General features: G+C 35.9%; 3 protein-coding genes across 3 annotated transcripts in view; 1 reads left to right on the top strand and 2 right to left on the bottom strand.

Annotated features, from left to right (window-relative positions):
- The window catches only part of ros1 (c-ros oncogene 1, receptor tyrosine kinase), a 14,381-nt gene extending 2,792 nt beyond the window's left edge, over nt 1–11,589 (bottom strand). Inside the window, exons 1-20 of the mRNA XM_016269955.1 lie at nt 11,241–11,589; nt 11,111–11,156; nt 10,848–10,996; nt 9,704–9,839; nt 9,417–9,621; nt 9,171–9,247; nt 8,102–8,227; nt 7,132–7,316; nt 6,104–6,201; nt 5,351–5,856; nt 4,974–5,177; nt 4,784–4,894; nt 2,816–2,991; nt 2,487–2,678; nt 2,133–2,233; nt 1,778–1,992; nt 1,515–1,687; nt 1,221–1,374; nt 262–357; nt 19–148 (exon numbers count right to left, since the gene is read on the bottom strand). Coding sequence (XP_016125441.1) covers nt 19–148; nt 262–357; nt 1,221–1,374; nt 1,515–1,687; nt 1,778–1,992; nt 2,133–2,233; nt 2,487–2,678; nt 2,816–2,991; nt 4,784–4,894; nt 4,974–5,177; nt 5,351–5,856; nt 6,104–6,201; nt 7,132–7,316; nt 8,102–8,227; nt 9,171–9,247; nt 9,417–9,621; nt 9,704–9,839; nt 10,848–10,996; nt 11,111–11,156; nt 11,241–11,372 — 3,212 coding nt within the window. The 5' untranslated portion in view covers nt 11,373–11,589. The remainder of the gene's footprint in view (nt 1–18; nt 149–261; nt 358–1,220; nt 1,375–1,514; nt 1,688–1,777; nt 1,993–2,132; nt 2,234–2,486; nt 2,679–2,815; nt 2,992–4,783; nt 4,895–4,973; nt 5,178–5,350; nt 5,857–6,103; nt 6,202–7,131; nt 7,317–8,101; nt 8,228–9,170; nt 9,248–9,416; nt 9,622–9,703; nt 9,840–10,847; nt 10,997–11,110; nt 11,157–11,240) is intronic.
- Nucleotides 11,590–25,262: 13,673 nt separating this feature from the next.
- On the bottom strand, nt 25,263–60,134 carry fam184aa (family with sequence similarity 184 member Aa). The gene is made up of 18 exons (XM_016269671.1): nt 59,644–60,134; nt 51,259–52,113; nt 50,048–50,183; nt 49,635–49,816; nt 48,452–48,637; nt 47,304–47,426; nt 46,371–46,532; nt 45,860–45,981; nt 45,254–45,404; nt 40,880–41,092; nt 35,942–36,095; nt 35,468–35,595; nt 33,851–34,035; nt 31,764–31,910; nt 30,328–30,445; nt 30,040–30,144; nt 28,456–28,655; nt 25,263–25,568 (listed from the first exon to the last, which is right to left on the bottom strand). Exons 1-18 carry the CDS (start codon nt 59,911–59,913, stop codon nt 25,487–25,489), a joined length of 3,519 nt encoding a protein of 1,172 aa, XP_016125157.1. The 5' UTR covers nt 59,914–60,134; the 3' UTR covers nt 25,263–25,486.
- Nucleotides 60,135–61,940: 1,806 nt separating this feature from the next.
- LOC107583465 (synaptotagmin-like protein 2) overlaps nt 61,941–71,299 on the top strand; it is a 13,607-nt gene continuing 4,248 nt past the window's right edge. Inside the window, exons 1-13 of the mRNA XM_016269669.1 lie at nt 61,941–62,414; nt 64,164–64,309; nt 64,559–64,640; nt 64,772–64,817; nt 64,944–64,983; nt 65,613–67,241; nt 67,467–67,552; nt 67,714–67,818; nt 68,743–68,915; nt 69,003–69,105; nt 69,196–69,357; nt 69,517–69,592; nt 69,715–69,814. Coding sequence (XP_016125155.1) covers nt 62,287–62,414; nt 64,164–64,309; nt 64,559–64,640; nt 64,772–64,817; nt 64,944–64,983; nt 65,613–67,241; nt 67,467–67,552; nt 67,714–67,818; nt 68,743–68,915; nt 69,003–69,105; nt 69,196–69,357; nt 69,517–69,592; nt 69,715–69,814 — 2,876 coding nt within the window. The 5' untranslated portion in view covers nt 61,941–62,286. The remainder of the gene's footprint in view (nt 62,415–64,163; nt 64,310–64,558; nt 64,641–64,771; nt 64,818–64,943; nt 64,984–65,612; nt 67,242–67,466; nt 67,553–67,713; nt 67,819–68,742; nt 68,916–69,002; nt 69,106–69,195; nt 69,358–69,516; nt 69,593–69,714; nt 69,815–71,299) is intronic.

The raw sequence follows: 71,299 nt of genomic DNA on the forward strand, positions 1-71,299 counted from the left end.
AGCAATGTTCCTGTGTACCTGATAGCATAGCAGGCATTTCCAAGCCCAACTAAACCTCGAATATACTCCAACTCTACATCTGGATGGACGTGTGCACCTCTTTGTGTAACTGTCCCATGATCCTTTTTCTTATGGCGTCTGCGCCAAACTACACGAAAACAGCAGGGGAAGCAAATGTTGTGCTTTCAAATCCTCTCATTAGTTTTAATATGAGGATGAAACAGACTTCTACAAAAGAAACTGTGTCATTTGTGTACTTACTGACTGCGGCGAGGATGAGAATAATCAGTGTAATACAGGCAGCGATCGATACAATCACAATAATCAATGTCATGTCAGCGTCTAATGAAGTACCTGCTGGGTGACAACCAGAGAGCAATTAAAGGAATAGTTCAGCTAGAAAAGAAAATATGCTGAAAATGTACTCACCCTCAACCATCCAAGATGTAGATGTAGTTCATAGACTTCATCTGAACAGATTGGAAGAAATGTAGCATTACATCACTTGCTCACTAATGGATCCTGTGCAGTGAATGGGTGCCGTCAGAATGAGAGCCCAAACAGCTGATAAAAACATCACAATAATCCACAAGTAATCCACACTACTCAAGTCCATCAATTAATGTCTTGTGAAGTGAAAAGCTACGTGTTTGTATGAAAAAATCCATCATTGCTATGTTTTAACATATTTCTGGCCAAAATATGAGTCCATCATCCATGGAGATGCATTGAAAAAGTCCATCACCTGTTGCCCTCTTACATCAAAATCCTCAGACATTTTTGTTTAGAACTGTTTTGGACTGTTTACGCTTGTAAACAGTGCTTGATCTGTACATGTTTCAAGACAAGACAACCTTTTCACTGGAGAAAAAAAACTATTACGTATTACTTGTGAATTATTGTCATGCTTTTTTCAGACTCTCATTCTGACGGCACCCATTCACTGCAGAATGGTGAGCAAGTGATGCACTGCTAAATTTCTCCAAATCTGCTCCGATGAAGAAACAAACTCATCTATCAATCTTGGATGGCCCGAGGTTGAGAAAATTTTCAGCAAATTTTTAAAGTGACTTTTTTTAGATAGCACAATAAAATACATATAGAGCAAAACAGTTACATGTTCATTAAAATGGACGCATTTTTTTTCTTAAATCAGCTGCTTTTTATGTTTACTTTTTTTGTGTTATATTTATATTTAATGATTAATGTAGGATTCTTACCTGGAGTGATCAAAGTTGTTTGTGTTGATTCCCCTTTACCCCAATACGAAAAAGGGGTTATGGTGATGTTTAATTTGGTTCCTGGTTTGAATCTTGTGATATTCATGACTGTTTCAGAAAACGTGTTAAGAGGATGACAATATCTGGTGGGGACCTGCAGAAATATGTTGGAAATACATCATCATTTTACCAAAAAAAAAAAAAAACTGTCAAAAACATTTTTTTTTAATTTAAATAACTTAAGGTGGATTTATATTCTCTAGTTTAAAATAATCGTAAAAAAATATATAGTACATTTGGAAGCTGTTCCACATTTCTCCACAGTTGCTTAGACACCACACAATAAAGCACTGTCCCGTAGTCAATATTGCTGGGTTCCCAGTGTATCTGCATAAATGTGGCATTCCCTTCAAGAACAATTTTGGAAACTGCAGGTGGAATAACTATAGGAGGAGATACGAATCCATCTGGAAAACAAACACAAAAACACATACAAATTGACTTTTAAGAACACTTGAATAAGAGCAATATAAAACATATGTTAACACAGTGCTGACCTGGAAAAGGTTTCAGCATTTGCTGTACAACAGAAAAAGCTGTCAGTGTTTTGCTGGAAGACATAAGGACACTGGTGTTTTGCTTCAACTCCTGAATCCTGAGCTGTTTGTTCTCATCCAACCAAACAAGTCGTCCGCTGAAGTAGCCCACTTGATAATCTCTGATTTGAGATGTTGTCCATCTCGCAAATTCTACCGCTTTAGACTTCTGCATCCTTTACAGGTTAATAGAATTTATGCAAATCATAAAAAAAACATTTATTCAATAAGGAAATGTTATTACGAGCCAAACTGGTCACTGACCATATCATTCATTAATGAGATCTATCTGTTAAACATTTGTATATTTACCTACCTGTCACTACTGATGTTCACTCTGTAAAGATTTATAAGAGAGCCGTCCTGCACCAGCCAATACAGATTTCCTTCAATAATGTTCAAAGTGATACCGGCAACCTATAATCAGAGTGTGTGAAATATTTATACTGTTTAAAAGGGTCAGTGTTTTCAACACTGACAATAATAAGAAATGTTTCTTAAGCATCAAATCAGCATATTAAAAGATCATGCGACTCCGAAGACTGGAGTAATGATGCTGAAAATGTACCTTTGACATCACAGGAATAAGTTACATTTTAAAATACCCCAAGATCCCAAAGCTTTGAATGTTAGCGTATTTGATGTTCTATGTGTATATTTATGTCCTCACCTCTTTCCCAGAGAACACACTCAGTTTTTCCAGGAGTTGGTAGTCTTCTCCATCCAATCTACAGCCTTCTACTGATATTTCAGTGGTCCAGTAGATGGCAGCATTCAATGAATCAACCACCAAACTGAGAATCTTCTGCTCTGCTTGGAGAAATATCTCAACCCCATGACCAGAGACAGACCCTCGGCATATCTGATAAGAGATGCAAGATATCTCTCAATTAGTTGCTACTGCCACATAGTCAAAAAAATGTCAATAAAGTATTAGTAGCTTCTTCTTATTATGTTTTTCAGTTTTCATTCATTCAAGCATTATACATAAATACATACTTGATTTGTGTTGCAGCTCCAGTATAGATACTGTCCCAGCCAGTCAAAGGCCAGTGCTTCAGCATTCATGAGTGATGGCATTGTCATCACACTCAATGACTGATTACCCAGATCAATCCAGCTAATGTGACCTGAACTGTTAGTCCAGTAGATTGTGGAACTATACCAGTCCATATCTGTTCATGAAGAAAGGATAACATGCTATATACTTTGTTACATAGTGAGAAGCATTGTAAAATATACAATCAGATGCAAAATAACATTATAGCTATTTTTATTTTGCATTATATTACAAAAATTTGGGATCAGTAAGGTGTGTAATGTTTTTAATGGAGTCTCTTGTGCTCATCAAAGCTGTATTTATTTGATCAAAAATACAAAAAAAAATAATATTGTGAGATATTATTTAAATTTCTAATATTGGTTTTCTGTTTTAATATACTTTAAAATATAATTTATTTCTGTGATCAAAGCTGAATTTTCAGCATCATTACTCCAGTCTTCAGTGTGACATGATCATTCAGAAATCATTCTAATATGCTGATTTATTTTCAGTGCTGGAAACAGTTGTGCTGCTTCATTTATTATTATTTTTTGGAAACTGTGCTGCTTCATTTATTATTATTTTTTGGAAACTGTGATACTCTTTTTCTGGATTCTTTTATGAAATAAAAAGTAAAAAAGCAATGCAAAAAACAGCATTTATTTAAAATTAAAATATTTTCTAACAATATTAGTCTTTACTATCACTTTTTGTCCATTTAACACATCCTTGCTGAATAAAAGTATTCATTACTTTCAAAAAAAGAAAGAAAAACATTTACTGACTCTTTTGAACGGTATTGTATATTGTAACACAAGATTTCCATTTTGAATAAATGCTGTTTTTTTATTTTATATTCATAAAATAATATTGAAAAAATTATCATAGGTTCCAAAAAACATGAAGTTTGTTTCCAACACTGACAATAAATCAGCATATTAGAATGATTTCTGAAGGATCATGTGACACTGAAGACTGGAGTAATGATGCTGAAAATTCAGCTTTGCATCACAGGAATAAATTATATTTTAAAGTATATTAAAATAGAAACTGTTATTTTAAATTGCAATAATATTTCACAAAATAACAGGGTTTTTTCTGTATTTTTGATCAAATAAATACAGCACAAGAATCTTCGGTAAAAAATATGAAAAATCTTACTGATCCCAAACTTTTGAACGGTAGTGTAACTAAAATATCTAAACAAGTGCAATGCATTTTAAAGAAATCATTCCGGTGCTTGTGTTAGTAATTTCAATTTTTTTTTTTTTAAAGAAATGAATACCTTTATTCAACAAGGATGCATTAAATTGATCAAAAGTGACCGTAACAACACATAATGTTACAAAAGACTTCTATTTCAAATAAAACTTTAAATCATTTTAACATTATTACATTTGAAAACATAGTAAAACAGAAAAGTTATTTTACATTTTAATATTATTTTACAAAATTACAGTTTTTACTGTATTTTTCATCAAATAAATGCAGCCTTGGTGAGCACAAGAGACTTTAAGAAAAAACAAAAAAAACTTTTGAACAGTAGTATATATCTCAAGCACACATTTCAATCAAAACACTTCACAATATGATTATTAGGTTTCAAGATATGAAAGGACAAAAAGTCTTGGAAACTTTCTGGTTGTCAAACTTTATTTATTGTTAATATAATGAACTACACCTGTGGTTATTCAACTTGGATACTTGTGTGGGACCAGTAGGTTAAAAAGAAAAATTAAAAAGTTCTTCAGGAAGTGAAGTTAGACCTGAGAGGCGCTAATAGCACAATTTGTTTGCTGATGCCACTTGGTCTGATATTTATGAATTGAATACAGTGAAAATGAAAACATTTTTTAGTTTGACTTAACGTAAATACCTTTTAGAGTCACTGTTATGTTCTATATATGATCTCTCTGGATTCTTACCTTTCACATCTCCAATATAAGACACCATTTGTTCCACAAATTCAATGCTATCCAAATCTTGCTTCCATATGTCATCCTCACTGGCAGCAGCAATATATGGGGGCTCATCGGCTGAGAAAAAAGACGACTTTTTAATAGTAGCCAGTTTATAAACATTAAGGTAAATGATAAAATTAATCAATATAATCACCAGGCTGGAGACTTGTTCCTTCATATGAGACTGATTTGGAGCATCCACCAGGGGAACAAGCCCTGAGAGTGACGCTGTACTGCTGTGAACTCTCCAGATCCGAGACTGTTGCATGTGTGCCAGTTAGGCCACTAAAATTCATCACCAATAACCCATTCACCGAGCAGTTTATAGCATAAGTCCAATTTTGCCAGGCAGATGGACCTGCGAGGAACAAAACTGAATTTATTTAATGGACAACATGTGCAATTTTATAGGTTAGCAAAATTAAACCTAAACCAATAAACCTGGCTTCAATAAACGAATGACAACAATCCTGAAAATAGTCTCCTACTAATAAAACAATCCAAAAGTGTCATTAACTGAATATCACTCACTTGCTCCAATCATATTTTCAGGTTTATCCCAATAAACGTTGGCTTTATCTGATCCAAACAGGACTTGAAGTTGTCTTGGCCTTCTTGGCAGAGGATAAGGTTGCGCAGATGCGCTAAAGTAGCATAGATTTCCAAAGCCGTCATTTTGACTATGGATCACATCACAGTCCATAGCGAATTCATTAAAGGTGGCCACTTGACTCTGGCCAACTTGTTTATACAGTGCATAACCATTGGTGAGCATGAAGAAATTATCCTCATAAACAATGCTGTTTGCTTCAAAGTTAATGTTAGTGTAGAGCGTAATGGGAAATAATCCATCCACAGATGTGGCATTGAGCATTTGATCACTTCTGTCGTGAAAAACAAGTCTCTTGTTGGGGAAACTGACCACAAAGTTGGAGACAGAAGGCGTTTTTACGACATGAATTATCTCATGTTGTTGGCTAGAGACGTCTGGAAGAGGGCTACGATATATTCCACTGCTCAGCAACAAGAAAAGCCATCTGACAAACACAATTTTTCAATTTGATTAAATTACACTTCACATAAATTAATCAAACTAACAAAACATTTAAACTAAAATCTTTAATAGAGCAATAAATAGTAATAATAAATATTACAGTATCATATTTGTAATAATATGATAAAAAATACTGTAATGCTGATGGTTTACACAATTGTTTATAGCTTTATATAAAAGCAGAGACGGTGCTTAACCAAACAGTTTTTAATCATGTTTATGACACTCACCCATTATATGGATCTGCAATTATATTTACAGCGTCACTGGAGAGGTTGAGATTTATACCCACTGGAAAAGAACAGTCATCTAATCCACAATAGTAGACCTGCTTTTTATTTTTGTGGGAAAGAACATACAATTACATTATTTACATGAAAAAAGTATTAATCTTTCTTGATGGCATCTGTAGCGTTTTGACTTGCCTTTTAAGGAATAGTTCACCCAAAAATAAAAATTTGCTTAAAAATTCTCTCACCCTCGGGCCATCCAAGATGTGTAGATGAGTTTGTTTCTTCATCGGAACAGATTTTGAGAAATTTAGCAAGAAGCTGTGTATTTGTAAGAAACAAATCCATCATAAAGGCATTTTAACTTTACACCATTGCTTCTGTCTGTAATCCATAATAATGTTTCCTCCAGTGAAAACGTCCCTTTTTGTCCTCTCACATTAGAATCCACTTACATATTTGTTTAGAACTGTTTTCACCTGTAAAGAGTGCTTGATCTGTGCATATTTCTCTCCTGATTTAGATGAGATGACTTTTCAGTGGAGAAAGCAAGTTATGGATAGAGAACATGTATTTTATCTGAATACATGTTGAAGTTAAAAACATATTAAGGATGGTTTTGTTTAATACAAACAGGCAGCTTTTCACTTCACCAGACATTAATTGATGGATTGTGATGTTTTTATCAGCTGTTTGGACTCTCATTCTGACGGCACCCATTCACTGCAGAGGATCCACTGATCCATTTCTCTAAATCTGTTCCGATGAATAAACAAACTCAACTCATCTTGGATGGCCTGAGTGTGAGTACATTTTCAGCCAATTTTCATTTTCGAGTGAACACAAACAAAAAAACATTTACAGTAATGCACTTACAATAAAAGTCTATAGGGCAAGGCATTCCAGAATATTTCCATATTGTTATTAAAGTGGTTTTGTTAATTGTTCGGTACAAAAACCCATGATGTTTGACCTTCAAAGTTGTCTAAGTGATCATTTTAGTCCCCTAATTAATGGTAAATACACACCCTACCACTGGACACATAGTAAATCCTCTCATAAAGCCAGTCTACAGTCAGTGCTGTGACCTCCAGCGGGGCAGAGTGCAGAAGCTTGAGATCTGAATGGTCGGTGAGATTTCCAGCCGCTTTCACCCAAATACGAGTCCCTTCAGAGAAATAGATGCGGTTGGAACTGTAGTGCACTGCCACCCCTGAAAAAAACCATAAGAGAAAAGATGTCAGAAATCAAGGACCATCTACAACAAAAGGTACATCTTGTTGCTCAAAGGTTGCTCTTTCAAACGTACTGTAAGTATCAACTTTGTCTCAAAAATTCCTAAAGTCCTAAAATTCCTTACAATAAATGAACATGCTAACTGCTGGCATAAAGTATGGAGCTATAAAAAATAATGGGTCCCACTTTATATTAAGTGGCCTTAACTACTATGTACTTACATTTAAATTAATCATTTAGTACAATGCACTTAGTGTGTACATACATGTTTTTACATTGTACTTACGGTATATTTCAAAAAATATCTGCATGTAATTACATCTGTAATTAATTTCTGTAATTACATTTATAATTACACTGTTGACCCATCCCTTACACCTTAACCCACCCTTAAACCTACCCTTACCACCAAACCTGTACCTAACCTTACCCACATCTCACCTCAATAGCAGCAAAAGTGTTTTGCAATACAATATGAAGACAATAAGTACATTGTACTTATTTTTGATGTAAGTACATAGTAGTTCAGGCCACTTAATATAAAGTGGGACCAAATAATGTGTGTTGTAGTCCTATAACTTGGTCTTGGGAATTAATTTACTGGGTTTTTTTTCTTAGGAGACAATTTTGCTCTCCATTTAATCTTCTGTCTAAGAGAAACAACTGAGATATTGAAGTACTCTCATTTGTGATTTCTCTTTCCTGTGGGCACTCTTATGTGGTGGACATGTTTTATATTTATTGATTTGAGGAAGAACGGACCTGTGATGTTGCTCTCGATTAGACTGTCTGAGAGACATTGTGCTGTAGTGAAGAAATCGGCATCCTCTTCTCTCATCCTTAATGAGTTCCATCTGGATGCAAAGACCCACCGGCCTCCATTCTGCTCTGAAAGTCATCACAGATGGAGCAATAAGATTATTGTTTATTTCAAGGCATTGCAAACACAATGCATTGAGAAATATTAGCAGAATGCTGAAGTACTGTTGATTTCATCAAGTAGGACAAGTTTTTGGATCAACAACCTCAGATTTTAGGTTAGGTTTAATGGCAACTGACATGGTTTTGCATTGTTGATGTTAATATTTCTAAAGTTTGAGGCTTGTATGATTTTTTATGTTTTTGAAAAAAGTGTCTTATGCTCACCAGGCTGCATTTTTTAAAATCACAAATTCAGTAAAAACTAAAATATTGTGAACTATTTTTACAATTTAAATAACTATTTGAATATACTTTAAAATGTTATTTATTTCTGTGACAGTAAAGCTGAATTTTCAGCATCATTAATGTCTCCAGTCTTTAGTGTCACATGATCTTTCAGAAATCATTCTAATATGCTGATTTTCTGCTTAAAAAACAGTTCTTATTATTAATATTGAAATAAATTGTGCTGCTTAATATTTTTGTTGAAACTGTGATACTTTTTTCAGGATTCTTTGATGAACACAAAGTTAAAAAATATGAAATAGAACTCTTTCATAACATTAAAAATGTCTCTACTGTGATTTTGCTCAGTTTAATGAATAATAGCATTTATTTTTCTCAAAAGTCTTATAGTGCCCTAAATTTTGAATGGATTATACAGTATATTTACAATGAAATTATAATGTATTATTATTATTATTATACAAATTATAAAAAAATATAGAATTGAATATAATACACAAATCTGCAGAAATAAAATAACACAAAAATATTTTAGAACACAGTTCTGTCAGCAAAAGGTGTATTGTTCTAGAACCAAGAAACGATCCAGGAACATGTTCTACTTGGCAAATTAGGGTCATTTTTGTAGGATAGAGAAAAAGTTTCACTGTGAGCTTAAACTAACCAACTTGTGCTGGTGTTGTTATGCTGGCTTCAGCGATTGAACCCTGGCCCTCTTCATTTACAGCAGCTACAGAGATCCTGTATGAGAGTCAGTCCAATCAATATTACATGTCAACAAAAAATAATAACGTCAGATTAGTACAGTGTAAAAATGAACAATGTATACACTGAATACATTAAATAATGCATTCCACGTTGCATAAAATTGCAGAAATATAAAAATGGGAAGACTTTGTATGTATACTACCTATATGTAGTGTTATGGAATGTCGGGTAGAATGTGTTGAAGAATACATTTCCTCCAGTTGCTACACTGATGACGTGTTTGTTGGATGTGAGATTGAGGTTGAAGCCCAAGACGGGTCCTCCTGGTTTTTCAGGTAGAGACCAGCGAACCTCCACACTCTCTCCAGACATGCTCTCAATACTCTCAATGGATGGGCTGGAGGCCACTTTTTGGAAGGGAAACACATTAAACAGCTTCGAACAACTGATTTTGAAACATAATGTAAAAAGACTGTTGATTAAACCTACGTCCAAATGGTCTTGTTTGGTACCAAGGGCTCGCTGGAGAGCAAGCGTGTGTTTCTGCAATCAGGGCCCAGACCCTGAATTTATAGCAGGTGAAAGGTTCCAACTGTTTGACGGTGTATGTTGATTCTGTCACATTCTATGAGGAAAAAAGAAAATTGTAAAGTCTTATGCAAAAATGTCAAGAAATGTTCGGGTGATAATTCATTCCAAAATTAACATTTTCTTTGTAGCTTACTGTAATGTGAAAAATCTCATATGATCACAAAAATATACCAATAATTATAATAATTTATATTATTATATATTATTTAAATGGTAAGTGAATTCAATTTGTACAACTGCTGTTCAAAAGTCCAATAAAAAATGGATACTTTTATTCAGTAATGATGCATAAACTGAACAAAAGTGACAGTAAAGACATTTATAATGTTGCAAAATATTTTTTATTTCAAACACAAATGCTGTTCTTTGTATTTATCAAAAGTTACCATGGTTTCCACATAAATATTAAGCAGCACAACTGTTTTCAACATTGATAATAATAAGAAATGTTTCCTGAGAACCAAATCAGCATATTAGAATGATTTCTGAAGGTTCATGTGACACTGAAGACTGGAGTAATGATGCCGAAAATTCAGCTTTGCATCACAGGAATAAATTACATTTTAAATTATAATAATATTTCACAATATTACTGTTTTACTGCATTTTGATCAAATGAATTCAGCCTTGGTGAGCAAAAACATTAAAAAGTCTTACTGACCCCTAAACTTTAGATGGTAGTGTATATTTGTAAAGTACAACTGTAATTATACATCACGGTAATATCTTTATACTGAATTGGATTTAAGCTTATTTTATTGATTTAAAAGCATTGTTTTTGCATACAGTAATATGAGATTTGGGAGAAAAGTTTTTTGAAAATGAGTTTGAACATCCTAGTTACTAGTCAATAACCTTAATTTGTTCTTTGAAAAATATATTGTTCTTTCCTTTTCATTTTTTAAAACTGAATATGACCTGGAAATTACTTGTACCCAAATGCATTTTGCTGAATTTCACTCAATAATTTAGGATGTACAAATGCACCAAAAGTCAGTGGAATTTAATCAGCAACATATCTAAACATAAAGTCATCCAGTACCTCTGCTTGTGCCCAAATCCCAGACAGACTAGGACCGGTCCACTGAAGAATATACACCACATCAGACTGATTCAGAGGCTCCCAGGTCAAAGTTATGTTATGAGATCCGATCCAGGATGCATAAGGTGCTGCGAGCTGACATGCAACATCTGGACAGGAAGAACATAAACTTTTGTAAACCAATCAGTAAACAGACTCCGAAGTGAAAGAAGCGAATAAATTGCAAACTTGATTACAAAATCCTTGGCAGTAGTCCTACTCACTTTGGCAAATGGCATCCGTACACTGTCTGAAGCCACTTTTGGCTGTCTAGAATTACAGTATTTCAGACATTAGCTCAAGTAAATGAAATCATTCTTAAAATCTTAAAATCCTTAATCTTAAAAGTCTTACCATGGGGTGCACTGAGGCATCAAGAAGCCATTTGTCACATGATGAAGCTTTGAGAGAAATAAGCAGAAATAGTAGCGCTGACAGAAACTGTAAACCCGTAATTTCCTTCCTTTTCCAACAAATCTTTTCCATTTCACATGCACCGAACTTCTGGATTCAAAACACACCCTGCATAGAAAAACAGTGTTAATGTTCACATAACAGTAGCGGATTTCCCCAATGACTTAATTATCGATCCGTAACATGCAACCATGGCGAGACACTGGCCCTTTAACAGTCCCTCAAAGTTTGTGGCCACCTGTTCCGTGTGGCTCAGGTGTGTCTGACCAGAAACCAGACGGAAACAGGCGTTCCGTAAGAAGACTCTCGAAGTATGTGTCATATATAACCATGCAAACAGATTAAGCAGACTGAACTATGGTCACTTGATTGTAAAGTGTAGAAGTTCTTATCTGTACAGTTTACAGTTGTCATAGATTCAAGGCAGTGTTGTGTTTATTTAATGGTTAAAATGTAATTGCTATCAGTTCCAATGAAGGAAAAGTGTGAATTTTATCAATAACAAAGTGCTCACTATAGTATGTAAAGGTATTTAGTGTAAGAGTCAGCATATCTAAGATACATAATACATAACCATCCAGACAGTTTTAGATTGAGAATAGCAAGAGTAAACAGCAAGAGGTTCATTCAGCTGAAAAAATAGACCTTAGTCAGGTTAGATACCATTTTGAATTTAACACAGATGGCTGTGAGGGAAAAATGTAGTCTTTAAAATGGCACGCACAGTATGAAGGTCCCAGATCATGTTATTTTCGCCATCTTTCAAAACAGTTTTATTGAGTTTTTGTTGACTGAACGCTTGTTTCAGAAAGACATTTTATCAGCTGAACAGTCTGTATGTTGTTAAACAACATACTGTACTTCTATCCTTCACAGCCTCGATTTCATTCCTGTCAAAAATTAAACCTGAATAAGGTCGACTGGTTTCCTATAACTATCAATATCATCTGCAGTGTTGGGAAGGTTACATTGGAAATGTACTAGGTTACAGATTACAAGTTACTTAAAATGTAATAGTGTAACATTTCAATGACTTTATTAAAGTAATGTAACTGAATACATTTGATTACTTTTCTAAATTTCTAATGTTTTCAACTGTTTATCATTTTCAAACATGTAAACCAGGCAGGGTAAACCTTACAGTAGTACTCAACACTGATTCCTGTCACACTTTTGAAATTCTTCCTCACTTGAATTATGATTATATTTCAATTTTAAAGTAGACATTGGATGCAAAATTCACTTTCACATGGTGTTTGCATATAAATGTATCTTAGCAGTGTGTGGACACAACCACCCTACAATGATAAAAATCCATTCACTCCCTTTTTAAATCCCCCAAAATCCTAAACAGTCTCAATTATCAAGCCGTTTTGATTTTCTGAGCAGTATGTTGTCATATTGTTCAGGCCCCGCCCACAACCGCTGATGTACTGTCCAATATTAGCATGTTTTCGCCAGTGTTTCAATCATTTTCTCCACGCTCCAGCAGCTGTAGCGACAATGTCTTGTAAGCAATGCAGGTTTTTTAAAGTTTTGTGATGTAGAAGAACATAAGAATCGTAATTTTCTCCCGACATCAGAGCCACTGAGGACGCAGTGCATTAGTTTTGTTTTTAATGGTAATGCGTCACTGAATACACCTACTGTAATGGGGCTGACGAGACGTGAGACGTGTGGATCCATCTGCAAGCTTTTATTTAAGAGACGTGGTCATAACAGGCAGGGTCGAACAATGGCAAACCGGTATATGGCGGGCAAAACACAAGAATAGTCCTAGGGCTAGCGTAGGTCAACGATCGGCAGACAGAATCACAGGGGCGAGACTAGGGGGATAAACCCAGGAAAACAGGAAAAGATCAGAAACCGAGAAAACAGACAAGGCAAGACAAGACAAGGAAACACCGGCAGGATAACAGGAACCAGGAATAATAACCGGCTAAGCAATACTCGGCAGAGAATGGTTGTTTGAGTGAGTGTTATATAGTGAGTGAGTGATATGAAACAGCTGTGTGCAATCAGTGCTGTGTGCAATCAGTGCAATGAATGATGGGATATGCAGTCCGGGGTGCTATGCAACAGTGTGTAGTGCGAGAGTCAATGAAAATGGAAAGGGTGACCTCTGATGGCTAGCAGACGGAAGTTCATGGACTGGATTCGTGACACCTACATTCGTTTATGTCTGCACAAATAATTTTACTCCAGACTGTCTGCTTTCTGAACGAGGGACAATTCAAGGCAGGTTTTGTTAAAAAGTTAAAACTCAAGGATAGATCAGTACCCATTGTTCGTGATCCAGCTGCACCTCCAGAAGAAGTAAGTCTGACACTTTATATTTTTTATGATTATTTGCAAATCGCCTTTGCTCTTCCACAGAAGAAAGGGGCGGATGAGCAGGGCTCATTAGCATTTAAAGGGACATGCTCCAAAATGAGTCACTGTGAACAGAGCAAGGTAAAAAGGGTGTTGTTTTACACGACCACTGAGGAATTTTAACCAAAGTATGTTGCAGACCGTTCATGAAGGCCCTAAAGAATCATACCAACTTGTAGAAGATCAATGTCCCCTTTGAAGCACAGCCACCACAAAATCAGACTTACTTTGAGATCATTCTGAAGTTAAATACATATTTAAAATCATAACAAGAAATATTTTATCAGCTATGATACTGTTTTTGGAATCAAATCTTTACACTGGAATCTAACAATGTCTTGGGAAAAAAACAGTTAATCTTAAAAAAATTAAGCATAGCTATACATAAACCCATATAGGAAATAAAAGAGTTATCGAATAAGCTTGTTCTAAACTCCTGAAACATTGGTGTTTCATTTTTTAGAGCAGTCACTGCAATTTATGAAAGAAATCAATTAAATCTGTATGTGGGAGTGTGTATGAAAAAAGCAGATGTAACCCCCTTTGTAATCCTTAACATTTTCATAAGTAACTGTAATTTAATTACACATTTTTCTCTCAGTAACTGTAACTGATTACAATTACTTTTATTTTGTAATTAAATTACGTAATTCCGTTACACGTAACTAGTTACTCCCCAACACTGATCATCTGTCACATAATGCCCAAAAATAATTTCATCTCGTTCCTAGGTTTGTAAAACCAAACAGAAATCACAAGTAATGACAATTAATGTAGTCAACATCATGTTATTCATTCATGTTTTGTAAGGCTTACCTGGCTTTCCCTCTAGGTGGCGATGCTTCACAAAACCTTTGCTCTAAATAATGTCAGAGATGAATTATGTGTATCTTATATAAACATTTTATGCATAAGACATATTTATCTATATTTATAGTATAATTTCTCACAGTTTGTACTCCTTGTAATAGTGGTCTGCTAAAGAGTACCTTTCCATAAGTCCTTGTTAGTACATTTCTTGAGAAAACCTGCTGAATTGAACACAACACATGCATGCTAATTAATATGCTTTTTTCTGTGCCCCACCAAATATATACTTTTTTAAAGTAAATACAGATTCCTAGTCTCTTCCAGAATGCCGATAATTATCTATTTAATCCACGTTTTACACTTTGCTTATTTTGTAACACATGAGGGTGAGTAAATAACGACAGAATTTTCATTTGGGTGAACTATCCCTTTGAGAATATTCATGCATGTTCCATGTTACAGAACATTAACGATTCCAAAATGCTGCATGTTTACACAAGAGCTTTGCTTATATAACCTATAAAAACAAGCTGACATTTACTGAGGACCAGGACTCCCTTCATTTTGAATAAACTAGAGATAGTGGTGTTGATAATTTGCCTTTTGTTAGTTAATGCATGCATGTGGCATGCAAAACATCCATGCGGCAGGAGGACCATGATGTCTGCTCACTTCTCAAACGAGAGGACTTTCAGTGATGTGTCTAATTAAGCTACAGGTCCTGTTGTGAAGGGGCCGCTCTTAAATCCACAAACCCCCTGCGACTGACCCTGTGATGTGACAATGAACTACAGTAGATGTACTCGATTATGTATTTATCACATGAGAAAGCTCTGACCCTTTAATCAGACCTTATAAATAGCAGAAATGTTTTTCCACTGTCTTTGTCCAAGTTGTCTCCTCGCCAGGCTTAAAATATCACACGGTCAGTTCAAAAGAGCACAGCATGAATATTAGAGTTAGAGTTATGATGTATTATTCACTTGGTATTTGGGACCCCAATAGTGCTATAAGTAGAGGTTATTTGATGTCAATTACAGGTAAGATTTATGCATATAGATAGCTGAGTGTGACTTCATTTATAAGTCAATAAGAATTGACCCTATTTACTTTTTAATACAGTGTTTTTCCTTTTTTAGCTGATGTCACTTATGGCAAAAATTATATTTACCATTAGCCAAGTGATTCAGAAGTGGAGTAGTCCAATCAGTTTCTGATGGATAAAATCAAGAATCTACACCCTACTTTTTTTATAAACATGTTGCATTATGATAGAAAAATAGGGTGTGAATGCTGTTTCATGTTGACGTCAACATATTTTATATACGATTTTTTAATGTTTTGAAACAAGCCTCTCATGCTAACCAGGACTGTTTTTTAATAAAAATGCAGTAAAATTTTTATAAAATATTATTACAATTTAAAACAAAGTATTTATATTTAAATATATTTTAAAATGTAATTGATGCCTCCAGAGTCAGAAACGATGCTAATATGCCATAAAAACATTTCTTCTTTTTTATAAATGTTCTTATTATTACTATTATGTTGTGCTTAAAAATACACACACACACACACACACACACATAAATGTATATATAACTAAAATTATAAAAAATTAAATTTTATAATTCATCAGAATTAATTATATGGTGTAATTTGTCTGCTGCCACTTCTCACCAATCCAAGACAGGACGACGACAACACTGTCCAGACTGAGTATCAATGGATTACTAATGTGGATTTACTCTGAGCCAAAGACAATACATACAGCATGACACTCATTCCACAATACAGCTTAAATTCATGAGGTCTGAGAAAACATGTTTTATGGGCGGCACATGACTGGGATATACTATGAAGGGTCTTCCACCCCTGCTTTTTGACTGGCGGATGTGTCATCTGAGGCCATCCTAGAATCACGAAAAGAAAAACTAAACGCATTTTGATGTAACAAACAACAATGTACCACCAGCACAGCCTTTTTTGGAATCTGCTGTAATCAGGCCCCCATGAGGTCATTTTCTAAACATATTTAACGCAAGTTTTGTCATCCTTCTGCAAATGTTTGAAAATCCCTCACACCTGCTTTAACACGTAATAGCAGGAGTGTTTGCAGAGCTGTGGGACTGCAGCGAAAGTTTGGTTAGGGGGATTCTCCTAGGATCAGCCTACCACAACCATGCAAAGATCGCTGTGCGAGTTTTATTTCGAGTGCTGCTGAGGATTTGTGGGAACAAAGGAAGTTTATTCTGGGAGACCTCATTGCCAATATCCAACAAGAAAATCCCTAGCATGGCCATGACTGACAGATCCTTCTCACTGAAACTGATTAAAAGTAAGCAATGAGCAATATAACAATGAAGAAATGCTGAAGCTTATTTCTTCTTCTTGATTACAGAAATACTGTGTCTAGCCGATGTGTCTCGGTTCCCATATTAGGGCAGATGCGAATGTGTGTGTACAAAAATAGCTCAAGGCATTCTCCACAGCCCATCGCTCCAAATCCCTCCGGAGAGCTTTTTAATTTACAGAGCTGAGGGAAGCATCTGTCTTCAGTTGATAGGTGTGCTAATCTGTCTGCTTGTGTGCGAGTGTTCCTGAAACCCTTGCTAATAACTCACCAATAGGTAGATATTCTGCATGTTCATCGCATATCACGGCCTCATCTATTTCCAATTTCAGCCAGGATAGAAGAATTCATTTCTAGTACCACAACAAGATCAAACAGCAGGGAAAAACAATGCCAAATGAAACAAATAAACCATATAATTATGTATAGGGATGCAAAATAAATAGGCTCATGAACATTTTAAAATGGACAAGAACGGGTTTCTCATATCTTATGATGCTGATGATGACAAAGGCTGCTAAACATCAACTTTAACCTGGTGGAAGCTAGCTGAAATAAGCAAATGCCAACATGGACAGGTTGTATGACATGCCCGCATCCTTTAAATCCATAAACATAACTAGGTATAGTACTGTGTAGAAAAATGACCCAGGCTAAATTAAATTCAAACTTGTAGCGAAAATAAACAGGCTTGTGTCAACTACAGTTGGTTTTACGCATTTAATTAATGGCTGGCGAAAGGATGAAATTATTCAATTTTCACTCTTTAGAAACCTTTAAAATTGCAAAAATGTTCTTGTTATGAATTGTGTTGCATGGATGCAGTTTATGGCTACATTTTCACCCTTAAATTGGCCCAATTTCCAAGAAAAATACACAAAACGTGGTCCAAATGTAAATAAGGGAGATTTAAACTGTAAAACAGAAAATAACAACAATGTAATGAAATTAAGAAAACATGAAATACTATTATTATATAAAGTATTATATTATACACTACCATTCAAAAGTTTATATATTTGAAAGAAATATTTTGTGCTAATCAAGGCTGCATTTATTTGATCAAAATGCAGGACCATGTTGAAATATTATAACAATTTAATATAACTGTTTTCTATTTTAATACATTTTAAAATGTTATTTTATCCTGTGATGCAAAGCTGAATTTTCAGTCATCATAAAACCCCAGTCTTTAGTGTCACATGATACGATCCTTCAAAAAAAACAAACATTTATTAATATTTTTCAATGCTGAAATAGTTGTGCTGTTTAATATTTTTGTGCTGCTTAACATGATAATGTTTTCGAATAGAAAGTTTAACGGGTCATTGCCGAATAAAAGTATTAATTTTTTCAAAAAACATTATACCCACCATGACCAAGTAATGTATAGTATACAGTATATATTCAAAGTATATATAAAAAGGTTCAATAAAATAAATAATTACTAATTACATACACTATTTTTGTTACAGCCAACACAAGGACATTTCTGATTAATTTTACAAATAAAAAAAAACATCTGAAGCAAGTTGAAAAGCATTAGTCTGAAACTTAGATTTCGCATGCATGCCAGCAAAGGTCTAATAAATCGGCTTTTCAGCATTTTTATAAAATGCTTCCTGACCAAAGCTGTGAATCCCTGCAGAAATAACCCACGTAAACAACTTAATCATTTGGCCTCTTCTGCCACTCTGCAGCAGCCGCCACCTTTACAGAGTGCCATTGCTACGTGTCAGACACGCGGGCTCCGTTCCTTATCCTGTGGAAAAGCTGCACCTTCCCTGACCTGACATTTCTGTTCAGAGCCATGCATCTGCCATAAGCAAGAGGTGTTGACAGCGCGGTCCTCTGCATCTTCACTGTCGACTGACACAATTTTCTCTCTGCAGTTGTGAGGAAACAGATGAAGCTTTGAAAATGGAGAGCCAAAACAAACAACGAATAAAACTACCACATGATCGCTTGCGCATCCCGAGCCCTGTTCCCTTCTCAAACAGTGTGTAACTGCCAAGCATTTCCTAAATTTATACCAAGAGGCAAGTGAATCCACAGAGAGTGATTGATAAATACTCTAGTAAATGTGTTTCGGGGTTTATAGTGCGTCACGCAGGACGGGATAAAACCCGGCCTCATCCAAAGCTTAATTCATGCATCTGTGATGACACATCAGTGCACTGTCACCTTCTCGTTCATTACTGTTCTTTCATTGTAGAAGAGGCGGCAGTGCTACCGGGGCTTACGCTGTGGAATCGCACACTTGTGTCGCGCATAGCTGCAGGACAACAGGAGACGTGGAGGCACGCCAAAGTCAGCAGAGTCCAGTCCAGAGAAAACACAACCAGCGCGCATACCTCTACACATCCTTGGCTGTTAGATAAGAGCGGTGTGCTTTTCAGATGTTTACCCCGTGCTTGATTTAGGTTTTCCAAAGCCTGTAAATCTCCTTAACACAAAGGAGTCTCTGCACGGGCCTGTTTTGTTTTTTTCAGCATCAACAGTCTTTGTTTCATATCTCATACAACAAGTTATAAATAAAGATGAACAAGGTACGCTTTACAAGAAAATACTATTTCACACTTTCTACTTCAAAATTCCATGAACAATCAATGTGTTTCTTGCTCTTTCTCTGTAATTATTTGCAAAAATACCTAAATTTAAATCCTACATTATTTCTTAAAAAGAATTCGGCACACGAGTCCCAGATGATTTGCATAAAATCACTTATGCAAACCTAGAGCATGTATTGAAGCACACAGTAAATGTGACAAAAACATCACTACTTACATATATGAGAAACTTTCTTTACATTCATATGTTATAAGAACACATATATACACAATTATGCTCTTGTGACATTAATAATATTCACATTGTTAATGAAAACCAATATTTCTACAGGTGAAAAATACACATTTTTCTCTTGTAAATCTGTTAGTATTTTGATTAAATATATTCATATTGTATATCTGATATGACCACTAAATAGGCCTAAAATGCCATTACATTTTTATAAATCGACAAAATATAAATTAAGATATTTAATTCAGGATGGCTTTATAAATTAGGCACAGTTACTGATTCACTAAATAATTTATTAATTGATTATTCATATTTTAGTGATGTCCGTTTTAAAATATCTTTAATAGTGAATAGCTAATAAATACAAAAGTAAACAAATAAACTGCTTATTAAATTAATAAATAAATTAAAATCACTTCTTAGAGCTTTGTTAATAAAACATCATTATAATAATTTAATAACAATGTTAGCAAATAATAATACAACCATAAGATTTTTTCTTCCAAAAATAATGTCTTTTGATATTACAGGAAAAAAGCGTAGTGTTAAAAAAAAATATACGAATAAATACCTACATAATATTTATTTAATATTTACATTTATTGCTTTTATAGAAAAGTAAGCATTTTTCACTTCTTGTTGGCCTTTTTGGGGGGAAAACATGTTTGGTTAAATAAAATAATATTTATGTTTTTATAGACAGTGAGTGGGAAAATTACTTTTGTAACATTGACAGTCATATTTGTATTCATTCTGTTGTTATTTTACATAGGCATTTTTGTTTCATTGCAAAATCTAACAATCCTGCTCTATCCCTCCCTATTTACCATAAACTAGAGTTTGGAAGGATAATGATCCAGCACTGACTTCCTTCATCAGTCGTGTGTCATCACAACAAACACTGGATGGAGGAGCAGATCCAAACAGGCCGTCCTGTGATCTTGAGATGGGGATGCGCTCCCTTTGCATCTACCGCCCTCCCGTTTGTTTTCCCCACCCCTTTCAGTTCCTCCTATAAACTTTGTAGCGTGTCCTGAGAGCCTGTGTGTCTACATCCAACACTCTCCTGCTGCTTCACACTTGACCTATTATCTGAAAGGACTGCTTCCTCCTTCGGCTGCCATTTAACGGGTAAGAAAAAGGCTTTTAATCAATTAAATCAAGTATAACAGCCCACGCACAAAATTATCACAGCTACTTGGGTAAAATAGTATCAAAATATTAGCTTTAATATTAAAATATTAAGATTTCCTAGACATCGCATGCAGTTTACATCAGAAAATAGCGAAAGAGAATGAAAAACATCAAACTTGAAGGACACAGAGGATGAGCCGTCTAGAAAGAACGCCAAAAGCACATTTGCATCCTGCACTGAAATGCCACTTTCATCAAATTTGTTTCCATGCAAATCAGCGAACTGAAAACAGTCGGTCAAAGCCAAACAATAATTTGATGAACTGTAACATACGTTCACAGAAATATAAATGTGCTTCTATGTTTTATTTTTACTCTACAACCAGTACAGAGGATCATTGTATAGTCTTTTGAAATTGAATTAAAGGCAAATCTAGTGGGGTTTTATTAAACTTCAATACAGCTGATCACAGATGCCAGTGTTTACTTTCCAGCGAAGCAGTTATAATTGTCACTGGATCACAGGACTGGAATGCAGGGCCTCTCCTGATAAACACTGGCTTTTGAAGCCTTTAAAATGAGATCAAGTTCATAAGTCTCTGCTTTTGCTGAGATAGTTTTATTTTTATCATCTAGCTGATGTTTGTTTATCCTGTCCACACGGACCAACTTAAGTCAAGTGCCGTGCTCGAGGGGCTAATAGCGATACGGGGTCTCTTAAATCTACTGTAGTTCAAAATAGCACTATGATATACTGAAATTTCTCATCTAAAATGCTCTTTTCCTGAGGCCAGATAAGCAAGATAGAGAGACAGATAAACAAAGACAGGCAGTATAACTTCCTCGTCTCTTTAATGGTCAATTAACTTGGCTAACAGGAATGCTGTTCCTGGAAAATAATCAAAGAATGTCTTACTTGGAATTACTTGAACTTGTGTAGACATTTAGAGTGACTCGACTGACTGTACGTGAGCTTTTGGCAAAGTCTGGAAATACTGAGCACATATATCTGCAGACGGCCGATAAGAGAATAGCTTTAGCTGTTAGACAAGTGGCCGTCACTCACAAATGCGTGTCATTCACAGCTTTTAACACGAGTGCCCTAAAGAGGGTAAGAGTACGGCAGTCAGTACTGGCTGAACTTTGAGTGCCGAGTGTTCATGCTAATCACATCACTTTGGAAAATGGCAAATATGCCAGACAAATGCATGCTATATGAATAAAAAGAATTAAATAACAATTGTAAGATTCCTATTGTTGTTGTTGTTATTATTATTAAAGAATCCCTAATAAAGAAAACTCTGAATTTGCACAATATCTACTGAACATGGTATTTTCATGTAGTATTTTTAATTACTCTGCATATATTTGTTAATCAATTACATGAACTCCCGATATGTGAATTATGAAATCATAAAGGAAAAGGGAAGGGGAAAAAATAGCTTTATATGTTAAATAAATAAATGCAGTGTATGTATTTATTTATAAATAAATAAATAAAATATATAATTTGTCATTTAATAAATAAATATACTAATAAATAAAATAAATATAAACATTAAGCTTTTTATATACACACACAGGTTTGTTTTTATGGTTTGTGGGGCTGAAAATGTCCTCATATATCACCTTCTCGTTGTAATACCTATGTCATACCCATGTTATTATACAAATTTGTGTCCTCATAAACCACATAAACATGCACACACAGACACACACAAATAAATAAATAATTATATATAGTACATTTATATAGTCCAATAAATAAGTATTTTTAACATATATAATATAATTTTAAAATATCATAATTTGTATAAAAATAACAAATATAAACAATACGATTTTTCACTTTCCATATATTTTGCAATAAATATATAACTATCTAAAGTCCACTTATAAATATAGTCCAATAAATAACGTTAATAAAATATATTATATAATTTAAAACATCATCCCCTGGCTTCACAGACTAGGCTTAAGCTAGTCCCAGACTAAAATGTTAAATCTTAAAATATATAAGTGCCTTTGTTTTGTCTCAAGATGCACACCAGTAATGTTTTTTTTTTAATTATAAAACTTACTTAAGTGTCCTAATTGAACTATGGTCTAATCCTGGCTTAGTCTAAGACCTGTCTGTGTAACCAGGCCTATCATTTGTATAAATAAATAAATATAAACAATACGATTTTCTCTTCCCAAAATTATATATTTTATTATGGCTTATAGGAGAAAACAGCTTAATGTTTATATATGATAAATTATGTACTTATAGGCCTGATTTCACAGACAGGGTTTAGACTAAGCCAGGATTAGGCCATAGTTCAATTAGGACATTTAAGTCATTTTTATGAACGTACTTAGGAAAAAACATTACTGGTGTGCATCTTGAGACAAAACAAAGGCACTTATATATTTTAAGATCAGTCAGTGCAAGTTTCTTTCAGTTGAAACAGCTCAGACTTACATTTTAGTCTAGGATTAGGCTTAAGCCTTGTCTGTGAAACCAGAGGTTAGAGTGTTACACATCTCTCTATAGCAAACAGAAAATAGTAGTAAATATTTTTGTGGTACTTGATGCATCACTTTCATCAGGTATTTTAATTTTATGTTGCCATAAATAAACACATCACAAAAATAAGGGCAGTAATATAGAATTATGGGCAAGAATGCAACATCTCAACAAGAAAGCTTAAAAAATGCAGCCCACTGTAGCGGGCAACATACATCAGAGGTTTAAATAAAGATTGAGCCACGCACATCAGAATCAGAACAGATTTACTATATATAAATCCAAGTGTGATCACCTCTTATATTTTTATTTCTAAGACATCTTAAAATAGAATAATTTCTCTCATTTTCACCATAAAGCACCACAAGAACGCAAGAGCACCACCATCTCCATCCGTCCATTCCTCTCACTGCCACTAGTCTGCAGTCTTGATCAGGATGGAGAGGGTGCAGCACATGGCACGGTCAGCCATCCGGAGGGCGTCCAACATCGAAGTGAACCCGCAGACCAAACGCAACCTACAAGATCTCATCATCAACTTCTCCCTCATCCTCATCTGCCTGCTGCTCATCTACATCATCGTCTTGCTCATGTGACAGCAAAAGATGACAACCGGCCAATCACAAGACGCGCTGTACAAGACCTTGGACAATTTTTGGGAATTAAAAATGTCCTACTGATGATGCAACACGTGTTCATTTCCTGAAATGATTCGAGGGCGGCACTGATTTTTCTTTATTTACGTTTGTTGCATTATTCTTACAACAATAAGCATATTTTTGACCTTTGGATGAGTACAAATCTCATTATGTTCATATATGTTTTGTATTGGGATATATAAGCCTATAAAATATACAAAATTGTATGTTATGTAAATTCAGATATGTTTTGTCATATGAAGCGGTCATATGAACTGGTGTAGTTCACAAAAACACAAAGAATGAACATCATCAAATGCCTGTAATTTCTGGCAAAAGTAGCTCCCAACAGCAAACAGCAATTCCTTTAAGTGCCAAGACATTTATGTAAATATCCCCAAAAAATCTCGTAATTGTTGTGTTGAAATGCAAAATTTATAGGTCAGTCCCAGAAATCATATATTATTCACAAGAGGAACAGAGCATGTTGGCACTGAGGTAAATTACGCTTGTACACTTAAGATATAAATGTCTGTTTACACTTCCTGTGAGCATGATCTGAGAAAGAGAGAGCTAAAATGGGTCATTTAAGGATATTTTTAAATGTGGACAACCAATAAAGAGAACGTTTGTTTTAAATGATCCAACTGACTGAATTTTTCAAACAAAAGTAGTGAGAAATAAACCATGTGTAGATCCTGTTCAAGTCACTGACGCGGAAAACCATAAAAAGCACCGTAAAAAGTACTTAAAGTGCTTTTAAAGGGATAGTTCAGCTACAAATAAAAATACCAAATAAAAAAGCCTTATTAACTCTCCCTCGTTCCAAACCTACATGCATTTTTGAATAAAATACACATGCAAATGCAAAGAATCTATTTGTTTCATAGTTTATACGAAGTTGTAAATAAAACAATGATTATTGGGGAACAGTTCTTTGTAATTATTTGTCAAATTTACTAGCAATTTCTGAATGAAAATTGTTTCTACACCAACGTTTTTTTTTTCAGACTAGTTCTGTTCCTATGACTTTAGAAGACTTCAAATATCACGCAATATAATGCAAATATAATAAATTTTGCCCACTTTGACAGCTTGTTATTAGTATAAACAGTTGTGGTACGACAACAAGTATTTTCATATTTTTGAAAACAGTTTTTGTTGTTTTTTTCGGCAAAATAACGAAAGCATATTTGGGTAAACGATTCTTTTAAAAGACATGCAGTCCTTTGACAATGCTTATAAAGTATAGACTTAAGATTTCAATGTTTTATTTATTATATTGATGGTTTATAGTTTGTAAGAAGACAATATAATTCAAATATATAAGTGTCTGTGCAATTTATTTCAAAACTGGCAAGACATTGGTATTCCAACAGTTTTAGTCCATTCAGAAAAGACACATTTATGAATATTATATGAAATTAATGTGCATCTCATTTTATATCAAGTAAATGCCCATATCAAAAGGGAAAATAACAAACTCACAGTGAGATATCAAGAACAGACAAATGGGCTATTGAAAACTGCAGTTTCGCATGCTCTTCAGTTGAGTGTCTTGAAACATTTAAAAGGAGAAGTACTGTGAAAATAGCTCTTGTGGTTGCTGTTCTTTTGATGCTACAGTTGAATCCTCAGTCTTACGAGGGCTGCACAAAACACAGAGAAGTCAAACACAACCAGTTACATTAAAGGAAAGAGAATTTGCACATCCTAATCAAACACTTCCACACTGAGTTGCTACTTTATTGCATGATGATACTATCTAAAAAATAAACAGTGGGTGCGAAAAATTTCAGACAAATACAATCGGAGTTATATTAAATAATGCCCAGGCTAATCCATGCTTTATAATGGGAGTGGATGGTAGCCCAAAATTTGAAGTAAAAAAAATTGCACCCATCCATTATAAAAGAAGTCCACACTGCTCCGGGGGGTTAATAAAGGCCTTTTGAAGTGACGCAATGCATTTGTGTAAGAAAAATATCCATATTTACAACTTTATAAACCTTAATCTCCAGCTTTCGCTAACTGTCGTACGCTCGTTCACGAGAGAGTGGAGTCCAGTGGATGACGTAAGACGTAAGCGTAGCATAAGCTCCGGTGAGAATACGCTAGTCTCGCGAGAAACAAGTTTTGTTTACAGCAAAGGAAAACCAGTGTCCTCTTGGCTTATATCGAAATCCTCCAACATTGTTCTTTACAAATCCTTGTTTTGTACTACTAATTCGTGACTGGCGTTTTGTTTCGCTCTCTCCTCTGTTTTTCCACGTTCGTCACTTCCGCGTTCGTCACCGCGTTTGCCTACGTCTTACGTCATCCGCTGGACGCCACGCTCTCGTGAACGCACGTACGACAGTTAGCGGAAGCTAGAGATTAAGGTTTATAAAGTTGTAAATATGGATATTTTTCTTACACAAACACATTGCGTCGCTTCAGAAGGCCTTTATTAACCCCCCGGAGCCATGTGGACTTCTTTTATAATGGATGGGTGCAATTTTTTTTACTTCAAATTTTGGTCTACCATCCACTCCCATTATAAAGCATGGATTAGCCTGGACATTATTTAATATAACTCCGATTGTATACGTCTGAAAGAAGAATGCCATATACACCTAGGATGGCTTGAGGGTGAGTAAATCATGGGGTCATTTTCATTTTTGGGTGAACTGTCCCTTTAAAATTGAGACTGAATGTATTTGGATCAGCATTTTTGTGCTTTGTTGGAAGGGGACGCTACTCGAAGGCTCATTTCAAATAAACAGAATGAGTGACAAAGTGTACATACATTGTAAAAAATAATTTTTTTGAAGTTTTTAAGTAAAGAAGTCTCTAAATGTAAATGTCTTATATTAGCAAGGCATAGTTTGAAAATACAACTTCCAACATATCGCCATTACTTTTTACAAAAAGAAAAAATATGGCTTGAATACCACTGCCCTCAACGGCTAGAATATGGAAATAACTCTTTCATCAGTATTTTTGTCGTTTTCCAGTGCGAATGTCTAATTTGTTTTAAATCAAGATAAATTTACTTGAGAAGCAAAATGACATAAGAAGTCTTGTTTCATGAGCAGCTGATCAAAATTGAGTTTATGATTAAAACAAGAACATATATCTGCCAACGTGCTCAGAAAAATCAACTTAATTGAAAGCTTTCACACCCCATTGAAAGATGTCTGTTCGTGTTTTAAGCATAAACTCACTTAATTTCGTTCAGTTACTCTGAAAACAAGACTTGCTTATTTTGCATCTCAAGTAAATTTATGTTGATTTAAGGATGATTAGATATTTATATTGGAAATATATTCTTATTTTTTTACATTCCTGTTTCCTTCAATGTGTTACTTGCCATTTCTTTGTTATTATTTGTGAAATTCTCAAGCAATTTCTGAGAGAAAATAGTTTCAAAGTACTCCTACACCCTTTTTTTCAGTAAATAAAGCATACTAAATACATAATTTTGTCATTTCTGATGTGATCCTGTGCAATTCATTTGGAAAACAGATATAAACTCATCTAAACTTAACAAAATATGAATTAATGTGCAAATATCAGTAAATATATTTATTAATATTACCTCAACTGTTGGTTAAAAGTAATTTCACACACTATTTTAGGAAAGTATATTTATATTTTGATTTTTAATCTGTTCATTAAATCTGTTCATAAATCAGATAAAAGTAAAAAAGTTAAAATTTGAATATTATTTTTTGTGGCCCCTGTACATGTGTATTTACATTATTTCCCTATAGTAGTCATTACTATATTCAAGTAACCTTTGCTTTTTTGGCAGCAGTAAGAATGATCCTTAAATTTGATGTCTAACTACCGCAGCAAACAGTGCAGTGTCTCTTTACCAATAGGAAGCTGCCCTCCTTGTTCAAGCATCAAATAAATCACAGGCACCATGCTGAACTATTTCCTTTTAAATGATAAATAAAATATGCCTCTCTACCAGAAACGGTCTAATATTATCTCCCAGCCCAAAGCTGCGTACAACATGTTCCTGTGCTTGAATTCACTAGGCAAGAAATACCAGGAATAGCTGCTCATCATTTGAATAGCTCATTTTAAAACCACAAAACAACAAATGCATTAAATGTGAAGGGCGGAGTACGGCTAATAGGCGGAGCCATACTCGTGACTGCTATGTAATGACATGTGATGACATCAACCGCATGCTCGTGTCGGCATTCCAATGCCATTGTGTGATCACACACTGTTTAGGTGAACTTTCAGTCCGATTTAAGGACATTGGTACGCACAATTTATCATGCACATCAAAGTAACATGAAATACAAACATTTTTAATGTGTGCCATTCGCCGGCAAGATGCATTAAAGAGTGAGACGAGCATACCCACAATTCTCTGGGACAGACATAGCCGTGTTCTCGTATCAAAACGTCAATCAATCAACAGACAGACTGACGGTTTTTCTACCGTTAGGACTGAGACGTGTGATCCGACCAATGGCAAGACTGTGGTTTTAAGCATGTCTCTTGTGAGGACAAGGATGTCTCGGACAATCTCACCTCCGGGTGGAGTCGGCCTGTGGCGGAGGGGTTGGAGGGGGCAGAGGTTTGTTAGACCTGAGCTCATGGTGGTGAATGGGGGAGTTGGGGACAGACTCTAGGCAAGCAGGCAGAACCGAGCCGCCCGCCATCCCTTCCACCGCAACAACGCTTAGGTTCGGAGAGCTGGCGAAAGTGTTCGCAGGTTTTCTACTCTTATGCTACATTAAAAGGACACACACAGAAAGGGATTGTGGGAAGTCGGAGGTGATGGCGAACTGTAGCTTCAAGCTAAATGATGACAAGGTAATGAACATCATTTTGAATGTGGACAGGGAACAGAAATGACAGATTATAGCTCCGTTACAAAACCTAGTGAGCTGACTCTCATAAGTGTGGTCCTGAAGCAATGCCTGTTTAAAAAGGTATAATACCTAATTTTGCTATTAAATTAATTATAAAAAGTTTCGGCAGCATGTATCCTTTATATCCACACATACGGCTTAAGTGTGTGCCAAAAGTAAAAAAAAAATCAAGGTGAGAGAAATGTTTATTATACACTTTTATTTAATTTAATACAAAAAGTATTGATGATATAAAAATAGTCCAATCAAATAAAAAAAATTACTATCACCCAATGTTTATCTTTATATATATATATATATATATATACTGTATATATATGTGTGTGTTCAGGTTGGTTTGGTTATGATTTTTGTTTTTAAATTAAAAATTTTATTTAGCAAAGGATGCATAAGTGACAGTAAGGACATTTCTATTTCAATGCTGAAGAACGCTGTTTATTTTAACTTTCTCTTTATCAACGAATCCTGAAAAAAATCACATTCCTTACAAAAATATTAAGCAGCATGACTGTTTTCAACATTGGTAATAATGAGAAATGCTTCTTTTGCACCAAATCAGCATATTAGAAAGATTTCTGAAGGATCATGTGACATTGGAGACTGGAGCAATGATGCTGAAAATTCAGCTTTGCATCACGGGAATATATTACATTTTAAAACACATTAAAAAAGAAAACATTTATTTTAAATTGAAACATTTGTAATATTTCACAAAATTACCTTTCACAGTATTTTTGATCCAATAAATAAATGCTGCTTTGGTGAGCATAAGAGACTTCAAAAACATGTTAGATTCTATTGAAACCACCATATGGGTCAATTTTGAGGTTTTACAGTATGTCCTATGTAAGCAGCACATTAGGTTTCAGAACAGAACTTATGATTTGGAAAGCAGGGTAGAACTTGATGTTTGAACATGGATATAAGACACAGACAATGGCAAATTGCACAATCACAACTTACGCAACAGAAAGAAAAAGTTAGACCAACTAAAAGAACAGTAGGCTATTAATAGTCTCTGCAGAACATCCCATTCTAGCGGTACCTCTGTAAAACCCACTTCCCATAAGGCATTACCTTTGAAGTATTCTTTTATTACATTCATGGATTCCATGAACTGTAGGGATGGAGTGCTTTTAAAAAGGTTTATGGTTTGTGCTTTTTTTTAACGATCAGATCAAATCCAATTTATGTGGACTTCAGAGGTACTCTTTGATCAGTGTGGCTGTGTCTCTCTAACCTTTATAAGGGGGTTTATGACACCAACATTGGGATTGGTGTTGAACACCTTGTTGAATCCAGGCTCTCGATTCACCAGCTCCAGTTGATAAAACTTCTTGTCATCCTGGAACAAAGGAGGCACAGTCAGACCGAAAGGCCCTGTGCAGAAAAATCAACGAACTGATATTGACTTTTGTCTTAAGACATGTAATGCTTTGGGACAAAAATAAATGTAAAAGAACAGAAGTACACATATCACTTTTAACGGGATGCTGCACCTCTACAGACCGTTGCTGTGGACACTTACCACAAGCTTCTTGACCAGAGTTTCTCTCTCGGACACCATTTCTCTGAGCTCAGCTATCACCTGGAGGTCCTCTGGTCGGCTTTCTCTATTCCTGAACTTCTCCTCCGTACCTTCCAACCTGCTCATCCCACACACATACATATTAACAATTATACTGCAGTAAAAACAATGGCTCTGTCATAAAACCTACCACCTAGTCAACATGTTTAGGCATCATAGGAACAGTGTTATTTTAGGGCCAGATTTACTAAACATAAAAGCGCTGATGGGAGGGGAAAATTCTGCGGGTGATTTACTGATTTATGCAGCCAGATCATTTCCATAACGACCAGCGCAATCTACCAAGAGCAGCGCAAATTACCGCCTGCTTTAAGGCATGTTTTTTGGGAGTGAAATTAAGGGTGGAAATACCAGTAATTTGACGAGCGCAATCGTTATTTTAATGCCAAAAGACGGTTTGCACAGAAGCAAGCCGTTAGTAAATCTGGCCGTTAGTATTTTTATACAGTTATAGTATTTATAAATATAAAAATGTATTTAGTTATTTTTAGTTAATTTGATTAGTTTTTTAATATATATTTGTATTTAGTTTTAACTTATTTTTATCTCAGTTTTATTTCTAGTTATTTTTGTAGTTACACAACTTATTTCTATTTCAGTGGAGAGCCAAACACTGCGGCTGCCGTCTGCGGCGCCATCTTAGTATCCATCCACCTTTGTATAAAATTTATATTTTATTTCATCTTCATTTAAATTAGAAAAACAATTGTAATGGTTTTAGTATTTAACAATAACAACACTGCATTGGCATGCTTTCAACATGAAGTTTTATAGACTACCAAAGTGATTTATAAACCATCAAAGTGCCATGTTGCTGTACTGTTGGTTGCTAGTAGATGTTCCCACCAGACTTCTTGTTTTTGCATAAAGTAAACTGTTTATGCTAATTCTCATTGCTAGCAATTTCTGTCACTTATGTTGCTTCAAATGGTAAATTTTCAACAAAAATGAATGACTTTTTTCCCGCTTCAAATTGCAGTCAGTGTGAATGCTCCTTTAGGCATAATCACATATATCCTTCACATTTAATCCCAGAATTGCATTGCAACCATCTCAGCGAAACTACTACTATCCTATCCTATACTATCTACTGCAATACTTTAATAAGCATCAAAAATACTTAGAATATTATGTGTGGAGCACGGCCGTGATCTCATGAGAAGCAATTACATTCAAGGTACCATTTTAGCCTTAGAAGACCTATTTGTTAGGATACTGTAGTAGAAATCAAGGCAGCTCGCTAGGTTTTGAACCAGAGTTAATGTGATTCATCTAGCTGTCTTCTGAAATATTCACGAGGATATTACATTAAAATGATGTGTTTGATATTCAATTCAACTTGATATTCAATCTGTAAGTGAGATAAAGGGACTCACAGAATCTGCAGAGCAGAGATCTTGTCTTTTAGCAGCTCCTGAGCTTTGTTAAAATCTGACAGCATGATCTGGGTCTCTCTGTTATGAGAAGCGTTCAGCTCGTCAATCTCCCTCTCGAGGCGCTTAGAGAGATCCTGTTCATGAGCCCTACATAAAATAAAATCATTTAACATATGCAAAACAGTTTGTCCATTTACATACACTCTTAAAAATCCGTGAAGAACCTTTGACATCCATGAAACCATTCCATTACACAAAAGATTCTACACTGGAGGAATATTAAAATGTTCTTCACACTAAAAAAAGTGGTTCTTTTTAAGAACTGTATACTGAACGTTTCCCAAAATGGTTCTTTTGAGGCACTGCTGCAAAAACCCTCTTTTGGAACTTTTATTTTTAAGAATGTAGTGTCAACAAATAGAGCAAATACTCTGGACAACAAACACATTGTTTATGCTAATTCTCATTGCTAGCAATTTCTGTCACTTATGTTGCTTCAAATGGTAAATTTTCAACAAAAATGAATGACTTTTTTCCCGCTTCAAATTGCAGTCAGTGTGAATGCTCCTTTAGGCATAATCACATATATCCTTCACATTTAATCCCAGAATTGCATTGCAACCATCTCAGCGAAACTACTACTATCCTATCCTATACTATCTACTGCAATACTTTAATAAGCATCAAAAATACTTAGAATATTATGTGTGGAGCACGGCCGTGATCTCATGAGAAGCAATTACATTCAAGGTACCATTTTAGCCTTAGAAGACCTATTTGTTAGGATACTGTAGTAGAAATCAAGGCAGCTCGCTAGGTTTTGAACCAGAGTTAATGTGATTCATCTAGCTGTCTTCTGAAATATTCACGAGGATATTACATTAAAATGATGTGTTTGATATTCAATTCAACTTGATATTCAATCTGTAAGTGAGATAAAGGGACTCACAGAATCCGCAGAGCAGAGATCTTGTCTTTTAGCAGCTCCTGAGCTTTGTTAAAATCTGACAGCATGATCTGGGTCTCTCTGTTATGAGAAGCGTTCAGCTCGTCAATCTCCCTCTCGAGGCGCTTAGAGAGATCCTGTTCATGAGCCCTACATAAAATAAAATCATTTAACATATGCAAAACAGTTTGTCCATTTACATACACTCTTAAAAATCCGTGAAGAACCTTTGACATCCATGAAACCATTCCATTACACAAAAGATTCTACACTGGAGGAATATTAAAATGTTCTTCACACTAAAAAAGTGGTTCTTTTTAAGAACTGTATACTGAACGTTTCCCAAAATGGTTCTTTTGAGGCACTGCTGCGAAAACCCTCTTTTGGAACTTTTATTTTTAAGAATGTAGTGTCAACAAATAGAGCAAATACTCTGGACAACAAACACATTCAAATTTATTTTACTTGCGAGACGCACAAGCTCACTTACTTATTAGAACAAATTCCCTCAGTTCCCCAAAGAATATCATCTCTTTTCATGAGCCAGGAATTAGCCCATTTGAATAAAACCAAATGAAATTGTATATATCTGCCAGACCCTTCCCACTGACCTTGATGCATTTATACCATCAGAACAGAAGAATGCAACTGAAATGATACTGAACCAGAGAGCTCTGCCTGAAGGCAGTGGGCTTTTGCGTGGGAAATAGCTCCGTCTGCTTTCTTCTCACATTAAATTAGCTTCTGGTTCAGCTAGACTGACCTTTAGGATTTTATAATTTAATAGCTCATGAAAGCCAAAAAAGATTCTACACACGAATAAGATGTCAGTTGCTCTTTTTTGCATAAAATGAGGCTATCAAAAACCAAGATAACAGCATTGTTCACTGTTTGTACTCTAACCTTAACATGATAGTATTACTGTGAGCATGGCAATTTCCTGTTATGTTTCTGGCCTTTCTGGAATTTTATTGATCGAGACAGGGAGACAATAAGTGATGTGGAAATAGGGAGGAATGGGATCAAAAAGTGAAGCAAGATCTTCGATTGCTTGACTAAGTGCTGAGTCCAATAAGTTCTAGAAGCTAAAACAGCATCATAAAAGGTTAATACATCCTCACAGATATTAATAAGTTGGTACCTGATCTGCAGATTGGCCTCACTGCACACCCTCAGAACTTCTTTCACTTTGAGCTCCAACTCCTTGGTCAAGGTGCTGATGGTCTCATTGAGCGAATGCATTTCATGGTCCAGATCGGCAATCCGGTTCTTCCTGCAGCTCACCTCCTGCCTCAGGTCAGATATACGCCCTAGGAGATCTTGTTCCTGGAGAGGCAATCCACAAAAACATTAAAACATATACGTATATATACATCGACTTTAACAGATGGATGACTGCGTGTCTAAATGAGGCGACAAATGCAGTTTTTATAATTTCATCGCATTGGAATGATTCGCTTAAAAAAAGCATTAGAAGATTTTGTGCCACACCCATAAGCTTCAAAATATGTATATAGGTCACAGTAAAAGAGATTCAATTGTGCTGAAGTAATAACTAAAGTGAAACGAACATGAGAGAGTGAGACTATGAGTATTATAGAGAAAGACAGAGAGGGGGATTATAAATCAAATATGAAAATGGGAAGGGGTGTAAGTACGGTAACAGCTCTTCCATAATTCAGAATTCAGTACCTCATTATTTATTAATCGTGGTTATTCTTCAAACTTAGCGTTGCAGCTTAGCTTAGAGACATTTTATAATAGCCTGGCACTCGTTTCACTTCTCAGTCAGATTCAAGCCTTTCTATTGTGAAACTACAACCATGTCTTGAAACCAAGAGCACCAATGTGACATCAGGATTTATCCAGACAGGTAGCAAATTCCTGGACCTCACACTGAATCTCCCATTCAAAAGTGGGATTTTTTTTGGTATTCTGTTTGGTTTCATTAGTGGTCACTATTAGTATTGATCATACTTAAAAATGGAAGTATCATCATTTCATCCAAAAATTTAAATTCTGACATCATTTATTAACCCTCATGTCGGTTTAACCCTTCATCTGTGAAATGTGAAAGAAGATATTTTGAAGATCATTGAGAATCAAAAAACATTAGACCCCAGTGATTTTCACTGTATGGACAAAAAAGCACTGATGCATTTTTAAAAATATTTTCCAAAGAAAAAAGAAAGTCATGACAAATCTGAACAAAACACTAAATCTGAGCAGTGTTATTTTAGTTTTATTTAAATACTATTATAATATGTATTAATATTTTGAATTAGCTTTTTTTATATTTCTATTTAGCTTAAATTTTATTTTCAGTTAGTTGTAGTACTTCAACTTCAACAGTTGCCAAGGCAGCATTTCTAATATTTGTATTTTATTTCATCTTTACTTCAGTGAATGAAAAAGATAATAATAATGATGAATAATGAAGCATATCACGTGTGACTGTCTGTTTTGCTAAGGCTCAAATGTTCTTATCTGCAATGCATGAGATGTCATGGCTCCCATGAGAGAAAAAGCTTCTTACTAAATGCAAATATGGAGAAAATACAGGGTATCACCATTAACCAGATGCAAGTGTAAGTTTGAACAAAAATAAATCAAAATACCATTCTTTTTTAGACTTAATCAAGAGACTGCATCCATCGCCAACCCAAAATGGCAAGTCTGTTGATAACTGCCATTTCTGTTGGGTTTACTATCGAGATACAGTGTGGTATCATGCTTTGTAACTTTCAGGAATGCTCACATGTTCTTTGCAGCGCTCAATAGTGTCGTCCAGGTGTCGTTTGGCAGCATTGTTCTCCTTCAAATGGACTTGTCGCAGGTGTTCAATGGCACTGGCATGGAGATGATTGAGCTCAGACCGCAGGGAAGCTATACCACATAAAAGAAACCCAGTGCAAAAAAAAAAATCAACTTAAACACACTTATTTTCTTGTATTAAGAGCGTACGAAGAGCCTAATTGTGGTATAATCACTCTAGGGTGGTGACCAGAAGGCTGTAAGTTCAAACCCCTGCAGTGAACGATCCATTAACTATTATCATCATACCTTTGAGCGAAAAGATTTGCTCTGTAATAAATGCACTGTGAGTTACTCTAGGATAAAAACAGCTGTGAAAATGACTATTTACTGTCATGATACTTTAATGACCTCATAGAAGGCTCTAATCTTGTAGGCTGGTGTGTGGTGCTGTAGTTAATGTGAGCGTATGACTCACCCAGCATGGCTTTGCCCTCATCCTCCAGCTCAAAGCGCAGCGTCTGCAGCTCCTGGTCCGACTGCTGCCGAAGGATTTCCAGGGTCTGTCTGTGGGCATCTCTCAAAGCGTGTAACTCCTCTCTCTGTTCCTGTTTTAGACGCTCCTCAAGCTCCTACACAAATACACACGTACAGACCCAGAGGAAAATAAAGACATCAAAATGCAGAAGCACACATCCAATGCATAAAACAAAAGACCACATTTGCATCTGAATGCAACATGATGCGATGGGAACAAAAGGTGTCAATGAGAAAACTAGATTTGCATTTAATGAAGGAAGTGGCAGAGCTTGCAAGGCAGCAAAAAAACAATGTTAAAGTTTTAGGTAAGCTTAGGTTTTTTGATTGTGTATAAATGAAGCACTGCTTTGTCTCTATAATTATTATTATTACTACAATTTAAAAAAAGCTTTTTCAATTTTAATATATTGTAAAATGTAATTTATTCCTGTGATGCAAAGCTGAACTTTCATCCGTCATTATTCCAGTCTTCAGTGTCACATGATACTTCAGAAATCATTTTATTATTTGATTTAATGCTCAGGAAATATTTCAATGTTGAAAACTTTTGTGTTGCTAAACTTTTTTGTGGAAACTGTGATACTTTTGTTTCAGGATTTTGTGATGAATAGAAAGTCAAACAGCATTTATTTGAAAAAGAAATCTTTTGTAGCATGATAAATGTGAAAAACGGATCAATTGAATGCATCCTTGCTGAATAATAAAAGTATTAATTTCTTAAAAAATCTTATAACCCCAAACTTTTGCACTGTAGTGTAAATATTAGGGCTGTCAAATCGATTAATCGCATCCAAAATAAAAGTTTGTGTTTACATGATATATGTGTGCACTGTGTATATTTATATGCATATATACACATATATTATGCAAACCAAACTTTTATTTTTAAATGGGATTAATCGCGATTAATCATTTTGAAAGCCTAAATATATGTAACAAAGAAAAGACCAATCACAGTTCAGTATGCAATGGAATGTTAAAATGAAACCCAATCACAATTTAGAATGTTATGATGACATCATCGTGGCTGTTACATTTTGAAGGCTGAACATTAATGTAAGGAAAATAGAATTTTCTTTTACATTTTCAAAAAATTTTAAGACCAAAATTAAAAAAGTGTGGATAATAATTTGGAAATTTTGAGATTAATCATGATTGTTTTATACTTTTTTTAGAGCCACAGCTTTAACTGTAAAATATAAAAACAAATGACAACATGAATGCCAATTATTTAATATTTAAACACGTATTCCTTAAAATTGAATAATACATTTTTTCACACAGCATAAATAGGCCTTTAAATATAGTAGCCAATACAGTATAGCTGACTTGGTATTTTAGGAAGGAGAACATCATATTAGTATTGGAGCAGCCTTCATATCAAGAAGTCTGTAAACCTCTGCATTAAGCCATTTGGACTGAATTAACTGCAGAAATTTGGGAAGAAGAATAGGAATTAAGAGGATTTTCAATACAGTGGGTTAGTTACTAATTAGATGAAGTTGTGCAGTATCATCTATTTAAAGATTCATTCTGTTTTACTGTTGACACTCTGCCATTTTGTGGATAGTTTCTCTTTATCCTGCTGCTTCCATGCCACCCCACATTTGGGAGGACGAGAGGACATTTAAACAGTCCACCCACAGAGCCACTCTAACATGCAGTGCCAACAACCGCATTCAAGGGTTGACATAAAAGAATGGAGATGAAAGCAACTATTAATGTTATTTTTTCATTACTTAGTAATCTGAAATGTGGCCAAATCAGCTTAAAGAAGCTTCTTTCATGGCCGCAGCGCAAGGCTGAGCGAGATGGAGAAAAGCCTGTTAGACTCTGCATCACGTGTCTGCTTCAAATGTTTGGGCTTGCTATCTTAAAATATTCTGTGCAATGCACAATTCTGAAATGAAACAACAGCTGCGCGTTCCTGGATGAGAAACGTGTTTTTATATGCATATTGTGTTTCAGGAGTAGACTGTAGACAAGGAAGGACAAAAAGGAGGGTAATTTACCATATGGATGTCATGCACAGTGGAGATTCTCAGTGTGGGGTGATAATGCAGGGGTGACAAATCCAGAGAGTAAAGGAAACAGACATGTACAGTACTATGAAGGAGAAAAGGAGACAGTGAAGGTGATAATCAATACAGGATGACAGGCAGGAGGCATCACGACTATATGAAAAACAAGTAACACATACACTACCGCTCAAAGGTTTGGGGTCGGTAAGATTTTTTAAAGGAATAGACACTTTTATTCAGCAAGGATGCAAAGGAAATAATTCTTGAGCATCAAATCAGCATGTTAGAATGATTTCTGAAGGAAATGAAACATTAATGTGACAATGAAGACTGCAGTAATGGCTGCTGAAAATTCAGCTTTGCATCACAGGAATATATTACATTTGAAAATATATTATTTATTAATATTAATATTTAATAATATGTTTATATATTTGTAATCAAATAAATGCAGCCTGGGTAAGCATTTCGTAAAACTTTAAGACACCCCCAAACGTCTGACCGGTCAATAACGTATTCATGTTATATTAAATAAATATTTAAATAATTTAACTATAAACAATAAAAATCCTCCATAAAATATAAATTGAAAATTAGGGATGCACCGATAGGATTTTTTTTGGCAAATACCGATACCGATACCGATTTTTAACAAACAACTATTGGCCAATTCAGATACCGATACCGATATTGGTCCATTGCATAAAGCAGGGCTTAAAAACGAGAAAGAAAAAAAAAAATTGGCTCACTCCGAGCAGAATCGGTATTTGAACATTTCTGTTCCTGCGTTCCTCTGTGAAACCGGTTTGGGTAGAAAACATACCGGTTAATAACGTTGTTTTTAAAACTTTTTCTTTGCCAATAATAATAAAAATAATAATAATAAAGTACAGCGTTTAATTTACTCAAAAAGAAAAAAAATCATGAAGAGAGTCTTGATCTCGCTTAGTCATAGCCAATACAGCATCATCTTTTCTAGATTTACCAAAGACCAAATGTATTAAACAAAAGAAAAAACTGTCAACGCACTAAAAACATTAAAGTATTTTTTCAAGATATTTAAAAATGTTTCAGCATGGATAAAAAAAAGCTACTCCTAAGCGTTTTGAGAGGGGAAACAACTGCCTAAATTAGTAGGCTGTATGTTGCATTTTATTATTACATTCAGAAATAATGTAGGCTAAAATACTGGTAAATTAAAGCAAAATTACAAACACAATTAGGCTATTTTAGTTCCCTTCTCTCCACAACAAATCCTCTAAAGTTGTGCTAAATATAAGAGTCAAGCCAAAACGAATGCTAACCTATTATTAAACTATAGGCTTTGTTCTTTACTCGCATTATCGACGTAAAACATCATCCTTCACATATAGGCTATATCAGCAGTGAGCCACGCTGGTCACACTGAACGGCACATGCATACTGTACTACGGACTATTTAAATTGAGCAGTGTAACTTTTTATGTTTCTTTAACAGTATTTTATTTTGATAATGAACAGGCTGCGATGTCAAATTAGCAAAAATTTGTTGTATGTGCGTGTGAGGCACCGGACGTGATCACTGCATTGTTTTCCCAACTGTTACGGGTCATTTATGGTCATACCTATGCTGGGTGGTCATACAGATAGAAGCAAAACATACTTCAAAACTGTAAAGCTTTTGTAAAATAAAGAAAACAGCTTTCTGCCGTCTCGTTTTTTTTCCCCCCGTGAATTTCGGAGCGTGTTATTATCCGAAACTCAGCACAATTTTTTTTTGTTTTGTTAATCTGTTAATGATTTAAGAGAAATATATTTTGTCTATAGGCCTATATATTCCTTTTTATGTAGCCAATATAGTTTTATTCAGTTTTCTCCGTTCACAGAAACGCAGCAGGTGCTCTACACCTGTGTTCTACACTGGTTTCAAACAAAAAGCTGCATATAACCTGCCATTCTTTTTCATTTACAGTAAATGTAGGCCTAATGCTTGGCGGTTCGTGACATATCCTCGGATAAACTCTAACGCCGGTGCATTGCCATTGCGACTTACCTATGATGAATTTACAGCGGAGAGCGGGCATTTTACTCGTTGGATGCATCAGCATCAGTCGTCTGACAAACTATATTTTATACAGATTTTATTTTTATTTGGCAAGTATTGAATTATTTTGCCCAGAGAAAAACGTTGGATTATGCAACAGACATGCAACTCATGCAGTCTCCATGCAGTTAACTAATAAACCGTCGGTATCAGGCCTTTTCATGCTATTTCCGATATGCCGATGGCTTTAAAATAATAAAAAATCGGCCGATACATTTCGGCAGCCGATACATCGGTGCATCCCTATTGAAGATTGTAAAATATAAAAACGAAATGTTAAACTATTTGAACAAACAAAAACAAAAAAATATTTGTGAGATGTGATGTGTGAAGAAAACAAAAAAATAAATATCACAAGCATTTCCAATCAAGCTCTAATTTTGTTAAATTATACAAAGTGTGAACAATATTATTTAACCATGTATATTTAGAATGCATAAAATACTAGCTATGAAATTTGTCTTAGCAAAACAAAGGACGTTCAAAAATATTAAAATAACAATTCTAGAAAGAAAAATAATGACAGAATTCTCCTGTGACGCATGTTGGACATACTGAAATATTTGAATACTAAATACTATTGAAAAAATATGAAAACTATGTTTTAAGAAAGTTTATTTTCAAAAAGTCCACAGGGTCAAAAGTGTCCATAATTGATGAAATACGCATCTACATCAGAGGCATTTAGGAGAGGGAAGCATATCTTCACATGCTCATGCCACTGTGTGTGACTTTGTATTTGTGCATGCCTGTGTATGTAAGGTGAAGGTACCCTAAGTTCAATTTGTTGCGCTTCATCCATGTCCTGCATGGTGCAGCAGTGGGCTTCCTGTAGACGGCACTCTCTGTGCTGATGCTCCAGCGCCAGCTCCTGCATCTGCTGTGCCAGGTGCTCGCGCTCTTGGCTGAACTGTGCCTGCAACTGCTGCAGCGCGCTTTTCGACTGCGACATCTGTAGCTCCAGGCTCTGCTTCAGCAGAGAGATCTGACACAACAGAAACACAGAAAACAGGTTCAAACAACTCGTACAGAATACCGAACCCTCAGAGAGATGGAAATTGTGAACTGTGGATGACTTATATTTGGGTGAAGGTAAAGCAGGCAACAGCCAGGAAGAAAGTAGCGATATTTTGAAGCCAAAAGAGAAAATTGGAGCATTGGGAATTGGATTTAAAGTACAACAACAAGAACTTAAAAATATTTTTTAATTTGCATCAACCAGCATGGGAAATGTGTCATTATGCTGAAAATAAAAAATGACAATGCCACAGCCAATCTAAAATGTAATCCTTTCAGAAATAGCCCTGTATTAGAGAAGAAATATGACATCAACTGCATGCAAACTGCTATTACAATAATTTTGACTGCTGTCTTTCCGTTGAGCTTTATCATCAGTTTTATGCAAGTAAAATACATTAATTCGGATATGCTCAGCAGCATTTCCTGAACTACCCCAGGATACCCTAAATGAGAAAAGTAATGTAATTCAAACTGCAAATCCGCTAAAAGAATAATGTTCTTAATCTTCATACATTTCAATACATAAAAAAGAGATGAGGCCTAAGATAAAGAAATAATAAAGGAAAGTCTTGCGAAAGAAAAGAAACAGGAGATGGTGAGCAAATCTCTGCATGCAGCAAATGGTGGGCCGAAAATAGATACTGAGGCAATAAAATGAGGGCAAAACAATAGGAGAGTGTGTCATGGTAGACTTCAGTGCCTGGAATACACTGCATTTGAATTCACACGCAGATTTGTCTCAACAAACTGTCGAGGGACTTAAAAGCCGGGATTATTCGAGGTTGAGGAACCATGTTGGAGTTGATTTTAAAACCAATCTGTAACCTCCCTACAGACCAAAGTGCATCCGCCTTGATGAACTGTGAAGGAAATAGTATTTCACAGACCCTTAATTGCTTTGGGATGTACCTACGTGGAAATTGTGGCTGATAATTATTATTTTTTATAATTACATACAGATTTTATATAATTAATTAAATACTGAATTTAGATAATTATTGTTTTCAAAATTACTGTTATAATGATCTATAGTAGGAATCTTTACTTAAAAAATCAGGCATCAAAACATCAATCAATTAAAAAATTTAATTTAATAAATCAATTATTCAGATGAATCATAGTTAAATCACATAATACAATTTTGAGAAAATGCCACAAATAAAGATAATTATAAGACAATAATTTATTATGGCAGACAAAAGCATCAGATATATATTACAAACAGTTGCCTTTACCATTGGGTCAATATATTATTTATTTTATTTCATATTTTTGAACATAAGCCTATCACTGGCAATCCATAGCAATCCATTTGTCAATCTGTCTGAATTAGACGTAGGGGACATTCACAAATGAGCAAGGACATAATGATTTTTTTATATAATTAATTGTGTTCTTTAAATATCATTAATCATACTAGAAGAATGTGTTAATTTGAATGTGCATTACAAAAGATTGATAACTGTTTAGTAACCTGACACAGAACACAGTTTGAACTGAAAAAAGCCATTATGCTAACATAGTCTGCTCATGTCAGCCTGATGCCAACAACAACATGCACATTTTGGCCAATATTGATATATAGTCATTGATATACAGAATAGATCCCTAGATTTACATGAGATCAAGGGCACTGACCTGAGGAAGCACTAAAGATAGACAACGAACATCAAGAGATGCTGACAGATGTCTGACACAGCAACTTTTAGAGGCTCTTGACATAAGCAACAGTGACGGGATTCTAGAGAGACAGACTACAGGAGGCAGGCTGTCACATTACAGAAAGTGCCAAACATGCAGAACATCATGGTAAATGAGGATGCACACACTAGAGACTGTGTGTATTCTGCTTAAAAATCTTGATTAAGTATCTAGAATTTTCAGTCACACCAAGTTTTCCTGATAATGCACAAGATCAGAAAAGCCTTGACAGCATCAGAATTTCAAAAAGAACATCATGTCAATCTAAAGTAAATGGCGGATGAAAGATGTTGACAGATACACGGCTGACAGTTACTCAAATAAGAATCGAAGCTATGGGACTTATTATGGTCTCAGAAGTCATACTATTCCAAATTAATATATTCAAGGAGACATTTGATGGAAAACATGAATTTCCTTGCTCTTTTAATATAAAAAAAGGTATGTAGATAGCAGTCATGGCAGACAAAAGCATCAGATATATATTACAAACAGTTGCCTTTACCATTGGGTCAATATATTATTTATTTTATTTCATATTTTTGAACATAAGCCTATCACTGGCAATCCATAGCAATCCATTTGTCAATCTGTCTGAATTAGACGTAGGGGACATTCACAAATGAGCAAGGACATAATGATTTTTTTATATAATTAATTGTGTTCTTTAAATATCATTAATCATACTAGAAGAATGTGTTAATTTGAATGTGCATTACAAAAGATTGATAACTGTTTAGTAACCTGACACAGAACACAGTTTGAACTGAAAAAAGCCATTATGCTAACATAGTCTGCTCATGTCAGCCTGATGCCAACAACAACATGCACATTTTGGCCAATATTGATATATAGTCATTGATATACAGAATAGATCCCTAGATTTACATGAGATCAAGGGCACTGACCTGAGGAAGCACTAAAGATAGACAACGAACATCAAGAGATGCTGACAGATGTCTGACACAGCAACTTTTAGAGGCTCTTGACATAAGCAACAGTGACGGGATTCTAGAGAGACAGACTACAGGAGGCAGGCTGTCACATTACAGAAAGTGCCAAACATGCAGAGCATCATGGTAAATGAGGATGCACACACTAGAGACTGTGTGTATTCTGCTTAAAAATCTTGATTAAGTATCTAGAATTTTCAGTCACACCAAGTTTTCCTGATAATGCACAAGATCAGAAAAGCCTTGACAGCATCAGAATTTCAAAAAGAACATCATGTCAATCTAAAGTAAATGGCGGATGAAAGATGTTGACAGATACACGGCTGACAGTTACTCAAATAAGAATCGAAGCTATGGGACTTATTATGGTCTCAGAAGTCATACTATTCCAAATTAATATATTCAAGGAGACATTTGATGGAAAACATGAATTTCCTTGCTCTTTTAATATAAAAAAAGGTATGTAGATAGCAGTCCAGACAGACTTAGTTTCAAATTAAACTGCAAAAACGAATCATTTAGAAATCTTCATGGTGTTTGGTGTCCTATTAACATATGATCATTAACGTGAATTTGAACATATATATATTAGATATTCAGCAAATTATTTTGCTCTAATGAATGATCCAGTTACACAGAAGTTAACAAAAGTCCCTTAACTACATTTGATTTGCTACTTCAAAAAAAAAAAAAGGCAAAAAATGTAAAATACAAATGTAGAATACAAGACATTTTTGGTTTTACAAACATTTGCCTGATTTGCAACATTTCTGTATGATTTTTTACAAACATTTGCTACTTTTAACAGATGTTTGGTTACATGTTTTGTTTGTCCTTACAAATGTTTGTTTCGTTACACTTCTGTTTGTTTTTCAAACACAACAGTTTATGCTACTATCAACCTAAAACAAGAGTACTTCTGGGAAAAAAGTTACAATAGTGTAGATTACACTCAATTTTTGTTCTTACATTTCTGTTTTTACAAACATTTGTTTGATTTCCTTCATTTTGTTATTTTTTCAAACATTTATAGATGTTTGTTTTTCTTTTTTTTTTCTTTTTACAATGTTTGTTTTGTACAATTTTGTTTGTTTCTGGAACACAATTGTTTAGCTATATGACTGCAACAAGAAACCCGAAAACAAGAGTATACTAGGGGGGGGAAATGTTACAAGCGCAACAACTGTAAAATACAAGCCATTTTTGTTTTTAAAAACATTTGTTTTGAATTGATACATTTTTGTTTGATTTTTACAAAAACGTTTGCTACCTTAAAAAAAAAATGTTTTATTTATTTGTTGCATTTTTTGTTTATTTTTCTTACAAATGTTTGTTTTGTTGCAGTTTTCATAACAAGAATCCTGAAAACAAGTGTACTTCTGGGAAATTTTTTTACGAAAATGTAGAATACACCTCTAAAATGTGGACAACAGGTATAAATGGCAATTGTCACATCTGTGAACTTCCGTTACCTGCTCCAGGAGGTCCTCCACCTTCCTCTGCCAGCTCTCCCTGGCTGCCATCATCTCCAGGTCTCTCTGCTGGGAAAGTTGTGTCAGGGTCACCTGTTTCTCCGCCTGATGTTCAGCTGTGAGCTCTTCCCGAAGACCCTTCAGCTCAGCCCTGAGAGTAAACAGAGAAACAGAGGGTGAAACTGACAAGGTGAAACAGATACAAGGACGCATTACTTCAACAGCATGGAATTGACTCTGAAAGTGAGATATTAAAATGTTAATAGGAACGACACAGATGTCTCCGTAACCTTCAGCTCACTGTATACTGTGTGCTGCTGTACCATTGTGCAGATTAGATGTGAACCTTATACTCTTGTAATTAGCATATTTTAATCCAAATGCATGCCTGTGTAAGATGATTTGTCACAGACTTTGATGCAGGACAGACTGCACCTATTTTAGAACCTTTTTAGATTTGATTTGCCGTGTGCACTCTCTAAAAACCAAACACTGTGTACAGTCACTGTTTATTCAATTTAATGCACTGTGCACCAACAAATCTTACTCTGTTTTTAGCCTTGTCTTCTCTACAGTAATGCATGACTCATATGTTTCGTGCAGCACCTCAGAGCATCAGTCCACTTGAGATCCAGCTCCTCTGTGATTTTGTCCATTTTCTGTTTTTCCTCTGTTTTGATAGCGATGACCCTAGCTTCATGTTGCTGTTTCTGGGTCTCTATCTCTTCCTGTGAACAGATAATGACTTATCATGGGAAAAGCAAGGAGAGAGCAGTTTCCAGTAGAGCTGATTACACGAATGTCGTCTTTAGACATGCAAGCTCTTCCTGCACTTCGCAGGCTTTAGCGCAGAACAAAAGCGGTGTCTTAAAAATTGAATGAGGCTTAATTTTTCTTTTAACATCTCTGCCACACTCAATTATCCGTCTCCAATTGCAGTGATTGCCACGCTGAATTCCCACTTCTCCCTCTAAACGATGAGATGCATCAGTGGTTTTTATAACATTTTATATCAACATCTCAAAATGCTTCTTCTATTTTTCAATCAGAATGAGAGACTGACTCAAAAAGCAAAAAAACTTATAATAAATGGAGTAAAAACAGTGGAGCACTTTACTTGTATATCCGTGAGCAGGTTGCTCGTCTCTCTCACTCTCGCCCTGGTGGCGTCCAGCTCCATGAGAAGTTTTTCCTGGCTGTCTTTAAGACAGGAGATGTGGTTCTCAGCATTATCCAGATTTTTTTCACTCTCCTTCACAAGATCCTTTAAATGAGACACCTGAGAAAAGCCACAAAGACAATCAAACACATGTATAAAATTACTAAATGGAGGTCTTTCTTACAATGCAGTAGATTCCCTTACATACAGTATATGTCTTAATGTAATGAATAAAATAATAAACTCACAATTTTTAAAGATGGAAATTACATTAGTTCACAATACTACATTTACGTTACATGGTATCAATATGTGTGTGTGTGTATATAAATATATATATATATATATATATATATATAAAATTGATTACTTTGGTTTCTTGATGAACTTAAATATTTCAAAATGACATTCTTCTTCAGGAAGTGACATCCTTTTTAGTGTAAAAAAAACAATGAATTTCTGAGGTGTTTTGACTTTTCTCACTTTACCATTCCATCATATCAGATTAAATTACAAAAATCAATATAATATAAAATATAATATATCAATTTTAAATATAAACTATATATAAATAATGATGATACATGAAAGATAATTACAAGCTGTCATATTAGGCTGACATTGGAAACAAATATAATAACATAAACAGCTACTTCGGGGAAAAACATGAAAACAGGGTTTTTGAAAAATGTAAATTGGTTTATTGCTGGTTTAAGATGGTTTACCAGCTAGACTTAAACGATCGACCAGTTCAAAATGAGGCACATTAGCTAGTAATGCAGCTGATTAAACCAGTTTGGACTAGGCAAAAAATGTAAAAACTAAAACTAGCTACCGTGTTTTGAAGCCGAAAAGTTATCTAAACAAAAATAAATAGTTGTTCATCTAAACCTCTTGGTTGGCCATGTTGAGCTTGGTAGTGAGTTCCTCTCGTATGGTCTCCAGTTGCTGTTGCAGGTGGTTTCTCTGCTCTTCCAATGACAGACACCGGATATCAAACTGTTGTCTCATCTCCTGGGAAAGTAAAAATAAAGAGTAAACATCAGAAAAGCCATAGCAGGCCCAAGAAATGAGGTGAAACCAGACAGCAGGACGATCTGATGTAGACAGATGGAGTCTTTTTTCAGTGTAATTACACAGGAGCTGTAAAAGAGCTTTGTTGAGCACAGAGAGGTTTTCAAAAATAAAGTGACATGATTGTCATGAGATGACAAGAAGATTAGTCTCAATATTTGTAGTGATTGAGAGCAATTTTTATGGAGTGCCACAAAAACAGTGGGAATAATATCATTGTCACATTGTCATCACTGCAATGAGAAATGTCTGTTTGCATAATCAACAACACTCAACGAGGAGCAGAAAATGTCATTTGGCATAGCTCTCAGGGTTTCAATAGATGATTTGGGAACAGTGATAATCCACCAGTTGTGTTTAATAGGACTAAATATTCATCTATTTAATTTGTTTTGCATTAAGACGTTGCAGTTTATTTTTATTAAACAGAACACAGAGAATAACAACAATCAAAAGAGAACGGGAGTAAATATCTAGTGCAAAAATGCTAATAAAGCAAAAACATAAAACTCATTATATCTAAATTCATATGAACAGATATTCATATTAACTTAAAGGTTCACCCCAAAATTAAACTTGTTCACCCTTAGTCCAACCAAGATGTAGATGAGCTTGTTTCTTCATCAGAACAAATTTGGAGAAATTTAGCATCACTTGCTCACCAATGGATCCTCTGCAGTGAATGGGTGCCATCAGAATGAGAGTCCAAACACATGATAAAAACATCACAATAATCCACAAGTAATCCACGTGACTCATACCATCAGTTAACATCTTATGAAGTGAAAAACTGCGTGTTTGTGAGCAAGTTATATAATGCAAAATTTCTCCAAATTCTGTTCTGATCATGAAACAAACTCACATCTTGGATGGCCTGAAGGTGAGTAAATTTTCATTATATTTCCATTTTTGGGTGAACTATTCCTTTAAGTACTGAATTCATGGTAAAAAAAAAAAGTTCTTACACTGAGCAACTGGTTCTTCTCTCTCTCAGCGGCATTGCGAGCACTTTCCTGCTGGACTCTGTGTTTCTCCTTGAGCTCTTCTAAGGATTCTGCTTGGCTTTCTTTCAGACAGGCCGTTTCCTCCTCGTATTTGGCCCTGATTCGTGCCAGCTCCGTCTCATAGTTCTGCTTTTCCTCACAAAGCGACTGCCAAAACAGCACAGCTTCATTTACACTTTGTCAAATCTCGATACCTTGTTTCGAATACCATGATAATTGTTTCCAACTGGCAGTGACCGATTTCAAAATGCTATTTAGCAACAGTTTGTGTAGACCACATTTGCCATGTATGAGTATCAGTCCCAAGGATGCAACCAAATGAATAATGGAGGGAATGTGTCCCTCTGAATGTCTTTGGTGTTTCATCAATGTAGCCTATCGTGGCATGGAACTCTGTAATGATAAATATGTAGATTACTGTGATTATTGATTGAATGTACTGTTATTGTTATGTAATTTTTTTTCTGTTGATGCTGTAACACTTTAATTTAATTTGTAACACTTTAATGTAATTTCCCTTTGGCAATGTAGCCTATCGTGGCATGGAACTCTGTAATGATAAATATGTAGATTACTGTGATTATTGATGGAATGGATGTTATTGTTATGTAATTTTTTTTCTGTTGATGCTGTAACACTTTAATTTAATTTGTAACACTTTAATGTAATTTCCCTTTGGTGATCAATAAAGGATGTTAGGACGTTTGATCACAAATACAGTAATATTGTGAAATATTATTACAATTTACAATAATGTTTTCTATTTTAATATATTTTATAAAAAAATATATATACTGTATATATATTTTTTTTTTTTTCCCCAGTGATGGCAAAGCTGAATTTTCAGCATCATTACTCCAGTCTTCATTGCCACATGATCCTTCAGAAATCATTCTAATATACTGATTTGTTGCTTAAGAAACATTTCTTATTATTATCAGTGTTCAAAACAGTTGTGCTGTTTTATATTTTTGTGGAAATGGTGATCATTTTTTTCAGGATTAAGGAAAAATCAGAAGAACAGCATTTATGTAATAAAAGTATTGCAACACTTGCAAAATCAATAATTGCTTCCAAACAGGTTTTTAGTCCTGCCTCCCGTCTGCCTATTTTAAGAAAAAAGAAAAGATGAAAAATGATTAACCTTCTCCAAGTTGAGGATCTTCTGATGCTGTTGTTCTTCCAGTGTTTGAATCTGTTTCTGAAGTCTTTCTCTCTCCTCCTCCAGCTGTAGGATCTTCTCCTTCAGGCGGTTCTGCTCGGAGCCCAGATCCCTGATAGTGGCCTCGTGGCTCATTTGGGTTGCTTGAAGAGAGCCTATCTGACCTGTTAATTAAATACATGGGTAAATATGGTATATTATTTGTGAACGTGAAGGAGTCAATCGCAAACACAAAAACTATGTAGAATTCAGTGTAAATTCAGAGTTAAATCCATCTCTGCCAAGCTATCACATAACTGTAACTTCTCTCTAAAAAAAACCTTTCACACTGCAGCTAGAGTGATTCAGTGTCATATGCTGAAAAAAATGTAATTTGGTCATGACATTATTCTCACTGGCTTTGTGAAGGATTTCATTGGCCTGCTGCTGAACTCGATCTCTGCTTCCCTCCAGCTCATATTCTGTATCTTTCAGCTGCATCACCCAAATCTCTCCATCCTGTATGGCCTCTTCCAGCTGCTTGTGTAACTCCTGTAAATGGGAAAAAAATACTTTTTTGAGATGCATTATTATTTTTTTAGAAAGCATCAAAACTTACAAACTCATCTCAATGATCTTTACTTAATTTCATTATTTACTGTAAATTGTAAGTACCAAAGACATTTTGTGTTTCTTCAGCTATGGCTTATTTTGGAACTATGTACTCTAAACACACTTTTTACACTTATACACTGATGCAATTTGCCCAGGAACAATGTACATACATGCATCACAGGAGAATTCTGTCAAAATTCTGAACCATCACAAATATTTTCATAACTGCCTAATTTCCAACACATCTCAAGACAATGTAGTGTGTTCAAAAGCATTCTGTAATGGAAATCACATCACATTTTAAACATATGGAAATACATAAACTGCCTCTTTTGTCTTACTAACGCTAATAGCTAGAATTCTATATATTCCAAATAAACACAGTTAAATATGAATTTCAAAATTTTTGTGAAATTGCAGTTTGGAAATGCACAATATCTTTCTTTTTTTTTTATCCGTCACATTTTCATACTTTGCCTCATGACATTTCTTCTTGTAGACAAGGGCACTTTTGATAAAAAATACTAATAATTTGCTGAGATTTCAGCTTTGCCATCACAGGAATAAATTGCAGTTTAAAATAGAAAACAGTTTTTAAAAATTTTATTATTTCACAATATTATTATTTTTAATTAAATAAATGAAGCCTTGGTGAGTATAATGATTTCTTTCAAAACCATAAAAGAATCTTACCGACCACAAACTTTTGAATGGTAGTGTACATTGAAATGGTTTACTTTGCTTATTGTTTAGATTATAGATATTAAAAATGTGTAATACTTATGATAGATTTCCATAGTAAGATTGAAATTCTATGTCTGGGAAAAGGGTAAAACAATAAAAGGTATATTAAATGTAATAAAATTTAATTATGTAGACATTTCCAATACGACTGCAACATAACAGAAATAAAAAAGTTCTGACAGTTTTAATAATCAACCTAATAAATGTCTAGAGTTGAAGCAACACCCTTCAATGAATCTCCATGTACTGAAAATTTTCAAATCATTACCTTAATTGTGACTTCTGCATTGTTAAGAGACGCCTGCAGTCTGTTGGTCTTGTCCCTGCTTTCTCGCGCCTCGTCCTGAGCTCTGTGGAGTTCAGCACGGAGTTTACAAAGGGTCCTCTGAAGAGCTGACTCCTGCACCTGAAACTCCTTCCTCAGTTCCACCTCCGTCCTCTTCCAGGCCAGCAAGTTCTCTGTGGTGAGCTGCTGCGTTCGCCTCATGGCCTCCAGCTCGCGTTCATAGAACCCTTGAGCCTTGCACAGCTTGGCCTCGTATTCCTCCACCAGTCGGACTTTATCCCGCATCAGCTCCTCCACGCGCTCCATGAGCGACTCCAGCTCCGTACTGTGCAGCTCGGCCAGTTTCTCCTGTTCCAGGCTGGAGGACGCACTCTGGTTCTGCTGGCTTTCCAGTAGCTCCTGGACTTCCTGTCGGTGGACCGACTTGAGCTCCTCCAATGCCCGCCGTTTCTCCTGTTCAAACTGGGTTTGCACCTGACTGAAGGAGCGCAGCTTCTCTTCGAACTCGTGCCGCATCTCCTCCACTTCACGTGACATGGAGACCACGCGTTGTGTGTGTTGGGCCTCCGTGCACAGCTGTGTGTCCTCCACACGCTGCCGGTACATCTCGAACTCGGCCAGCGCTTGGCGCTTCATGTGTTCGTGCAGCTCCACGGATTCCTCCAGTGACTGCAGGCGCCGTTTCAGGTCAGCCTCGTCCCCGATCTTGCTCTTGTAGTGAAGGATCTTCTCCCGAGCCTCTGTCAGGATGTACTGAACCTCCTCATCGTGGGCCTCCTTCAGAGATTGGATGGCATCTTCGTGCTCGTCGTTTTTCGTGTTGAGGGCATAAATGACCTGTGAGAAACATGGATGATGAAGAATCAGTTTTTATACAGCTGCAGAAAATTGGAAATGTCACATCATTTCTAGACAACCTGTCTGTCTTTCATTTCATTCCCTCTAAATATCTGTGATTAACTCAGCTGTCAGCACCCTTAAAATCTGTGATTATGCGATTGGTCTTCATGTTTACTGAAAACAGCAGCTGTAGTAAGATTTCTGAGATTCTTTCACATGGAATAATCCACTTACGAGTCATTTTAAAACTTTAAAGTTCATTATATAAAGTATTGGCAGATCCAATCACAAGGCAACACTTGGCAGCAAGGTATGGTATGGAGACCAGACCTTCATTTCTTATGTGGAACACACACACAAAAGACATTTTGAAAAATGTCTCAGTGTTTTATTTGTCAATGGAATTTGACCCCATTCACTTCCATTGTATTTAAAACAGTTGAAGCATATCTTCTATTGTGTTCCAGAGCGGACATACAGGTTTGGAAGTACATGAGGGCGAGTAAATGATACTTTCCGCAGTTGATTACTCACAATTAATTAACACAATTGTTTTGTATTACAAGTTGTTGGAAATATAATGTTTAAATATGCAAATAAGGCATTGTCTAATTCAATATGCACTGATTTACATATATTTCCAGAACAGAAATCTGAATACTGGATAAATTCTTGTTTTATTTTGTAGACAGTGTTAAATACACAGGGGTATTTGATATATGAATAAACCCCCCTCAGTAAAAACTGTAAATCAGAAAAAGCTGTCAAAAGCTGTAAAAAAAACACATAATTATTAGGTGAATGATATATAAACAAACCCCTCTGAACACCTCCAGAATGTGGACAGGAATAAAATTGGAAAATATGTTGTATGTAAGTGTTGCTGAAGTGGAGATTTATAGCTCAGTGCATGAAAAGATGCTTTTGAGAAAATGGCATATGTATTCTATTGGTAACACTTTATCTTAAGGGCCAGTTCTCACTATTAACTAGTTGCTAATTAGCATCCATATTACTAGCATATTGGCTGTTTATTAGTACTTATAAAGCACATTTTAATGCATTATTCTGCATGACCATATTTTAGATCCCTTAATCCTACCTAAACCTAACAGCAACCTAGCTAACTATTAATAAGCAGCAAATTAGCAGTTTATCAAAGGTGTTTTCCGTTCCAAAGTGTAACCATTGTATTTGAAATCCACGGATGCAAACAGATAAAATATCATAAAATAAACACTTAAATGTTTATTTTGGATGTTTTCTTTCCACTAGCCCGAAAGAAGTCAAGTTATGGAAGCAAAATAACATAAAATCTCAATGCATGACAAAAACAATGGTTTTGCCCATAATGTCTTGCTTAAAGCCAAGAAATACTCCTCCAAGCCACATGTGTCCATCTGGGACACCTCTATAACTGTCTGGTTTGGTTCAGCCACCAAATCAGACATATAAGAAAACTGCAACAAAAGGAAAAAAGCAACATAAAAGGGAGGAAAAATCATTATGGATCCATCAGACCAAGGACACAACCTCTTTTCACCTCTGGCAGGCATCACAGAACACTGGCAACCAAAACAGTTTCTTTCCACTGGCCCTTTCAATATAGTGCAATATTCTCTTAAGCATTATTAGGCAATAAAGATGTACATTATGCAAGCATATATTCATTTTTATGCTGTTTCAATACACTATATCCACTTTGCACACCCTTGAACAAATATTTAAATGAGTATTTTTAGACTAGAAGTTATGCATCTTTTTCTTCATGCATCTTCTTGCATACATAATATATATTTAGAGTGCTCAAAGCTCCTGTAAACCAAATCAATTCCTTGTATTTCTATAAAACTCTTTCTGATCTGGACCAAACTCTTGATTTAATAAACAAGAGTCAGTATTAAAAATGTCCTTTTGGAGCCAAGAGTTTTTCCAACCAAGCATTTCATAATCATGACTCGCTTGTTGTGCTTAAGAGTTGCACATCAAAGCAAGCCGCCTTTGTCACGAATCCGGTCCATGCACTTCCGTTCGCTCATTACCTGAGATCACCCGCTCACTACTATGGACTCTTGCACCACACTACTGTTGCACTTCACCCGGACTACAGTATCCATCATCCATTGCACTGATTACACACACAGCTGAATGCACTGATTACACACACAGCTGAATCCAATCAGACATGCTACATAAGCCATGGACTTCTTCTTTCTCACTGCCGAGTATTATAAGCGCTTATCGCTACCCTAGTCAATAGCTACTTTGCAGTTTCTCTGTTTGCCTGTTTCCTGATTTTCGCTTGTCCTGGATTATCCCTCTCATCTCGCCCTGTTTGAATACGGTTTGCCCCTCGCCTGAACCATAGCCTGTGTTTCGTATTAACCCTTTGGAATACCGTTTGGACATTGTTCACCGGAGATCGACCACGCCTGCTCACTGGACTCCTCTTGTGTCTTGCCCTCTATATACCCATTTGCCATTATCTGACCCTTGCTTGTTTTGAGTTTGTTTAGATTAAAAGCTTTGCATGGATCCGCACGCCTCTCGTCTCGTTGGCTCCGTAACAGCCTTCACTTGCTGCTCTCACGCTGCTGTTCTCCTTTTCATCTTTAATTGATAAATTTTTGTCGCATCCATGTTATTAACATACTGTAAGGAGTCAGGACGCCCTATTCTGCACAACTGTAATTATGCAAATTAGCTCTACCTACTTTAATTAGTGTATTAATACACAGGGGCGGATTTAATGAATTGGGGGCCCCAGGCAAAATATAGGAATGGGGCCAATATACATTTGTACACATTTTCCTTTACTAACCTTGAGGTTCCTTTTTTTGTTGTGATGCTTGCTGCTGCACAATGGTGCCCCATAGTTGTGTCCAATGTTTCTATATTTTTCATGTACATGTTATAATGGTTTTCTTTCATGTTGTAGACCATGAAATAGCAACTGATTTACAGTTGAGATTCAGGTTCACAAAATCTAAAATTATAAAATAATAAACCTCACAATTGAGCGTTTAAACCAGGGGTGAGCCAGAAGTATAAATTATGATATTAATTTAAAACTGGGTTATGTGGGTGGATTTTCGCATTGATCTGAACAAAAACTACAGACTGGATTGAAAATGAACATTCATTCTCTGCCAGTAGGAGGCGCTTTTGGAATGTCAGAAATATAGAATGAGAGGTGTAAAAAAAATATAGCCTCTATTGACGAGGAAAATCCACTGATGAGTTACCAGCGTAAGCCTGTGTGCAAAAGGCTGTCTAATTCTAAACTTTAAAATACATTTACTTTTAGTTATTTTAACTACAAATTTAAATAAAATTGAAAAAAATAATGAAAAAAAGGCAATTATACATTTACACACATTATATCAACCAAAAAAGTAACTGTGTCCTCTACTTGGTTCTTTCTCATGAGCAAGCGGCGTTTAAAACAATTATAAACTTATACACACCGTTTCTCAGTATTTAATTACAGCTTCAGATGCATAAGATTTTCATCTCCCTCAAGCAGGGTACACAAAAAGCACGTTCAACTCCGAGTCTCAGACGGTTGTCGTGGTAACAACCACCGTAAACAGCAACCATTCGCATGCCAGCACTTAATGAGCATATCCTATATGAAAAGCATTTTAGGGGGCCCTTGGCTTTTGGGTGCCCAAGGCGGTTGCCTACCTTTGCCTAATGGGTAAGTCCACCCCTGTTAATACAGTCCATGCCAGTTTCAAACCCATAAAACTGGATTTTCCTGAACAAAGCTTTTCTTACCATATTGAAGAAATGGATTAGATGTTGTAACGGAAGAGGTCTGATGCAACAGGATAGTATATCAATCAAGTTTATTTGGTCAAAGAGAGTACGGGTGTAGGATTCAGGTGAGGACACGGTGAGTGTATAGTTCGTAGAACAGTTTAAAGGATATGATGAGTGGAATGATCAGAGTCCTTTCTTTGACAGGAGCTGGAATGCACACACACCTTAGCGATCCAGGAACAGGAGACACTAAGAGGAACACAGGAGGTAAGTAATGCAGGAAGTATTCAAATGGAAGCAGTAGTAAAGTCAGAGAGTCCTCTACGCGTGTACGAGACCGGACAATGAGGGTGACTGAGGTGTGTGCTTTTATGCAGGCTGGTTGATGAGGTGCTTGATTGGTGACAGGTGCAGGTGCTCAGTTGATAGAGATCGTTGTGATTGGGTGGTGGTGGAGCCTGGCCGATCTATTACAGTACCCCCTCCCCTCCACGGCCTGCTCCTGAGGGCCGAAAACCCCAACGTCGTGGTGGTCTACCTCTGCCCCGAGGTGCTGGCTAATCAGGATGGGCAGCATGGAACTCAGACATTAAGGCGGGGGTCTAATATATCGGTCCTAGGTACCCATGAGCATTCCTCGGGTCCATATCCTTCCCAGTCTACGAGGTATTCCAGCTGACCACCACGGCGCCGGGACTGCAGAATTTCCTTCACCTTGTAGACTGACCCCTCATTCAGGATCAAGGGAAGAGGGGGTTTCCTTCATCTGGCCAGGCTCTATGGGGAGAGAGACAGGTTCATGGTGAGGCTTTAGCAGAGATACGTGGAACGTGGGATGAATTCTGTACTGTGAGGGGAGTTTGTAGGTGACCGGGTTTACTTGTTCTAGGATGGTGAAGGGGCCAATAAATCTGGGACTGAGCTTCCTACAGGGCAGGCGCAGTTTGATGTCCCGAGTTGACAGCCATACCTTCTGACCTGGTTGACAGAGAGGTGAAACACCAACCTTCGAAGGCCCGTGGCCGTCTTCTGCCTGCGCATTGCCTGTTGGAGATGGTGGTGAGCAGCGTCCCAGATCCTCTCGCTTTCCCGGAACCAGTAGTCCACCGCCGGAACATCAGAAGGTTCCCCGGACCAGGGGAACAGTGGAGGCTGGAACCAGAGGATGCACTGGAAGGGAGTGAGACCAGTAGAAGGCTGTCGCAGGGAATTCTGGGCGTACTCGGCCCAGCCCAGGAACTGGTTCCAGGAATCCTGGTGGCCATGGCAGAAGGTTTGCAGGAATCGCCCCACCTCTTGAATCTTCCTCTCCATTTGACCATTCGACTGTGGATGATATCCGGACGAGAGGCTTACAGTCACACCTAGGAGTTGAAGAAAGCATTCCATACTTTTGAGATAAACTGATGTCCCCGGTCTGAGACGATGTCTTTGGGAATGCCATAATATCGGAAGACCTTGTTGAAGAGAAGCTCAGCAGTTTCCAGTGCAGTGGGGAGACCTCTGAGGGGCAGAAGGCGACATGACTTTGAGAAACTATCAACTATTACCAGGATGCATGCGTTACCTTCAGAGGGTGGCAGGTCAGTGACAAAGTCCACTCCTAGGTGTGACCAGGGGCGATTTGGCACTGGTAAAGGAAGGAGTTTGCCAGATGGTAAGTGGTGCGGGCTTTTGGACATGGCACAGTCTGGACATCCTTGCACGAACCTTCTCATGTCCCTTGCCATATTGGGCCACCAGAAGCGATCTCGTAGCAGCGAGAGGTGCCCCGAGAAGAGTGAATCAGTGGGGTGCGTTGTGTTCGTGGTACATACTGGCATCCTGGAGGACAGCCCGGCGGATTTTTGGGAGCTGTGTTTGAGGCTACGGAGGGGGAATTTCATTCAATGGGACTGATGATCTTTGGTGGGAGGACACTCTCCGGTTCTTCTGGACCTTCCACATGACTGTGAATACGTGACAAGGCGTCTGCCTTGACGTTTCTGGGACCAGGGTGGCGGTGCCGGTGATGGTAACGATGCCGGTGGATTCAGAAGGACGCGTCGTAGTGAGTCTATGAGCTCCTGAAACAGATCGGGGTGACTCATCTGTGCCGTCGGTGTTGGTCCGGTCTTCTGTAACGGAAGAGGTCTGACGTAACAGGTTAGTATATCAATCAAGTTTATTTGGTCACAGAGAGTACGGGTGTAGGATCCAGGTGATGACACGGTGAGTGTATAGTTCGTAGAACAGTTTAAAGGATATGATGAGTGGAATGATCAGAGTCCTTTCTTTGACAGGAGCTGGAATGCACACGGAATGCTCAGTGATTCAGGAACTAGGAGGAACAGGAGACACTTGGAGGAACACAGGAGGTAAGTAATGCAGGAAGTATTCAAATGGCAGCAGTAGTAAAGTCAGAGAGTCCTCTACGTGTGTATACGAGACCGGACAATGAGGGTGTCTGAGGTGTGTGCTTTTATGCAGGCTGGTTGATGAGGTGCTTGATTGGTGACAGGTGCAGGAGCTCAGGACTCAGGTGATAGAGATCATTGTGATTGGGTGGTGGTGGAGCCTGGCCGATCTGTTACAGATGTGAATTTAAATAAATTATTTGGCTAGAGTCTGAGAAACCTCAAGGGTACTTTAATAGCTTGAAAACATACCTACCATTTAATTATCATGTTTATACTCAATGACTTAAGATAATCTTATGAGAACATACAAACACCATTTCAACTTCATAACATGCTCCAAAATACTTTGCATTACTTCATATGGGGTCTCATAAATACATTTTCACATCTTCTGATTAGTGCACAGTGCACACCAGTATTAGTTTAGTACAACTGAGATACTATTGTAATTTTATTAATATTTTGAACAAATTTTTTTTATATGTTCTCCTTTACATTTTAGTTACATTTTAGTAATTTTGTTGTGTTTTTGACTTTTTTTAATATATCAATATAGTTTTTATATTTACATTTATTTCAGTTAATATGTATTTTATTTGTGCCCTTTTTATGGTTTACTACAATACTGTAGTATAATATCTGTAATAACCCTGGTTTACAACACAGTATAGTTTATTTCATTTCATATATATATATATTTATTTATTTTTTGCAATGTTTTTTTGTTGTGTTTAAACAGACCCCGGGCAGAAACACTACTAGAATACTAGAATGAATACCAGTTACATTTCTGTGAAATGCATGCCTACTTTTTAGTAAAATCTTTAAAAAAAATTCTGTCTGTTGGATTTTGTTTACATCGAAAGAACATATTAAAAGCATCTGAAAGGGAAATTAAGAGGTTAAATATTGTTATTGTTTTCACACATCTAGGTCTGGGACACTAAACATAAAAACAGTGAATACGCTATCTTGAATCCAAAGCAAAGATTCCTCTCGTGTTGGGCATAAATTACACAACTAAATAAAATCAGAGGTAAAAACTAATAAGGCATATGTACTTTTGATATATGTGGATGTTAATAAACTAGACTGATTATTTCTGCATTAGAGTCTCGTTATGTAAGATGCCTTGCTTAATTATTTTCGCAGAAATTAATCACAGATTAAATGCATCTTGCAAACCTTGTCTGGGATTATAAACAGATTTTTGCAGGGGGAAAAAACACTGCGGTGCAAAAATTGCAATATGTAGGGCATCATATGGGGGATAAGGATTAAACATCATGCAGAATCCTGCTTACAGTGTATTCATATTAAAGTTGAGATACATGCAAAATACAAGCAATGTGATATTACCTACCTTGGTGAGCTGTGATATTTTTTTACTCATCTTCAGGTGCAGATCTTGAGTGTATTCCATGGTCAACGCAGATTCGTAGAGTAGATGGCTGGATGTGGAGGATGGACTGGTGCCTGATGCAGAAGCAGAAGCAGCGGCAGCAGCGGGAGGATTGATGCCCGGAGCAGCGCTGTACGGCGGCTGCCAGCCCGTCCCCGTCGCCATCTTCACCCAAACCCTTCGCAAACAGGTTAAGGATGATCCTGCGCCATCAGTATACCTGTCATCCATATGAATTCATGTAAACCCATTATGCTGTTTCTCTATACGTGCCGAGCTGCGACTGTTCACCTGACTCTCCACACAATCAATATTCTTAGCGTCTGATATTAGCGCTACGTGACAGATGTGGTTGTTATTGGTCTACATCAGTCAGTCATCAGTGGCGGGAACCGAATGACAATGAACTGAGCGCTAAAATGTAACATTCGAGCATCATCACGTTCACGCACTGTGGCGGATGCGGCGCGAGGAGAGAGAGTTGTAAACGACGTCAGAGCTGTACGGTTACCTCACACACTGCTTTTCTGCTGCAGACACGTGATGTAAATACAAACCTGCCTATGGGTTACAGACAAAACAAAGAGCAACGCGACACACCAACAAGTGTAGTTTGCTCATGTTAGGAGTGATGCGTTGTTAGTCGTGTGTATACAGGCAATAATATAATATATTTTATATTTGTGTAATATAATTTTACATTTACATTTAGCAGACGTTTTTATCCAAAGCGACTTACAAATGAGGACAATGGAAGCAATCAAAATCAACACAAGAGCAATGATATACAAGTGCTATAACAAGTCCCAGTTAGCTTAACGCAGTACACGTAGTAATATAAATATAATATTCTGGTGTATTTGAGGAGTATTGTATAGTTGTGTGTATACAGGCAATACTATTACACAACGTATTTTATATTAATATATATCCAAATATAAAATTCTGGTATGTGTAGACTTTATTCTTTTATTAACATTTTTATATAAATGTATCTGATTAATATAACTCATGTTTGTTTTTAACAAGGCTATGTAATTGTTTTGACTATTATCTTGACTACATTAATGAACTGAGACACGTTACATGTGTGTGTGTGTAAAATTCATATTATATATGTATATATATAGTATATATTTTAATATTTATAATTATTTGTTTTTGTCGTTTTATATAAATTTATCTGACAATATTATTATATTATATTGTAGTGTATATGGAGCATATTCTCTTTATTATGGTCTTAATATATTTTATTTGATTAAAATACTGAAAACATTTGCACAACAATGATCTAAGACTCATTATATGTATGTATCTATACACATACTATATCAATTATTAAATTTTTAGATTTTCAAAAAACTTCATTCTGTATGATTTATAAGTTTTTTTACCTGTGGGGACCACAAAAGTCAGGCTTAAGTCCCCACCAGGATATATAAACCAGTATACACACACACACACACACACACACACACACACACACACACACAGAATGATCAGCAGTTATCTTATGTGCTTTTGTTGAGTAATTACTGCCATCTACTGGTGTTTGAGTGATATGTTTTTACTGATGTTTACTACAGCCAACCCATTTCAATAAGCAAAAAAGGTTTTTTTTTCAGCAGCTGGGCTCTTACTATCTGTGTGATATTCAGGAAATGATTACAAGACATTGCAAAAGATTTATCTAAAAGGTGTGGTGTGGGTCAACATTGTGCTTTCAGCAACACACCAAAGTCAACTGTTAATGCACACCTATAAAGAATCCAAGAGATATAAATTCTGAGCTCTGAAATCTTGCGTCTTTACAAAATGGCCTCCAAAATCAGAAAGCATACATTAATATGTCTCTAATCTCCTGTGTGAAAACTCACAAAACCAAGTAACAGGAAACCACAAACATTATCATCAGAAGAAATATGATATAATCTTGTCATCTTCCTTCTTGACGTTGATGGTCTTCAACCCTTCTACTTCTCATTTGGTCTGCCATTTTCATACAATTTTACAGCAGAAAAGCATGTTGGAACATGAATTAGGTGTGTCTTCCAGCACAAAAGCACATTGCTTAATAGTTTTATGTCTGGATGAGGAAAAATAAACAGAGAAGTATTTTCATTTTTGATTCATAACATAATAATGGACTTCATGAGTAAATGTCAATGCATAATTCTTAATGATATTTTGTAAGTTTTATGTCTTTTTTTTCTTTTTAGCTTAATTACCATTATTGAAACATTATTTTTCACTTCTATTTGTTGTGGTTTAGGAAACTAAGTTACCCCTGAAGGACATGCTTAGGGAAACATTAACTCTATTCTCAAACTGAATGTTGATAGAAGGCATGTTGACATTTTTTTTTACCCCGTGTGAATGTGAGTGACTGTGACACGCGCGTTAAAAGTCGCAGCAACCCTCTTCCTCTTCCTCAATCACTCGAAAGCAGTTGAACACATCTGAGGGTACCTGTGCAGTCGCGGATTCATAAGGATTGGACGTGGGTTGACACATTTCTGATTTGAGGTAAACGCGGCGGTTTGTTGGAACCTTGGGGAAAAGTTCTCGGCTGCTGGAAAGCGTTTGTTTTTATCGACCAGGATGAAACAATCAAAAAGTGCACTGGAATTGATTGACTTGAGCTTTCTGTCTGCTGAGGAAGAGGCAGCCATCCGTCAAGTGCTTCTGAGAGATGAAGATTTAAAACGACTGGAGAGTGGACGAGTCAGGTAGGAAATGGTTGCTTGACCTTCACTGCAGTCTGCAGGATAGTTCATGTGGAGCTGTATGTATTGTACAAGTACACTGTAAAAAAATAAGTGTAATTTTAACTGTAAAATATTGTAAAAACGCTACGGAAAAAACTGTTAATAGGTTAACAGTAAGTTCCCGTACTATATACAGGGAAAAACTGTAAAATATCTAACCAGACATACAATTTTACAGTAAAATGCTGTTAATTTTACAGTTTTTAGAAGTAAAAATAACAAATCAATGTATAATTTACAGTCAAAAACTGTAAACTGACATTTCCAGAATTCCCTGCATGGCAATCCACATTTGAAAGTATTTTGTTTAAAAATAATCATGTTTTTTAAAATAGTTTTTGATGTTAGTTATGTATATTTGGGCTTTATGCTACATCTTCTGTTGTTTAATGAAAGTTTAATGTATTATTTAAGTAGCATGTGTGTTACCACCCTCTATATATTAGTATATACTTCTGCTTGTGGCCAAGCTACTTGTGATGAAATATCTAACCAGACATACAATTTTACAGTAAAATGCTGTTAATTTTACAGTTTTTAGAAGTAAAAATAACAAATCAATGTATAATTTACAGTCAAAAACTGTAAACTGACATTCCCAGAATTCCCTGCATGGCAATCCACATTTGAAAGTATTTTGTTTAAAAATAATCATGTTTTTTTAAATAGTTTTTGATGTTAGTTATGTATATTTGGGCTTTATGCTACATCTTCTGTTGTTTAATGAAAGTTTAATGTATTATTTAAGTAGCATGTGTGTTACCACCCTCTATATATTAGTATATACTTCTGCTTGTGGCGAAGCTACTTGTGATGAGCTTTGATTCTTCATGTGGCTTTCTCTTTTACCACCTGCATTATTATGGTGGTTGTCAGTATGTTAAAGGTACAAAACAGATTTTAATAGCAGTGTGCATTGTTGAATTTACTGGTTTACATTCAAATTTTCTTGTTTGTAAATTACAGTTGTATACTGTAAAATGTACAGTTTTTGGCCGTAAATGTGTTTACAGTTTTTCTGTGTTTTTTACAAAATTATTCTGGCAACCACAGCTGCCAAAATTATTTTGTAAAAACTACAGATTTTTTTTTACAGTGTACGCATGCTTACCACTGAAACACATGTACTGATGATGTATTTTCCTGTTTTTCCCCATGAACGTTTTTAGGAAGTTACTGGATATTTATTTATTTAAAATACATTTTAATTGAATTTATTTAAATTTTAATACAATTTTAAGTTTTAAAGTATTTTAATTCATTTTACTAATTTAAAAAAAATGTATATATGTATTTATTTGAGTGTTGGCATTTGTATATATCTAAACATGTTGGTATTTGAGAAAAATATTACTGTTAAAATAGCTGCATTTAATATAGTGAAAATCGCTGAATTTGATCCAAAACTGTCAGCAGTGGTGTCAGTTGGCATTTGGCACATTAAAATTGTAAATATGTTGCTGCCATACTTCAGCTTGTTGTTATGATAAACCAAGTGTGAGCATCTGTTGACCCATATGTAGTGAAAATAACATGTGTTCTGCATTTGCAAAAGGATAGTTCATCCAAAAATGTAAATTCTGTCATTTGCTCCACCTCAGGTTGTTCCAAACCTATAAGAGTTTCTTTCTTCTGTTCAACTTAGAAGGTATTTTATGACAGAAATGTCATTTTGGGTGAACCCTGTTTGTGCTTTTTATGACATATCAGGAAACTGAGGCAGTCAGTCCCTGACCTTACGCAGCTGAGGACTTTGACAGGTGAGTGGTTTGAAGAGCTCAAGGTCAGGCGATACGGAGAGCAGACGGATGTCACATCAGTGGTGAGGTCCTCCATGAGATGGAAGAAAACAGCAGGTATGCAGGAGTTCATGCCTTCCTTATTGAGCTCATGCTGTTATCTTTGAGTACATACACCACACCTGTCTGTCATTTCAAACTTTTGTATTCTGACTGAGTCATATATACATATTGCTCTTAGCTACTGTAACTGTGAAACTTGATTTCACTGTTAAGTGAATATGAACTACTTTGCATCTAGGTTTGAATCAAACAGTTTTGGATATGTCAGAACTGATTATATTTGCCATTTCTTTTTAAACTCAGCTCATAAACTCAACCCGTTCCTGAATGATACACTAGACAAGAACAAAGAGAATGGAAAGGAGGATCACAACACACTTTCAAAGTAATGGCCTTTATTTTACAGCACTGACATGCCAACCAAATGAATTTTAGATTGATTTTCAATATGTACATTTTTAGTATATAGATTAATCCAGGACAAGTAATGATATATTTTTTTTCTGTCCACTGTAGACCATCAGCTGACCCTAGATTCATTCATCCAGCCCTTAGTAAAGAGGTTTGTCTCAATTTATATATTTTATTTTTCTGTGAATATTTAGAATGTAAGACCAGAATTTAATTTTTATTTGATTTCATTTTTTATTATTTAATTTCATTTTATTTTATCTTTATTTATTCACAGACTTATCATCAATATACTGATGATGACTTTATGGATAGTGGTGAGTTTTAATCCCATGAATAAACATGGATTTAATTTTTAATATAAATTAGTCATTGAGCAATCACAAATGTTTTGTAGAGCATTACAATACTGTTCAAATCTGGGGTTGGTAAGATTTTTAAATATGATCATGAAGTTTGCGATAATTTGTCAAAAAATACAGCAAAAACAGTAATATTGTGAAGTATTATTACAATTTAAAATAACTGTTTTTATTTTAATATATATACATATATACATATACATATACATATACACACACACACACACACACACACACACACACACATATATATATATATATATATATATATTAAAATAGAATTTTTGTCCTGTGATGCAAAGCTGAATTTTCAGCATCATTAATCTAGGCTTCAGTGTCACATGATCCATTGAAATTATTCTGATATGCTCATTTGGTGTTCAAGAAACATTTCATATTAATATTTAATATTTTTGTGTAAACTGGCCTTTTTTTCAGGACTGTTGTTTTATCAAATAAATGCATCTTTCTTTAAAAAAAAAAAACCGAACTTTTGAATGGTAGTTTATATTTGAAAAAAAAACAAAAGAAAAACAACAACCAAAAAAAAAAAAAAACACTTGTTTAATGATCTGTGTTTACAGAGACTTCATCTGTTCCGCGAATAGCTGGGAGAAGAGAAAAACTACGAGCAGAACTTGATGGCAATCGTGTCCTCAATGGCACTGACCCACAACGCAATTCATCAGAAGCACAACCCAAAGAGCTCTCTGGTGAACAAACAACAACAGTTTTTCCCTTCTTCAGTGCACTTCAAGACACTAAACCTGAAAGAGGCACCACAAAACATGCAACAAAACCAGAGCCGAGGAGAAAAGTTTCACTCCCTCCAGCACTACGGAAAGACCAATCATTTGAAGAGAACTGGGTGAAGATCTCCCTCGAACCGAGCACAGTGAAACCTGTGCATGATGAAAGCAATAGTGTTGGGCCTAATCAAAAAGAGGTAAAATTGCATGTTGAGAATACAGAGGCCTTAAAGAAGCAGGACACATCAAGTCCAAACATAGAGCCTCAGTCTTTAAATTTCATGGATCAAACATCATTTCAAAATGTATCTCAAGCTGAACCTAAAGATGTTTTCTTAGAAAGATGTTCATCAACTGAGTTTCAGAATCAACCACAGACTTCCTTAGTTTTCACCAGTGATGGGCCAGAATTGACTAGGCACTCAGATCACAAAGCTTCAGAGAAGGTTAACAAGTATACTAATGCTTTCCAAGATAGTACATGCAGAGATCAGCAGTGTTCAGCTGAATGTACATTTAGAGAGTCTGAGAGCGATAAACTGCATCCCTCAGACTCTACTAATGAGCATGATAAGAGAAAGATGGTCTCCAGAGATATTCTTAATGATGAGGCAAGTTCAGACAGGATGGGAGGTGAAGCGAAAAATGTAAGCGCTGGTTTACTTGCTGAGACAGATACAGATCAAGTAGTTGAGTGTGTAGCTGGTGAGGAACAAATCAATAAGCATTGTTCTGCTGAAAAAGCATCCCAAAGTCAGTCATTAAAATGGGGGATTGAAATGGATTCTGATGAATTTCCCTCTGACACTCTGCAGGGGAAAGATGCTTCCAGTGATTCTGGCAATGACCGACCAGTGGAAATGGAAAAGAAAACACCTAATAAAAATGAGCTGTTGCAGAGTAAAACAGCTGATATAAGTGTGGTAGAAGATTCCAAAATGTCATCACCACCTTTAAAACCAAGCATCAGTGACAAAACTGTGCAAAGATATCTTGATGCGCATGAAGAGAAAGAAAAAATAAAGATGAAGTCATCAAATGATCAGAACCTACCAAAAGACACTAACAATAAGAGTCAAGTTTTAGCAGAATTAAGCCAAGACTATCTTTCAATGACAGATGATGGGAAATTAGTGCACACTGGAAATGCTGGAGTGCAAGTTAACACTAAACATATCCACAGAACTGTTGTTGAACCAATTCAACCTGATAAACCTACAAGTGAAGATGTTGCTGGACTGGGTGAAGGTTCTTCAAAGATGAAGGATGAGGAGGACAATGCTGAAACCGAGCAGAGGACAGAGTCAGATATTCTACTAAGTGTTCTGGCAAGAGCTCAAAAGGCAAGACCACCCGTCCTGCAGAAGATCACCGTTCAGGAGCCAAAGCAGGAGACTAGAGATGATACGGTTCCTACAATAGTCATTATGCCATCTGAATCTCCAGATCCAACAAAAATGAAAGGTAAATGATCATGACATCTAATATTAGAGGCTGATTCAGCCTGTTAGCTTGAAGTGTGAAAATGGCGTATCTGATTTCTGAAGTGCCCTCAAGGCCTGATATATGAGAGAGACACTCCCTGTATTGTATCTGTTCACTTAAGCTCAGGTTTAACCTGTTAGATTTCTTCCGGTAGATATACATGGATTTATATCTTATTTGAGCTTTATTCTTTGATTTCTTTAGGACAAAAACACGGAGTGTCAGATCTAGAGGCTTTACTTAAGGGATCACCTTCTAAAACTCCTTCCTACACTGCAGATGCTTGGGAGGTGAGCTACTGTTCATCCTGCAAATTTAATTTATACTGTTGCAGCACTTGAAATATCATTTCATCAGTGTGCAGTGTTGATCAGAGTAAGTTGCTTGACTTGTCAAAGTAACCTTATGTTTTGCTTTGCCATTTTTGTTTATATTGTCTTCTATGTTACAGGATGAAGGAGTTGATTCAGATGATGATGATACTTCACTTTCCAGCTGTGGGTCAGATCTCTCTAGCAGAAAAGGCTATTCGGCTAGCGCATTGTCTCTTACTGATGTGAGCTGGACCTTTTTATTTTTAAAGATGTCTAAAGGCCAGTTTGCCATTGCTTGTCTGAACTTGTCAGTTAGCTGATAAACAGTTTATTATAAGTAATTCCAGCCTAAATTTATGGTTGCGCCAAAGTTGACCTGTTTGGGAGGCACCATAAAGCTATAGCAGTTAAAGTAAATAAGAGGATGAATCTGGATATTAAAGGGGTCATACGTGGCTTGTGTACTGCAAACACATACCAGCTTCATCACTGGGTCTGTCACGCGACTCTGTTCCCCTTTCGGGCTCTGTCTTTACATTTATTTTGAAAGATGAAGCTCGCGATTATGGTAAGGGGCGTTACATTTCCGACGAGTGCTTGCAGTGTTTCGGCCAATCACAACCCACTGGGTCAGCTGGCCAATCAGAGCAGGCTGCGCTTGTCGGAAGGAGGGACTTTGTAGAAAACGAAGCGTTTGAGAGAGGCGGGGCATAGAGGACCTACAATAATGTACAGTATTTGAAAAATAATGTGTTTTTTGAACATTAAAGCATGTCATCATATTCTGTTACACCAAATACACAAAATAATGATCTTTAAAAAAAGCATCATATGACCCCTTTAAACATCCGAAATTAATCGAAACATCTAAAAACACTTTTGAACACATTTAAATAGCCCTTAAGTGGTATAAAATATCTGCTTTACATTGAATGTTGTTATGTTTTGCTGTCTAGCATGTGCTTAGACACATAAATGCCGTTGTGCTCCAGTGGGGCGCAGGTTCAAGTACAGACTGCGTCATTTCCCAGTCCCATATTCCCCTCTCTCTCTCCCACCCTTTCCTGTCATCATTCACTTTCCTATCCAAGTACAAGGCAATAAAAGTCCCCAATTAAAAAAGATGGTGTTCAAGAGATTTATCTTGTTTTTTTTCCCCCCATAAGCACACCGGTAGTTTGCTGAGTGTGTACAGCGACGCAGGGGATTTTGGGAATGTTGAAGTGCAGGGCTCTGTGGAGTTTGCAATGATGTACAGCCCTGTTGGAGAGCTCATTATCATGATAGAACAATGCCAGGATCTGGCCATAGCTAATCCACGTAAACAACGCACTGACCCGTGAGTTCTCAACCTAAAAAGAATCTTATCTATCTATCTATCTATCTATCTATCTGACTGTCTGTGTATCTATCTATCTATCTTCAGTTATGTGAAGACCTACCTCTATCCAGACAAGTCACGTCGCAGCAAAAGGAAAACTTCCATTAAGAAACGGACCGTGAATCCAGTTTATGTTGAATCTCTGAGAGTATGTTTCTCTCTGTGACACTAAAATACAATATCATATTTATATTTAATATAACCTTGCATCTTATCTGTACTGTAAATCTCTAATCAGTACAAAGTGAAGCGTGAAGAGCTGCCGGATAAGACTCTGAATCTGTCCGTGTGGCACAATGACTCCAGGGGCCGAAATGTGTTCCTGGGGCAGGTTGAGATCAGTTTTAAGACCTGGGACTGGGGACATGAGGCCCTCACATGGTACAACCTACAACCAAAGGTACACTGCCTAAAATGATTGCGTGATTAGATGAAAAACATACTTTTAAATGATTTTGTGTTTTGGAACAGAGCCTGTAGGTTCTTTCATATAAAGTGATATCTCAGTTCAACCTAGTTCTCTGTTATAACAGTGTATTATATTTTCTTTTGATTATAGACCTCCGAAAATCAAGAATCGCAAGAGTCTAATGGATTGTTATCCGTTTCACTGAAATATGTTCCTCCGAAATCCGGTACAGTTTCAAATATTGATGTTGCGTCTGTGTATTTCATATCATTTTGTAAACCTAAGTTTAGACATGCAGCTCTTGACAAACAAGCTGTATTTGCTCTAAAACATGTCATTTGATTTCAGGTGGGTCGAAGAACTGCACTGGGGAGATTCATGTGTGGCTGCGGGAGGCAAAAGAATTACGTCGCCTGAAGCCTCAGGGAGTCGATTCTTTTGTTAAGTGGTGAGGGTGTGCCTGTCATCTGTTACGGACATGACTTTCAAAGCAGCTAAAGCCATTGTTCCATCTCTAACTCTCTCTCTCCCTCTCTCACGCTTCCTCATTGTCATGTTTGAAGTGTCATGTTTTTTTTTTGTCAACTATCAAAATGACTTATCAAAATGACTTGAGAAGAAAGGAAATAACCCAGATGACCTATTTCATTCATTTTGTTTGGTTTAGAGGACAAAAGTAAATACGGAACTAACTTCACCGTAACTCATTTTACACATGGTCACACCAAATGTTTTAATAGTGTTTTTTTTTTCTTATTTCACCCCGGAATCAAAAGAAGGAGAAAAAAATAAATGATATTGTGCAATTAAAAGGAAAAATTATCAAATACATTTTTATTAAAAAAAATATTTAAATGTAAAAAATATAATTACTTTTTAAAATACAATTTCTTATTTCTTTAGTTTGATTTTGGGGTGAATTATGACCTGGGTCCGTATGTATAAAGCCGCTCAAAGTAAAAGTTTAGTCTTAAGTGTGTCAAAATTCTAAGAATGACGTAATTTTACTCTTATTCCTAGACTTAAGAATAAGAGTGATTCATAAAGGTTCCTAAGTGTTAAAAGAGGTCTCAGCTCCTAAATTATTTAAGAGAGCTGGAGAGGTCTCCTAACCTAGTTAGGAGTAATAAGATGGCAGAAAAGAGGAGACGACAAACACTTTCCAGCGAAAATATATTGGACTTATATGATAATATGGAGTTGATAAAACGATACAAACTTAATTGTAAAGATCAAAAAGTATTTTTTGATAAAAACTTTAAATGATAAAGTAAAAAATTTAATAACCTCTTCCACTCAACAAGTCAATGCTCTTAACAGCAGACATGAAAGTAGTAATTAAATTTTTTTTTTTCGTAAGGGAGGTTTTTGAAAAAAGTCTCTAAAGGGATGCGGAAGTCACTAAATCTAGTGACAAAATCACTAAATTGGCAACATTGGCACATTGACTACAACATACGTTATTTACATTTCATTGGTCCTCTTGTTTTTGCATGTGTTCATAATGTCATTGTATGATAGCATGGCCAAAAATTATGACCGCAAAATTTGACTTGTTTCAGTGCATTATTATCACAAATAAAACAACTGACTAAGCAACTATGCAATATGCTTACAAAATCTTGCACATTTAAAAAAAAAATTAAGGATGAAAATGTCAAATTTCCTAGGCCGGACATCACTTTTGGCCACTACTATATGGCAGTTTATTAAATTTTCAACTGACCGCCAAACCATACTGCAAAAACAACTTTTGTGAGGATTGTGGGCTTTCCTGGAGTTACTGGAGCCATTGATGGAACTCATGTTCACATCATTGCTCTAACTGTAAATGAGGAGACATACCATTAAACAAAGCATTAGTAATAATTTGTGATAATTTTGCACAATGCAAAGCATTTAAAAATACATTTAAATTAAAATATTTCAGTCT

The sequence above is a fragment of the Sinocyclocheilus grahami genome, unplaced genomic scaffold (genome assembly GCF_001515645.1).
Source record: "Sinocyclocheilus grahami isolate Dianchi unplaced genomic scaffold, SAMN03320097.WGS_v1.1 scaffold54.1, whole genome shotgun sequence".
Taxonomy (NCBI): domain Eukaryota; kingdom Metazoa; phylum Chordata; class Actinopteri; order Cypriniformes; family Cyprinidae; genus Sinocyclocheilus; species Sinocyclocheilus grahami.

Bases quoted from the DNA above. Each gene is read 5' to 3' on its own strand.
- fam184aa (XM_016269671.1), bottom strand. From the start codon at position 59,913: ATGGATGACAGGTATACTGATGGCGCAGGATCATCCTTAACCTGTTTG. The intron at 47,427-48,451 runs GTAAGAACTTTT...TTACTTTCCCAG, and splicing joins AGAAGAACCAGTTGCTCAGT to GAGATGAGACAACAGTTTGA. The intron at 45,405-45,859 runs GTGCTGCACGAA...GTTTACTCTCAG, and splicing joins AAGTGGACTGATGCTCTGAG to GGCTGAGCTGAAGGGTCTTC.